A 72,089-nucleotide genomic window follows, 5' to 3' on the forward strand; every position below is an offset into this window, starting at 1 on the left:
CAGCATTGCAAGAGAGTCTCCGAAGGCACGGCAACCTGTTGAAAGGACACTGCCTCCTTTCCCCAGGCATGGAATTCAAAAGCAGCCACATTTTAAAGTAGTCCCCCGTTTCTACCCAAAGGCTGTCTGACACCACTCTGTGGCCGTTGTGTCTTTTGAAGGATTCCTCTCCCTGGATTTGATCAGCTCATGTGGAGATGGGAAGTAAAGGTGGGGGAATCAGCGACTGCTGGGGAGGGGGGGGGAAGGTTTCAGAACCAGCAGAAGACAGTGAGTTGAGAACTGGAGCCGGGGGGGGAGGGGGTGAGTGGGGAGAAAATACTCTTAGACATTTTAAAAGAGAGGTGCCCCGACTGGTTTTTATTAGTATTTAATCTGCAGAGAAGCTCATGTTTTTTATTCTGGATCGTTTAAGGACACCCTGGCTTTGAGCAGCTGGTTACCAACTCAGATCGAAACAGTCATTCTGCAAGCCGGTGGGGGGAAGGCAACATCACTGGCACACTAACCACTCTAATCCCAAGTACAAAAAGGAAGGTTCAAGTGCACATGTGTGTGGCACAGTTTGTGTGAAGCACCATTTGTTCCCTTAGACAAGAACACACACACACACAAACATTAATTCCCTAACAGTTATACTAGCGCAAGGCTGCCAGTCGTGTCGCATGGATCTCGACAACCCAGATGGGGGAAGAGCTACAAGAACAGAACGGACTCAAGGTCACAGCATTTTACTCTCAGAAAGCTGCTGATCTGTGCCTTGGGCATGAACTCTTGCGTTCCAAATCACAGAAGACACTGCACCTTCCTCTCTTTTAATTTTTTTTTAAAAAAAACAGCAAAGGATGAAAAAATAGTTTGGCTGGCACCATTTTTTAAAAAATTCTCATGTGGCATTTTGCACAGATCTAACTTTGAGTGCTTTTTACAGCTAAGCTCACCAGAAGGAGCCATTCCCTTTCTTCCCAGCCTAACATGGAAAATAGAAAAGAGCAAGAGTCCAGTAGCACCTTAAAGACTAACAAAATTTTTGGCAGGGTATGAGCTTTCGTGAGCCACAGCTCACAAAAGCTCATATCTTGCCAGAAATTTTGCCACAGCTCACAAAAGCTCATATCTTGCCAGAAATTTTGTTAGTCTTTAAGGTGCTACTTGACCCTTGCTCTTTTCTACTGCTAGTGACAGACTAACATGGCTGCTAGTGACAGACTAACATGGCTACCCATCGTGATGTCTCTCCACAGAAAATAAGACTTCCGGCTGATCTGTGCCACTAATTTTTATTTATTCGGTTTATTTAAAGCACCAGACTCTGAGAATGTTCTGAGAAGGAAGTTCCTACATGAGCTCTTCCCCAGTACCTTCACTGGGGTTTGGGGCTCAGACTGAAACAATCAACCACCCACTTCAGTCTCTTAGCCAAAACCAACAATACCTGGACTACTGAGAATTTCTGGCATCCAAAACTCTGGGGTTAAAAAAAAAAAAGTAATAAGGATTTGTAAGCAGAAGGTCAAAAGGACCCCCTGATGACTCCTCTAACAATTACAACTCACTTTTGCCACAGGAAAGCAAGTTACAAGACATTATAGCTCAAAAAATAAAAAAAGCCATGTAGGGCAAAGTAAAGAATTTCAGACTGGCAAAGGGGAGGCGGGTACCCTGACTGGCACCCAGAACCAGGTTCCTTATTTATGGAGGGCATCCAGCATTCCAGTAGCCAGGACCCCCAGGTGTATTTAAAGACCTGCCCTTGGGTTATTTTGCATATCAGCTCTTGGGCAGGCAAGCCCAAAAGAGCCATTTAAAAAGGCACTCGAAAGAGAGAGGTATTTGTATCTAATGCTGCTGTTCTGGATTTAAAGTAAAACCTAGTTTTAAACTGTAGATATTTATTAAAAAATATCTACAGTTTATTGTCATACACTCCATCAGTTGCTGCTGACAACCCATGCAATTCAAGCTGGGAAACAGAATGGGTTTTTTGGTCTGGTAATGAACAAGGTAGAAATAATTCAGGAAGGGGTTAAAGTAAGCTAGCAAAGGCAGACTGGCTGTGAATTACCAATGACCAATTTGGTCCACAAGGCAAAACTTTCATGGGATGTTTGGAGAGGAAAAGCAGCATGGGCTGAAGGCTTTAATTTACCACTAGTTCACCCTGTGGCAGAGAGTGCCACCTAGTTCTCTGCTTAGCATGATGCCTGGTGCTTTTGGGCCCTTTGCAACCACTGGAAACTACTTCCCAGTTCAGATGATATTGTGACAAACAACTGGGCAAAAAGGGTCAGTGAGGCTGGGGGGGGGGGGTCATACCAGCTTTTTCACTAGTGAAAGAGCAAGGAGGGGTCCCCTTTTGACCAATGGAAAGGCTATGCTGCAGTCTCACATGGCCAAAAAAATTAGACAAGAACAACTGGAAAAGCTGGCGGGATTCTGTGCTCTTTGCGTCATCCTTCCCCTTTAGATAGCATTGGGGAACCACAACGAAGGACAGAGGAACCTTTTTTTCAAGTCCCATCTATCCTGTATAGACTGCAAACTCTCCTCAAGCACCCATTACAGACTTTAAGAGATTGTTAATGGAAAGAAAACAGAAAATCAAGCCCACCTTCTTGCAGCATCTCCCAATTTGAGCGGTTAAAGAAGCCCCTCACCCAATGGGTGCTGAGTTTCCTTTCCAACACCTGTCATAGTGATGCAAGGGGGGGAAGAGAGCCACCTGTAAATACACTGCCCTTAAAAATGGCGGCCATTTGAAAGGACGTTTCTCGGCTGCCTCGGGGGGCCTATAATTTTCAAGTTTGCCCGCAGCTGCATTGACCCCTCCCCACCAAAAAGAAATCTTTAACCAGATTTCATTCTATAGCCCTGAGAATCTGGAGATTTGGAGTTAATTTCCATTTCCCTCTTTAACTGGAGAGGAGGCACAAGTCCTGTCAACGAAAGAAGGCAGGTGGTTAACTGGAAGCCCTTGGTATAAGCGATCTTTGGTTACTGGAGGAGAGAGATAAGCAAGGAGAGTTTTGGTAATCTGGGCAAGGGTGGGTGTTTCGTCTCATTTCCAAAGAGACGACGCAGCGGGCAAGCAGTTAGTCGGACCACTCGTCTTCATCAAACTCTGAAGAATCGTCTTCCGAGTCGCTGTACTCCACCGCGATGCGGCGGGAAAGGATGGTCGCCACATCGTTGCCCACAGTATCTCGCTTCTCTTGCTCACGCTGCTCTTCTACTTTGCGGAGCTGGAATCCTGGTGAGGGAAGAGGAGGGGGAGGGATGGGTTACTGAGAAGGCCCTTAATGGGAAACGGCAACTTTTAATGCAGCTGTTTGGAGGGCCCAGGGGAAGAGCTGCTCTGTGTCTGGAAGCACGCTGAAGCAACTTGACGAAATAAAATGCACAAGAGTGATGGTAGCACTGGGAGAAAAATCCAAACGGAAGCAGTAATGCAGTACCACCTTCATAAAGACCAATTAGAAGAAGAAGAGTTGGTTTTTATATGCCAACTTTCTTTGCCTTTTAAGGAGAATCAAACTGGTTTACAATCTCCTTCCCTTCCTCTCCCCACAACAGACACCTTGTGAGGTAGGTGGGGTTGAGACAGTGTGACTAGCCCAAGGTCACCCAGCTAGCTTCATGTGTGGGAGTGGGGAAACCAACCCAGTTCACCAGATTAGAGTCTGCCGCTCATGTGGAGGAGTGGGGGATCAAACCCGGTTCTCCAGATTAGAGTCCACTGCTCCTAACCACTACACCATACTAGCTCTCTGTTTTGCGGAGCTGGAATCCAGGTGAGGGAAGAGGAGGGGGAGGGACGGGTTACTGAGAAGGCCCTTATGGGAATTGGCAACTTTTAATGGCAACTGGCTTTTAATGGCAACTGTTGGATACCCTTGGTCTGGATTAAAAGTCCTGGATTAGCAAATTTCACGGAAATCTTCCCCAGGCTGGGTGTTAAAATATTAAAAAATGGAGGGATGGGGAGAACAGAAGGAAATGTATTGGATGCCATCGATCTGTTCCGAAGAGTCACTGTCATCAGGCAGAAGGAGCCTTACCCTGGTGCAAGATGCCTGGAAGAGTGTCTTCCATCAAGGGACAGCCCCTTCTGCTTGAGGACACTACCTCTGCTAGCGGAACAGACTCACGGAAACCAACCCACTGGATTGGATCCAGCCTAAACTGGCAATTTCCACTGATACCCACTTCCCACTGCATAGCCCCCTCACGGTATTCCTCAAATTCCCCAATACCCCCTGGAGTAGGATTTTGTGGGCTACAGTGGGGGCAGGCAAGAAATTTCCACTCTGCTGATGGAAAATGCAGTCTGGATCCCACCCACTGTGTTGCTGGTACAGGCTTGTTTGTAACATGAGGGAGTCTTCAGGGAAACATCTTGCAGGCTGTGCAAAAGATCTCATCGGAAGCATCCAGAAATAAAGCAGCTTCTCTCTCATTGCAAACAGAAAAGACAGCAATTATTTGGCTTTACTGCTTGGGGATTTTCAGTGAGCCCTAATAAAAAAGTATTATGCTACTGCTGCTGTTTGAGCCCGTTTGGCTCACACAATGAAACAGAACCCAGAGGTCACACTAACTGGCACTTGAGAACCCAACGGAGAAATACCACTCCCTCCCCAAAACAGTTACAAAGTGTGGCTGATTTACAGTTTTAAGGAAGGTGGTGTAGCTCGATGGAAGAACATCTGCTTTGCATGCAGAATGTTCCAGGTTTAATCCCTGGCACATCTAGTTAAAGGACCAGGTGGGAAGTGATTTATTTAATTACTTAATTTTACCCCACCCTTCTCCCTAGTGGGGACCCAAAGTGACTTACACCCTTCTCCCATCCTCCATTTTAGCCTAACAATCACCCTCTGAGATAGGTTAGGCTGAGAGTGGTGACTGGCTCAAGGTCAACCAGCAAGTGCCGGTGGCACAGCAGGGATTCAAACCTGGGTCTCCTAGATCCTGGTCCAACACTTTAACCACTACACCACACTGGCTCTCATCATTCAGGTTTAGTCTCCCCTAGACTGCAACTGAGCGTCTCTTGCCTTGAAAACCTTAAGGTGTTGCCGTAAGTTGGCTGCAACTTGACGGCACTTCCCACCACCACCAGACTGCATTTCTAGAGGTGCTGTTCTGAGCCAGTGCTTTCAGAAGAAGGATATTTGTTTGATGGCTGTAGAAGTGATGGGAGGAAACAGGCACTTCGGAGACCTTGTGGTCTCAGCCTGAGAACCTGGAAAGCGGCTTCCAGTCAGAGTAGGCAACACAGACCAAGGGTCAATACAAAACAGCTTCAGGTGCGTCTTCTGAAGCGCTGCATTTACACACAGAAATTTACGACACAAACTGTGAAAGTCTGACTCAAAAGAAGAAGAGCTGGTTTTTCTTTGCCGACTTTCTCTACCAAGAGAGACTTACAATAACCTTCCCTTCCCCTACCCACAACAGATACCCTGTGAGGTAGGTGGAGCTGAGAGAGCTCTAACAGCTGTAACTTGCCAAAGGTCACCCAGCTGGCTTTGTGTGTAGGAGTGGGGAAACAAACCCGGTTCTCCAGATCAGACTCCACAGCTCCAAACCACCACTCTTAACCACTACACCCTCAGGTGAAAGAGGACGGTATCTGGGGGTTCATTGAAGGGGTTTCTAAGCACATGCTTGCCACATACCCACAACTGGTAAGGGCTCAAACGCCTCCTGATCCTTCTTCCCCCCCTCTCCCCACTGGGCAAGGAAACATCGAGTTTCAGAAGGCCAGGCCAGGCATGTGCAGTAAGAGACAAGACTTACCTTGACGAATAGCAGAAAGCAAGTCACTTCTAGCCTCACTAACAGCAGGCAGTGAAGACTTTGGCTTGGAGGACGCTGTGTCCAGCTGTGGAAGAGCCTCTGGGCCATCCATGCCACCAAAGGATGAAGGAGGGGGCCCGGGAGGGGGTGGGGGAGGAGGAGGAGGTGGTGCACCGCCACCTTGTTGGGGTAACATGGGTGGGGGCACAAGGGTATACTCTGCCGCTGGCGGAGGTGGGGGTGGAGGGGCAGCAAAATCGGGGTGGGGGGGGAAGGAAGGAGGGGATGGGGGTGGTGGGATCCCCACGGTTGGGAAGCCTGCAAGAGGTGGTGGCGGAGGAATCCCCGCCATCGGCGGCAGTGGAGGAGGTGCAGGGGGTGGTGCAAAACCCGGCCGGGCTCCCTGTGGCGAACCAATGGGTGGAGCTGGTGGTGGGTGGCTTGGGCTGACCAGGCCTGATTTCTTCAGGCCTCCGGAACTACTTTGGTTGTGCGCCGGATAGCTGTAGGGAGTGGAGATTGGAGAGAGAGACAGAGTGGTCTGTTAGTTTTGTAAAGGACCGCAGACCTAGACAACTGCCATGAGGCCAAGGAAAGCAACTACTCCCCAACTTTTCCTGATATTTTCCCTGCTATATTTGTCTAAAACAAAGGTGTCTAATGTCCTGCTTTGCATCCCAAGGCTGGCTTTTGGAAGGATTCTCTGGGATGCTTATGGGGAGAAGGCTACCAGGGTAAGAAGGTGCCATGAACACAGCTAGCTCAAAAGACAGCCCTGGCAACAGGATGCTTTTAAAACCAGTTCCAGCAAATGGAATTGTTTGGGGACCTCATGACTGGAGAGCATTCCATGACAGAATTTTCCCATGAAGGGAGCCGGGGAGGGCGCGATTATTCCAAAATCCATCTTGCAGAGAAAAAACACACACGAGCAACACAAAACTGTACAAAATCTACAACATCCAGGAAACATCAACTTTCATTTGAACTAAGTTCCCAGATCTCAAGTTAATATAGAAGTCTTGCTATCTTTCTCATACAACAGTAGTCTACTTTGCATACTAACTTCAATGATAAAATAATACACTTCTTGAGAAAGTGAACCAATGTTCAATTTGTTTCACAGTGCCTTCATACATGTGTAATCACTGTAAAACGACTTGTCATTTTCACACAGTAGTACACACTCTTTTCCTCCTAGATGAAAGCGGTATTCCGCCAAGTATAAAGGTGATAGCATAAAGCAGGGGTGCCCAATCTTTTGGCTTCCCTAGGCCACATTGGAAGAAGAATTGTCTGCCACACATAAAATACACTAACACTAACGATAGCTGATCTCATAATGTTTTAAGTAAGTTTAAAATTTTGTGTTGGGCTGCGTTCATAGCCATCAAGGCGGATTACTGGAGAGGCTCAGTGTAGTCTCAATTCAGCACGTGGTTTGGAGGCCTCTAGGACCAAGCCAACTAACCATCTTTTCGCCTCTTGTGATTTAGGGATGCTTACCTAAATTCCATTGGTGGTGGAGGAAGGCTGTCCTCCGTGACTGGAGGAGGAGACGGCGAACCTGAATCCAGCTGTGGAGGAGGTGGGTAGTAGCCTGTATCTACACTTTCGTTAGAGCCAATGCTGCCATTCTGGTACACCATATTGGAGTGGTACCTAAAAATGACCCAACAAACAAACAAGTAAAAAACAGCCCTGGGCTGCACAGACTGACATCAAATAACATCCTCCTCTTCCAAGTTTCTATGGCATCCTTCAGTGAGAAAATAACCGCAGGCACATTAAGGTCAGGGAAAGCAGACAGGGATGCCGAGAAACACCTTACCTCACCATTTAGGCGGCAACTCTTTTGACAGGGATCACCTTTTACTCTGTAGGAACACAGCACTGAGTATCAGAAACCCATGTGTTTGTTCTGTTCCCCAGAGATACAATGAATAAATAGTTCACTCTCCTGGGCTGTATATAAAAGACTTACTAAACATTCTTGTCTAGGCTCTTCTGAAGTCGCAAGATTGGCTTGTTCCTTCTTTCTGCTTCTGATGAGGCAGGACTGTGTACGTGTGCATGTGTTTGGGCTAAAATATAAAGGATCATGGGGGGAGGGAGAGGGGGAAATCTCTCAAGGAAGAAAGTAGGACTAGGTGTCCCTTCAGGTCTTTTTTCCCCCAACCCACCTCTCTGTCATGTCCTTCAAGAATAAAAGTTTCATAAGGCGCAGCCCTTTTGGGATTGTACCAATTTTGAATGCGGGTGGGTGACTGCATGTCTGAATGCTCCTCCAATGGCAAGAATTTCCTATGTGTGGAAAGTTAGTATGCTGAGAAGGGCTAAAGCTTAACGTGCTAATATCTCACGAACACGCTTTTTGTTTAAACATTGAGAAGAATATGAACATGCATCCTTCCGCCTACAGTCTCAGGTGGAATGGTCCAGGAAGGGATTCCCACATATATATGAACACATCATTCAGGCCTTAGTATCAAACTGCTGAAATTCTGACAGAGAGAAGATGGCAGAGGCTGTAACAGCAATACAGCTCTTCCTTTGGCCAATCTGGTGGATCTTGCCAGCTCCTGAAACGTGGAGGAAGTTTTGCGTGCTTTTCGCCTTGCAGCAAAGCCAGCTGTTTAGCTGGTCTCTGCTATATCTGCTCTCTGTCCATGATCCATGCCCTGCTCCCCTTCACCTCAGGACTTTTTACAGGGTGAGCATCCTTATCAGATGAGCATGTCCCTGCACATTATTAGTGTAAGAAATGCATGCGCCACTGGCAGTACTCCGATTCAAACCATGGCTTTCCAGCTTGCACCATTCTCAGACGACTGTTGACACTGACCTGTCAGCTAAGGAAACCCTACGCATTGCAGAGAATTTGGGGCACACGTGTCACTCACTTGGAACACTAGTCACAGGCCTACTGGGCCTCACTATTGCTCTGTGTAAAAGGAGCAACACCCAAGCCCCCACCTTGCCTGTGGCTGACTATTGCAGGGAAGAATTGGCAGCAGGGTGGTGGTGGGGAGGCAAGAAAGTTCCAGGAAAGCTTCTCCTGCCATTATCAACCTTCCCAATGAGGTACCCCTGGCAGGTCTCTTAATGAAGCTCCAAGTTCTCCAAAATATAGTGTGAAGGCCACCGACACAAAAACACTTTTTGTTTAAATCCAAGACTTAAAATGCCAACTGTCGCCTGGTCCCTCTCTCTTGGGACTCCATCAGCTAGCACCCTACAGAAGGAAAGAACGAGGCTTCCTTCCTGATCCTTGTCTGGCCAACGATCACCTGGCCTCTCTCTGTTGGGGCCTATCAGTGACCAGGTACCACTGCAGGACAGGAAAGGACAGCAAAAAGGCCGCTTCCGATTTCTGTGGGTGAGCCGCCTCGGGATTTGGGGTTTTGTTTTATTTTTTTAGAAAAAGAAAGACGGGATATACAAGTATAATAAATCACAGGATCATAGCGAGTTGGAAGGGACCACCAGAGTCATCTAGTCCAACCCCCTGCACAATGCAGGAAATTCACAACTACCTCCGCCCCCACAGTGACCCATACTTCATGCCCAGAAGATGGCCCAGGTGCCCTCCCTCTCATGAACTGCCTAAGATCATAGAATCAGCACTACTGACAGATGGCCATCTAGCCTCTGCTTAAAAACCTCCAGGGAAGGAGAGCTTACTACCTCCCGAGGAAGCCTGTTCCACTGAGAAACCGCTCTAACGGTTAGAAAATTCTTCCTAATGTCTAGACGGAAATATGTTTCTCTGAGAGCAAAGGATGTAGCAAGCAGAGGGCACTGAAAGGATAAATAGCAGTGCTGTTCTTTGCAAGAACATTCAGCACTGAGAGCAGCGAGGACAGAGTTAGGATTCTGAGAGCTCCAGGTAACGAGAGGCAAAGGCCATGGAGAGGTGGGGCTGAAGCCTCCTGAACTTTCACTGAACTCCCAAGTTCACCAGGACCAGGCTAAACTCCAGCAGAGTGCCACTGGGACCCAGCAGGGAGAATTAATTTCCTTTGGATTTTTTAAAAAAATGCACGCTTTTTAGGAGTGTTTGTCTAAATAAGATGTACTCGTTTCCATGGTCTGCCCTGGATGGGAAAGTATGAACGGCCAGCTCAGTTAAATTTGTACAACACAGCAGTTGCCTGACCTGGAAATGCTTCAAGAGATGGTCTCAATTAGTGAAACAAACACTTAAAAAAATATACAGGCTGTGCCCCACACTCAAGAGGATGGCTAATTCCATAGGGTTCCAACCATCCCCGTGTGCTTAGCTGGAAGTGAACCCAAAGCAGAGACGGGCTTAGTTAGAAATGATGAAACATCATTGTACATGAGGGTAGCTTTAAGCGGCAATCTTTTCCCCCTCAGAAGTGATCTCTGATGCCCTCGGTGTGGGGTCCATGGGGCCCTGCACCTTGGGAAAGTGGCAAATATATGTGGAAGACAAATTGCCTTACAGAGAAAGAGAGAGAGAGGCAGTCATGTGAATCTAACTCCTGCTCATGCAAAATTACACACTCATTAGAGGCATTTTTCAAATCCAGCCAATACAATGTCTGAACCTGCAGCCATCTCGACTCAGATTAATGCTTATTCAGAGTTTGCAAATTTGCTATGAATCTCAAAACCAACAAGCCCAGGCTGCGAATAATAGGCATCATAAAAAATATTGTATGTAGAATTATGCAAGTTTCACCTGCTTGCCAAAACAACTAAAAAGCCTTTAAAGACACCTAATTGACATTTCCAGTTCACTGCTAGAGCAAAGAGGCATGGAAAATAAATGCTAGTGGGCAGACAACAGCAGCAGCCTCTGAAAAACATGATAGTTTGGCAGCTCTCTAATATTTTCAGGGGAATGGGGCCCAGCAAAACACAGACTGACAGGGCCAAGCCAGGCCAAGCCATGGGCACAGCAATGGTCAACTTTATCTATAGTCCTGTCCCCTCAAGGTTTCTCTTTTTATGGCGCAGAGTGGTAAGCAGCAGTACTGCAGTCAAAAGCTCTGCTTACGACCTGAGTTCGATCCCAAAAGAAGTTGGTTTCAGGTAACCGGCTCAAAGTTGACTCAGCCTTCCATCCTTCCAAGGTGGGTAAAACGAGCACCCAGCTTGCTGGGGGTAAAGTGTAGGTGACTGGGGAAGGCACTGGCAAACCACCGCGTAAACAGTCTGCCTAGTAAATGTCAGGATGTGACGTCACCCCATGGTTCAGTAATGACCCAGTGCTTGCACAGGAGACTACCTTTACCTTTTTAACACCAAGAGGTGTTAAAAATGCAAGGCAAGAGTTACTTCAGAGGAGAGTCTGAAAGGGAAAGAGTAGTTTTCAAGTATCTTAGGCTAAAAAAAGGAAAACAGACCATATTTGGGGCTGTTTTCGGCATTGGGTTTGTTTGCCATCTCCCTCCCACATTCATGACAAAAAAAGGACAATGTAAAAAACGCAGGCAGGCCACCAAGGCAAGGGAATACTGGAGAGAGGGGAGGCAGAACAGTTGCACTTGCTTAAACTGCCAAGCAAGTCCAGAAGTACTCTGAAAGCAACACCCCACCCCCATGCTTCAAAGACGTCTCGACCAATGCCACCGCCTCCTGCAGCCACGTGCTAGGCCAGAATGGCAAGTAAGAAGAAGAGTTGGTTTTTATATGCCGAATTTCTCTACCACTTAAGGGAGAATCAAACTGGCTTACAATCACTTTCCCTTCTCCTCCCCACAACAGACACCCTGTGAGGTAGGTGAGGCTGAGAGAGCTGTGTAGGAGTGGGGAAACAAATCCAGATCACCAGATTAGCCTCCACCACACATGTGGAAGAACACACAGCCCATGGCTGCTGTTTGGGTGATAGAAGCAGCTGCAGGTCATTAGGCAGACAGAGGCTTTCTTCTTCGATATCCAACCCCATTGACTTCAGACAGTCATACCTGGAGAAGCCAGCAGCCCCTAAAACAGCCATGTGGCTTCTGTGCACCACTGGGCAATTTCAGCAGTTCCTGGGTATGACCTTGGAGGTCAGCTGTCCCTTCTGTGTACACTGCAGGCAAATCGCCTGTCTTCCTGTATGTGATGCCAATTAAACCCTTGGATTGATAATTTTCTTCAGTTTCACAATTTTTGCAGTAGGAGCGGGTTTTGTGGGGGTGCAACAAGAGGTGAATTCTCTAGAAGGCTGAAAAATCAACAGTCAGGACAGCCTAGTAACCTGTTACCACTTCCTAAACATTTGAGATAAGAGTAACAGAAAACTCAAATAAACTGGCCAGGCTCTAAAGAGCTACCTAAGGTACACCTATGGACTTGGGCATACTCCATGTGAGTCTGTGAATTCTCTGATCAGACCACCCTCCCTGCTGTATCCAGCTGTCTTTTAAAAAACCCTTCCTTTAAAAGTGAGATTGAACAACAGTCCCCAGTGCTGCATACTGAACAACACAAGTCCAAAATGTTTCCTGGGTATCCAGTATGCATGGTTCTCTGGATCCCAGCCACCATACGCTCCGTTGTGTTCACCCTAGGGATAAATCAGATCTCGAGCTCTACGGAATGAGCATTTCCCTTACCTATGCCAAGCGTCAAAGCATTTGTGTAGTCTACCCTGAACCCCAGGGACACTGCAGGATACAAGGGTGCATATTACTGACCTAGCAAAAAAATTTCCCATTGCCAAATGGGTTACTAGGAGACTCTATGAAACGCTGGTAGATTGGTATTGTACAGGGAAGTGGGAGGAAGTGCCGGGCCGCACAGACAACATTCATACCAACCATGCTCTACTTTTATCAGGTCAGCTGCAACATTTCCTCTTACCCAGGTGGTCCAAATTTTTCCCTTGACTCTACAAACTCTTGTCCCATTTTCATTTTCTCCCACTCTTCTTTCCGGGTTTTGATTTTCCGTGGATTCACATTTCCTCGGTTTGGATTGTCCTTCTTTTCTTTCTAGAGAAATATTTTTTTAAAAAAAACCTTGTTAAAATGGGCTCAGAAAGAGGCGTTTTGGTAAGATGCTCCTGTTTTCATTGCATTGGTAGGAATAAAGTCAGTCCCTACAGCACCCACAGGAAGACCACAAGATGCCTTCCGAAAGCGCATTCTCCCTCGTCTGAGCATATCTGCTTAAAAAATGAAGAGCAGCAAGCCTCTTCAGTGTTCCACAGTGCGAAGCTAGGAGATTCTCTGCAGGCAACTGAAAAACTATTTCTGCTTTTCTAGAGAATGCTGTTATTGGCTCCTGAAAGGAGGCCTCAAGTGGCAGTCGGCTAGCCTCTCTTTACACAAAGCTGGTGAAATAGAGGAACATCTGCACTTTGTACAGTGCTCCATCACTACGATTATCAGAGTAATCCACAGGATTGTTCTATAAGACACACAATCACCAAATCCTGCTCCCTTCTCTGGACTTTCAAGAGGACGGGACAGAGGATGAGGCACTCAAAAGCCAGACCTTTGACTCTACCTACTCGACTGGGTTTACTTACAGCAGAAGTGGACCACACTGGAGATTTTCATGACTTACTTTCTAAAAAGTACTCTCTTTCTCTGCTATACACAGCAGAGGATTGGGGGGAATGTTAGGGGTTCCCATTATTCATGTCGAGCACTGCTCAGGCCTGTGGGGTTTCATCAGTACCACATGACAACTTAGAGTGCGCCCGCACTCTAATAGTTCTATATTTTCACCCTCCCCTGACCTGTTCAAGTTTTTTTAAAAAATCAAGTAAGCAAAAGGTGCCCTTCCTCTCACCCGATGCTTCCGTTTTTCTTTCATGATATCCTTGGTGTCTTGCAGCATTTTCTCCTTCCAGAGATCAAAGAAATAAGATGGATCTGTGTAGAATTTAAGTGCTTCCTTGCCATCATCCCTAGGAAAGAACCACAGAGACACAGTAAAGACAAAGATTGAGCCTTCAAAGCCTCAATAAAACAAATTAGATACCAGGTGCAAACACTACAGGCCCTGAATGAAGATCCCATTTCCCCACCCCAAAAAAACTCTGGGAAGGAGCAGAGAAAGGACTAGCATTTTCTATCTCAACCTAAACAACAAGAGTGCCTGCTCTACCTTCAGGATTCAGAAGCCAACATTACATGCTCCTCCTCTGCAAGGTAGCAGCACCCCTTGGAAGACCGTTGCCTCCAGCTACCGGTAATTAATTTTTACGTGTTCATAAAGATATTTATGAATGTGGGCCAAGGAAACATTTGTATTCCTATCTATGCGTCTCCCACTAGTCTGCTTGCTATCCTGCAGGATGACGTAACACAGCTAGATGTTAACAGAAAAAACCCGGCTGGTTGTACCACCATATTCTACCCCGGGTTGAGCCAGCCTCCTGAGACCTGGCACAGAGGCACCAACAGATAGTCACACCTTCCAGAAGAGTCACCTGCACCTACTTCAGGAGACTCTACTTGCAAATATATGCACTGTAAATTGTACATAAAAAGGAAAAGGAGTAACATTACACAGAATAGTAAATGAAAACACAAAATCCTGTGCCATATTTGTCATTTTGGAAGTTTGGGCAGTGAATCTGACTGCTGAAAGCACTGCTGCACAAAACATATACAATGAATTCATCAAACGGACGATTTTCTGGCTGCTTCCTTTCCTCCCTGCAATGACTCGGAGACCTCTCGGGGGTGTCTCTTGTTTCACAAAGACAGGAGGTGCCTGCTGGGCTAAAAGCATCACATGCTGCTCCCACGCTGCCTTTAGCCAAGCTCCAGAGCTTGCTTAAGTTAAAATCAACAGAGACACTCCAGAGAGGAAGGTGCTTCTCTCTTCAATGAACAAGAAGTCTTTGCAGAGACCTCAGCAGGGACCTCTCATTTCTTCTGGGAGGATGTGGTCACCAAAGCAGCTTGGTCCAGGGAATAGAGTCCCCAGGCAGTGGCCAATCTGCCCCAGAGAATGGAGACCAAGTTCTACCCAAGCCAGCATTCCATTTCCAGCCGCTATTGGCCTCGTACCTCTGGCATCTCATGTGGAGACCGCCATTGCTTGCTTGCCCTCAACATCTGATACTCAAGAGTGCACTACCTCTAAACACAGAGGTTCCTTTTGGATAGCACGGCGAATGGCCAGAGATAGGCTTGTTATCCCAACACCCCACTCCCATTTCAAAAGCCACTTTATATTGGCTGTGTGAAAAAAATACTTCGTCTACCCCGAAAAAATTGTCAAGTTCATTGAGTTACACCAAGTTCTGATCTTATTGGAGAAAAAGTGTTTCCCAGTCTGTTTTCTCCTTAAGAGTCCAGAATTTTACAAGTCTGTATTGTTCCCCCTGCCTTCCCCGTCACATCGTCCTCAAGTAAAAAGCAAGCCCCGAATACATAGCCTACTTAGAGTGGATATGCCAATTCCTTGATCAGCCAGGAGGCTCTCTTATGGACTAGCTGCGCTACTCCATTGCCTCTGGGGAAGAAGGCAGTTTCAATGCAAGTTCATGACCTTATCAATCATCTGGGCAGCCTTCCCTGCTCAGTTCTGAATACACATTACCTGTATGGGGAGAGAATGTTAAGAGGAGGTGGTGTGTTGCAAACACTGTACGTTTCAAGGACAGGCACTGGGAGAGAGTCTCTGACAAAGAGCTTTTGGTCCTGAGTTGTGGAGCTTTTGAAGGCTTTCCTTGTGTTAATACCTTGCAGGGACACTAAGAAGAAAGAAAGACAGAAAACTGAGGCTTGATCTCAAACACAAACTAGGTTGCTGTTTGTTCAGTGATTGTTTTCAGTGCACTCTGATAATCGTACAGATTCTTTAGTTGCCTCTTGAAAAGAAGCATTTTTAAAGAAACCCTTTTCACACTATCATCTGAAGCTGCATTTGAAACCTTGTTAGGCTTAACAGCTAAACTTGTGTGCTAATGAGCCAGACTGCCCTGGAATAATTTCTTAAGCAAGCAGCAGAACACTTCCTTTTTTTAAAAAATGGGGATATGGACAGCATGCTCTCTCCCCACCCTGGTCAAAGAGGATATCCACCAGCATTCAGAAAGCTTCAAGCTGAACAGGCACACACTTTGGTCAACTGACTGATCAAATGGTGCTAAATAATAACCATGTATCTGAAAATGTTTACTTATGACAGGAACCGAGAAATTCGGTTGGTATAAAGTCTGTATTCAGACATCACAAACAAATAAATACTGTCCAGGTGAAGAACTGCCGGTTGTGACAATGGAACCGAGGTGCTAAAACCAACTGAAATATCTTTCCCATAAACTGGGATCAAATACATAAGGAAACATGCAACTTGGGACTGAACCAGCCTGGAACTCGTCACGAATGTAGCAGGACTTCTGATGTCTGAATACAGTTAAAATTGGCTGATTTCCACAAGTATCTAGAGCTCGTTCAAGTCCACCAGCTTTCCAAAGAGCCACTGAAGATCCTCACAAAAAAATGCAATCATCCCGACTCTTCGACACTTGAGATCTGGTAACAGCTTGTGTGTGGGTGCTTGCTTCATAATGCTCCGTAAACCCAGTGTTCCCACTTCTTTTTTTTCTTTTTTTTTTAAAGGATGCAGTTATCTCTCATGGTCAGTAGGAGAAGCCAGATTGCCCATCTTTATCAGGAGGGGAGAGATCAGACTATCTCTGAAAAGGATATGAGGCACCTGCTCCTAAACATGGATATACACATGCGCACCCTTGACCCTCCCAGATGGAGAGCAAGGAGGATCCATTCCCACCATGACCATCAAATGAGCTCATGGTGCGAGACTTCCGCTAGGGCAGCTGAGCAAAGCACCCGTCTCCCCGGGGGCTCCCGGAGGGGGAACCAAGAAACGTCTTAAATAGGGGTGTCAACGCGCCCCTCCCGATTCCTAAATAGTGGAACGGGTATCAGGAAATCTCCTGCAGCTGATGAAGAGCGGTTTGACTCCTGAACTCTGAGTTTTATGACTTCGGAGATTCAGTAGTAGTCCCACCAGCTTGAGGGGTAATAAATCGCCGCAGACGTCTCTTTCGAATTTAGGCTTCGCTCTCCCCTATCTATTACCATCTAGCAACTATACAGAAGCAAGAATACCTACTCTCCTAAAATCTGAGTAAGTTTAAAAGAACTCCTTTGTTTTACCTGGATTTGGAAGTCCCAGGAGACTGTTAAATACATCAGTCGAATCCGTATCTCCCCACTCAATATATTGTTGAAGGCTTTCACGGTCAGAGTTCATTGGTTCTTGTAGGTTATCCGGGCTGTGTGACCCGGATAAATACCAAGATCACGGTCACACTGCCCGGATAACCTACAAGAACCAATCCCCACTCAACGTTTAAATGACTTTTTAAAAACAAGAAAAGATCTGATAACCCGGCAGGGATCTTATCAATTTGATCAGTGGGAAGACATAACAATTAAGATTTTTGAAAGACGCTTCAGTTGCCAATCAGGAACTACTACGTATAAAGGGGAGGGAGGAGTGGAAACCTCCCCCACCCCGAAGAGTAGTCTTTCTAACTAAACAAAGCCTTCCGGCCACGTCCTTCCAGGAAACAATCTATCATCGCGAGAGAGCCAGAGAACTTGGAATCAGAAGTGTGGTATTGGTGTGTAACTGGCCAATATTTCCAAAGTTCCTGACCACAAAAAAGACGGAAGGTCTATGACCCTGATTCCTGCAGCACCTCCTTGTTATTTACTACACTGGAATTTGCCTGGATCTTATTAACTGAGTTTCAACAGGAATTTTCAGAAGTAGCAACCATGGAATATCTGATTACACAGATGGAACAACTCTCTGCTTTGATTAACATTTCATTTCAATTTATTAATCAAAACCTGGACATCATCTCAGACGATCTTAAAGACATAAAAACCCAAATTATCACAATGAGATCAGAGGAGATACTAGAGGGCCCTCTAGTTGATAAGAGAGATGAAGAACGGAAGAACCCTGCAAAGGAAACGAGGAATTACAATAAACAATCTGCAATAGCCCATCTGACAACAATGGATTTGAATGTGAGTGATTTTGACTTCTGTCTCCTTAATCTGCTTGATGAACTTTTCAACACCTGCTTGGAGGATTTAATGAGTAGAAAAACTGGGGCTGTCAGGATCTTTTTCTTTGAATTTGGGATGGAAGATATTGCAACATGGATTTACTATGGAAATTATCTATCTGTAGAAGAGACTTTACCAACAATCTCCAAGGATGCTCTTCGACGATTACTGCTAATGTGGAAAAGAAAGAAATGCTGGAAATTCCGGACAAAGGGACTAATTTAAAAGAGTCTAGTGTCTCTTCTGGATAAGATCGAAAAGGAACTGGTTAAAAGGATTGGTTATAATGGAAATAGAACTATATATGACAGGGATGGGGAACCTCAGGCCCGGGGGCCGTATGTGGCCCCCGAGGACATTTTTTGTGGCCCTCGGGAGCTCCGGGGCCCTGCCACGGAGGCGGGGCGCAGGGCGGTCCTCCCCGAGGCTGTTCCTGTGGCTGCGGCTTACAGGGGCGCTGCAGTGCCCTTTGGACCTCCTCTCGCCAACTGTCGGCTGTTGGTCGGCGAGAGGGGAGGGGGAGGGATGCTTCCCCTAAGGCTGCCCCCTACAGCCACGGCGTGCAGGAACGCCACAGCACATTGTAAGCCCCTCTCGCTGCCTGTCTGTTGTTGAGCAGCGGGGGGGGGGGGAGAGGCCAGCGGCTCCCGGCGGCAGAGCATGCATGCGGGAGCCGATCGGGCTTCAGGGGGGCCCTTTATGGACTCGGAGGGGGGAGGGCATGGAGACTGGGGCCTAATTGCTCGGAGCTCCGTGTGCCACAGGGTGTGTGTGGGCGGGGGAGGTGGGGAGGCTGGGACCTGGTTGTGCGGGCTGGCATGCGCGGATGTGTGTGCGTGGACGGGGGAGGCTTTTATCTCTTTTCTTCCTCTTTTTCTGTCACTCTTTCTCCTTTCTCTCCCTCTCTCCCTCTTTTTCTGTCACTTTGTTTGTCTCCCTCCGTCCTTTTCTTTTTCTTTCCCTCTTTCCCTCTTTCTTTCCCTCTTTCTCCCCCTCTCTCCGTTTCTTTCTCCCTTTCTCTCTCTTTCTCCCTCCCTCCCTTTTCCTCTTTCTCTGTTTTCCTTCCTCCCTTGCCAATCGACTGCGGGCTGTTTGCTGGGGCCCACCACTGGCTGCCCTCCCACCTGAGAGGGGGGAGTGGGGGCGCCCTGCAGGCCTTCTCTGTGTGGTCTCCCCTGAGGTTGCCAACCTCCAGGTGGTGGCTGGAGACCTGGCAACCCTAGCCTCTCCCCCCCCCACTGGGAGATCTACACCTGGTATGACCCCCGAATGATTTTATAAATATGCAAATGGCCCTTGGCAGGAAAAAGGTTCCCCACCCCTGATATATGATATCAATTTACTAGAAAAACAATATGTATTAAATGAGTGTTAGGGAGAAATGGAGGACTTACAAAATAATTTAATTTTTAATGGAAATAATCAAATGCTTTTTATTATACTAATCCATTTACTATTAGTGAGATTTACTATTTCTCTTCTTTCTTTTATTCTTATTTCTTTTTTTCTTTTCTTTATATGATATTACTAACTATTAATTTTTTTTCTTTGAAAAATATAAATGTCAAAGAGATCAATAAATATTAACAACAGTATCAGGATTAGAATTTTGTGCAAAAGAGATTACTAATTTATTACAAGATGAAGGGAGGTGTAGGGGAAGTCAACAATTCTTGATTATATATAATTTTTTTTAACAATGTTACCTATTTGTTTTTACTTTTTACTGTTTATGTTATTGTTAAACTATGTGATTAATAATTTTGGAAAAATAAAAAAATTAAAAAAAATGAGCTCATGGTGCAATAAAAAGGGAGGCTACTTACACAAGGCCATTCCTGACTACATGGAACATCTGACGACCATTCTGAGTGCGGATACAGGACAGATGGCCAACTGACAGGCGCCCAAGCCCGTTGCAAGTTCACTCCAAGGCCATGAGCATTCCTCAGCGGCTTCCATGGCTCTTTGGAGTACTTGGCCTAGAAGGGACATCATTTGCTCCCTTACCTTCCTCCTCCTTGGGATCCAGCTGAGTGACTTTGACTTGCAGGCGGTCTACTCTCTCGACTAGAGAGCTCACACGAAAGGAAAAGGTGTTGGCTTGTGTGAAAAGCTCGCCAAATATGTCCTCAGCAAATTTACCTACAAAGGGGACAGAAGAGAGCAGAATGTGACCAATCACAAAACGGTTTGAGTCATCTAGCCCCTCAAGCCTGTTGCTCTCTCTCAAAACCTGCCCTTTTCACCTCTGTCTGTTGCGTCTGTTATGCACCCCAGTGCTGACTGGCAGAGGGGAGCTAAACAGATTCTGTACAGAAGCGCCTGTGTGTAAAATGCTTGCAATTATATGTGCATTTATTTATTTACTTCATTTATACCCCAGCGGGGACCCAAAGCAGCTTACAATGTTTTCCTCTCCTCCATTTTCTCCTCATGACTGGCCCAAGGTCACCCAGCTAGCTTCCATGGCAAAGTGGGGATTTGAACCTGGGTCTCCCAGATTCTATTTATTTAAAACATTTTTATACTGCCCTGATCAGGGCCCCCAAGGCGGTGAGCATAAAAACATTAAAACATTTGAACAATTTAAAGACAGCATTTAAAATTAATAACATGCATAAATAAATAATACCAAAACCAGGGAAGAGGACCAGTAACTATTATTTGGCTTATGCCACATGAAACGAAGTCTTTACCTACTAGCAGAAGACACTGATAGAGGGAGGCTGATGAATCTCCCTGGGGAGGGCTTTGGTGCCACAACCAAGAAGGCCCTTTCTCAGGTCGCCGCTCATCTAGGCTCAGATGACAGGAGAAACTAAAGCAGGGTCTCCAAAGATGAGCAGAGTGTATGCGTAGGCCCACATGGGAGAAGGTGGTCCTTAAGGTATGTTGACCATATAGGGTTTTAAAGGTTAATACCAGCACCGTGATTTGAGCCCAGAAGCAAACTGGAAGCCAGCATAGATGGAACAAGACTGGAGTGATACAGTCCCTACAACCCACTCGTCAACATTAGTCCAACACTCTAACCCAGGGGTGTCCAACATAAGGCGAGGGCCGGATCCAGTCCTTCAAGAGCTCTTATCCAGCACATGAACCAGCTGAGGCAGCTACCCCCCTGCGGTTGATTTGGGATGGCGAGCATGGCCCGGCCTGACCGAGTGGCATTTATGTCATATCCAGCCCTTGTAACAGTTGAGTTTGACACCCCTGCTCTAACCACTACATCACACTGGTGTACACCAAATATTTTAATCTTTCTTATTTACAGGACAGTAACAAGGATTTCCCAACTGGGACATCAGCGGCAGGAAGAACCCTTCTGGCCAAACACAGCCATTCCATTAAGCAATATGAAGAAGCAAAGCAGAATTTGAAGCGCTTCATTAAAATAAAGTTAAAAGTTGCCACTCTAGCCAAGGGGCAACGTTGTATTTATCTGTCTTGTGGTATCCAAGATGGTCAGCTAGAGACCTGCTCAATTACAGCTCCATTTCACTGTGCTTTGGAAACTCAAAAGATGCTTTGAGATACATGCTACCAATTTGTGCTCCTCATCTCTTTTGCCTTTCACAATGATTACTCAGTCATGTCTTACTTGCGGCCCAGAAAAACAAAGCAAGGTTCTTTCAAGGTGCAAACAAACACTCCAAGCTGAGCTGAAGCTTTTGTTGTTCCTGCTTCACTGAACACTAACAGCAAATGAACAGAAGGAGGAAGTCTGAAGAGTTAAATATATACTAAAATTCACAACTGCAAGTTATCTGATGTTCCCATTAGAATCCAAGAGGACTAAATGATGTTCAGTAATTCTGACAATTCAACAATGCAAAATTTATCACAATTTTTCTGTAAGTTTGTAAGCCATCTGATCTTTGGGGCACAATGGGGGACTTACAGGGGGCATCTCATTTCTCCTCACCCACTACATCTTTCTGTTCCCTGGCAGCCCCCATAGCCTCTCCCCCTTTCCTGTTTCCTTATCTCCTCACCCACCAGCCCTCCTGTCTTCCGCTTTCCTCCTAACCTCCCCTGGCAGCCTCTCCCTGGGAAAACTCTGGCCAAGTTGTGAGGTGTAGCGTTGCCAAACTCCAGGTACTAGCTGGAGATCTCCTGGCATTTCAAATGATCTCCAGCTGATAAGAGATGAGTTCACCTAAAGAAAATGGCTGCTTTGGAAGATGGATTCTATGGCAATGAAGTCCCTCCCCAAACCCCGCCCACCTCAGGCTCCGCCCCCAAAACCTCCCGCCGGTGGCGAAGAGGAACCTGGCAACCCTAGTGAGGTGCCATCTGAGCTGGGCCCAGTTGCGTAGTGAGGAACCTGCAAGGACTTGCAGGGGGTAACTCACTCTCTCCTGCAACCCCTTCCCCACACTATTTCCTCTTTCCCATCTCCTGGCAACCACTTTATGCTCACTTTTCCCTGCTTCCTTCTCTCCTTCCCACCTAGCAAAACAATCTATCTTTTATCCATCCCCCCATCTTCAGGTATACTTATCTGAGAGCCAGCGTGATGTAGTGGTTAAGAACGGTGGTTTGGAGCGGTGGAGTCTGATCTGGAGAACTGGGTTTGATTCCCCACTCCTCCACATGAGCAGTGGAGGCTAATCAGGTGAGCTGAATTTGTTTCCCCACTCCTACAAGCAAAGCCAGCTGGGTGACCTTGGGCAAGTCATTCTCTCAGCCTCACCTACCTCACAGGGTGTCTGTTGTGGGGAAGGGAAGGAGATTGTAAGCCGGTTTGATTCTCCCTTAAGTGGCAGAGAAAGTCGGCATATAAAAACCAACTCTTCTTCTTCTTTATTATTTACTTCATTTATATCCCACCTTTTGCCACAAAGGGGACTCAAAGCAGTTTACATCATTTTCCTCTCCTCCATTTTATCCTCAAAACATTTTGAGGTAGATTAGGCTCAGAATGTGTAACTGGCCCAAAATCACCCAGGGAACTTCCACAGCAGTGATCTGAACCTGGGTGTTCCAGATCCTATCTGAAATTCTAACCACTACACTATACTGGCTTTCATGGGTTGGCTGCTATTGAACCGTAGCAAGCTGCCTGGCCTGGGTGAGTCATGCAAGTCATTTGATACTAAGTTAATCAGTGGCTGCCACCAGGCCTGGCCACAATGAGTCCAACCTCAAAGACCGAAACAGCCCCAGAAAGGGCCCTGCCTCTCCCCCTACCTTTTACCAACAGAAACCAGGCCTTAAAGGCTGGCAATACCTTTGTAGTTGCCTAACGATGGCCAGTGAGGGCATCCATTTCTTAAAGTGACAGGCACTCCTTTTATCATTTAGGTTTAACCCCCAATGTATTGTTTTTAGGTTTTTGTTTTTTTCTGCAAACCTGAGGCTTTTTCTCAGGTTCGTAGAAAAATGTGACTTGTCTGTCCATGGTCCCAATCTCTGGATTTAAGTAACTACAAATGGGAATGATTGATTGAATGAAGCGACATAATAAAAAATTAGGTGGATGGAAGAAAACAGATCCCTTTCCTCAAGAGGTTCCAGATCAAGTCATTGGGCATGCAGTTGAATATAATTGTAAAAATTAGAATAGTTTACTATGCAGAGTATAAAGGCTTAAGTGGTTAAAATTTAAAGGTTACGTCCACAAAGGAAGCAGAGGTGCTCAGGGATGTGATACTGTCTGTATTCACACATGAGAAAAATACAGTTTGATTAAACCCCACCTAGTCGTGATGTCCAAATACAGATAATCCAGCAAACAAGGATGTGCTGACTGTCACCTAAGTGGGATTTCTAACTAGAGTTTGTATCTGCTTTGCCAGCTATAGCATGAACATACTGGGGGCTGCTATGATACCCGAATTCACACATAGAGGGCTAGATCCAGAGTAATTTTTCTGCTCACAAGGCCCTTTTGTCAGTGGACCAGAATATCCCTGCCTCCTCCCCACACTGCTGCAGCCAATTAATCTCCCTGAAATGCTGCTCCTGGGGGACAGAAGGCACTCTGGAAAGCACAACAGTCAAACTGGGTGTCTGCAGCAGGAAGAGGGAGTTAATGGAAGGATTGGCTAATTTCCAACAACAGAAAATTTAGTCTAAATCCTAACCAGTTTGTTCAAGCGGCACTGCTCCCTTTTCTTTGCCTGGCAACAGTCTACAGAGGATGTCCTTCTTATCAGATGGTAAAAGAAGCCAAAAGCAGCAGACAAACAACTGTTTATGCTTAAACTGGCAGGCTAACCACAGTCCATTTCATGAAACCGTGCTTTACTGTAGTATCTGAATTCAGCTGCTGCCTTGCAGCAGAAGAGGCAAACTGTTGATGTGAAGCATTTGAGACATGGATCTCCAGCAGAACAGTATAATCTCGGACTACCAACAAAGACCACACCTCCGACACCTCATAACTGCTAGAAAATGTGTACAGATTTCACAATCTGGAAATGTGCAACAGTGTCATGACTTTCTCAAAGCCTTAAAAAAAGATGGTCAGCTGAGAACAAAAGGTGATTTCCATAGCTGGCTGCAAGGAATATTTTCTTTCCCGAGTATTGTTCGTAGGTCCTTGCCAGTATGCCCACAGGAGTTTTCAAGAAGATTCACTTCCTTGTAGTTAGTCCCAAATACAGAGGATAGGTACCCAAAAATAGCTTTATGGATATCTTCATTTTATTTTACATCCCTTTTAATGGCAACCCACAGATTTTAATACAGACACACCTCACACAAAATGGCCGCAATTTGTTTCTTGTTTCTGAATTTCCCAGGGAAAAAAGGAGGGGGTTGTAAGTGCAGCAAGTGGTGCTACATAAAGGGCTGGGATCCAAACTAAATTTTCCACTAACAAAATACACTTCAGTTTGCACCAAAGAACTTTCCTGCCTTTGTCTCCCCCTGCAGTTCACTGATATCCCCAAAAATATGCTTTCTCACAGACAGGACAGCCCTCATGAATGGCATGGGGGCAAATCGAGAGTTTGCAAGGGAGACTGGTTAAAATTACACCTTCTATTAGTGAAAAATTTAGTGTGGATTTAATCAAAATTTTATTCTATCACAATTTCATCCCACCCTTCCTCCAAGGAGCTCAAGCAGTGTACATGGTTCACCTCTCCCCTCCAATCACAATAACCCTGTGAGGTTATAAGGGAGGGGCTGTGGCTCAGCATCTGCTTGGCACACAGAAAGTCCCAGGTTCAATCCCTGGCATCTCCATTTAAAAGGATCAGGTAGTAGGTTATGTGAAAGACCTTCACCTGAGGCCCTGGCGAGCTGCCATCTGTCTAAGCAGACAATACTGAACTTGATGGACCAACAATCTGATTCAATTTAAGGAAGCCTCATGTGTGCGTGTGTCATGTTGGTTAGATGAAGAGCATGCAACTGCCCCAAAGTCACCCAGTAAATTCCATGGCTAAACGAGGATGTGAACACGTCCTAGTCTGACTTCTAACCGCTACTCCTTACGTTAATTGCAGAATTCCATTTGCGTTGCTGGTTACCTGTACGTGTCTACATATTTCCAGCTATTTCACTATTGACAAAAACTTGTGCATATATCACTTGCCACATAACTGCACTTTATTATCTATGGTATAATAATGACTTGCAGTTCTATGCATATGTACTTGGACACAAGTCACTGATTTCCCAGGGTAGGCTGCAATACTATGTATACGTCATCAACAGAATTATCAGAGGGGTCTTTTCAAGCCCTATTTTGTAGAAACTGGTGCAATTCTGCCACTTCCCCAAAAACATGGCATAAGGAATACTTATCTCTGACTGAATGCAAAAGCTGCTCTTGTGTCTGACCCACATTCTCTTTCCACAAAGTGACTGTGCATCCAGGAGATGCAATGCAGCACTGGAATTTCTGTGCCTGCTAACTTCCTCAGACATCCTGTTTGGTTGGAGACATATGCAACTGTACATTCTGACCACGCTGTGCAAGCAGTTGCAAAAAACCCCAAAGATGTAACATCCCCAGTTCCTTGCGCATTAGCTTTCGGGCTAAGGGGGGAAAACAGACAAATGCCACAGGTGCTGGCAGGCTCAGCCAATCCATGACAACAAGGACAGCCTCGTGAGCGGAATTCGAATGCATCTGTATATATTTTTGCCGTAGAGTAGCAGGACAGTCTGCTCTTCGTCAAAACGATTCAATCAGAATCAGGACAACAAAGGACCATACTCTGCCCTCTACAATTCCCAGGCGTCAGCAAATATAACTGCTGCAGATATGAGAGAAGGAATACTTTTATCCCCCCCATCTCCTGCTGTTCCCCATTCCCCTGAAAATATATGTTGACAGCAAAGACAGACTGCCTTCCACAAGAAGTCTTGCCTGCAGCAACATCCAGACTGCTCTACTGACCAGGCCAACAATGAGCCCCAGAGCAAGTCTCTCTTAGTAGCTACCCAGGAAAGGAGTCAGGCTTTACTGTAATGAGGGATGAAATATTTTGAATACTGTGAATACACAACCCAAAAGAGCACTTGCTGCTGTTCTGGTAGGCTAATCTGCTGTTCTGGTAGGCTAAAGACCTCACATTTCTCAGAAGTTATGTTCTCATGCTCCAGAGAAGCACTTCAAATGCAACATTTGCTTCAAAAGTGCTCATTTTGCATTTTGTTAACAATCCCACAGGGTAGGTCACCGATCTTCCGTCATTTTGCATAAAAGGAATAGCGGAAGGCACATTTTACAAGGCCACAGTACAAATGAAGAGTGGAACGAAGATCTGAATTTGGGTCAAACACACAGGCCACAGATCATATTCTCACATTTGCAACCTGAATGATCCTGGTTTTGCGAATGTGAAGAAAGGAGTATTCCTTGAATGTTACCCATAAATTATTATTTACTTTTCATTTATATCCCATCTTTCTCCCCAACACAGACCCTAAGAAGCTTACATTGTTCTCCATTTTATCCTCACAAACCATCCTGTGAGGAAGCAAAGGCCAGGGGTCTCCAACCTTTTTGAGCCTGCAGGCATATTTGGAATTCTGCCCTAGAATGCTGGGTGCAGCAAGAAAATGTTTGCCACAGGAGGCGGAGCCAGCCACAAAATGATTGCCACAGCTTAACTTGAGGTGCCATTTTTGTGCCTTTTTTACAGTGCATCTCTAAGCGCTTTTGCTTTTGAATTGGGGCCTTCTGGGTTTGCTCCAGGCTCCACTGGCCGGGCGAGCTCTCTCCATGGGAAACAGATGGCAAGAGATAAGGGTCCCCACCAGTCTCAGAAAGGAATTCGTTGCAGGGGCAATAAGAGTAAGGAGGGGGAGAGCAGAGCAAATGTGCCTTTTTTATAGTGTGTCTCAAAGCACTTTTGCTTTTGAATTGGGGCCTTCTGGGTTTGCTCTGGGCTCCACTGAACAGGCGAGCTCTCTCTATGAGAAACTGATGGCAAGAGATAAGGGTCCCCATAGGTCTCAGAAAGGAATTTGTTGCAGGGTCAATAAGAGCAAGGAGGGGGAGAGCAGAGCAAAGCACAAAGACAAAAGAAGAATTAGAGCCAAGAGGAAGTGTATAAAGGTGTGAAGGAGAGACAGGCTGGAGAGGTTAGGAGACTATCCCCTCCTGGTCTGAAATTATTCTGGGAGAAAGACAAAGGGGGAATGAAGCCACTGCAAACAGTTTTCCCACCCCTACCTACACTCCCTATAGAGGCAAGAAGCAAAATGAGATGAGGTCACTCCCACGTGAGAGACAGGAAGTTGGGTTTTTTAAATAGTTTTATTGAAGTATACAAAATATTACAGAAGTTGTTAAAAGTTGGTCCTGCATCCCTGAAAAATTGGTGGGAATCACTCATATCAAGATGCCCTCCTAAGAGCGAGAACCTTGATTTTCCGCTCACGCAACACAGATCCCCTGCCAATTTAGAATGCTCTTGCTATCCGTTTACCTTACTCTACCTCAGAATAAAGTTTTTATAGGAGCAGGCAGCTTTGGGTAGCTTTAGTGGGCTTTATTCATATAGCTGAAGAGCTTTTGAAGCACCGTTTAATCATTACTGCATTAAGAGACCATGAAAAGCTTTAACACAACTTGGGACCCATTAACAACAGAGAAACCTGATCCACCATGGTAAGTCAGAGCTAGTTAGCACAGGAGGCAGAGGGGTCCACGAAAGAGTGGATGTTAACAGCTTTAGATGGGGTCACATTCCCACAAAATACGAGGTTGGCAGCACTCCTGGTGCCAGCCTAGCCCTTGGATTCTCAGGTGGCAGTTGTGGTCAAATGTAAATTTCAACATCTTCAGCTGATGTGACAGCTGCCATCTCTTTCTTGAAAGGGTGTGGGCTGCTGTATTACATGTCCAGGCAACTTTCTGCCTTGACTTATACCCTGTACTCCATATGCCTGTGAAAGCTGTTTGGAAATTTTAGCCAGTCCAGAATGCAGCATTTGGGGCAAGAGGAAGGTAACATATGTTTTGGCAAAACATACCTTCTCAATTCCAGGCCATTCCAGATCATGCTTGAATTGCGGTTTTTGACTTTTAATCCCTAAACAGCCCCGGGTCTAGGATATCTGAAGGAACACTATCTCCAATCTAATACTCCAATACTCTGCTGCTTTTGTTATTTTTACAAGTGGGGAATCAACTGTCTTTTACCCTGCCCTGCTGGACTCTGCTCCCCCACATCTTGTTCAAGCTGCCCTTCCTCTGCTTTAGCTATGCTTCTTTCCCCCAACCAGCTTAACAGTTTCCATGGGCATCAAATCTGAAGACAGGCCATGTACGCCCCAGGGAGAAAAAAACCATTCAGTCCCTTCTGCCACATTCAAGGGGTCAGATGTTGAAGACCACAAGTTCTACCCACCAAGACAGATTTTTAAAGAAAATTGTTTTCCTGTGTTTTTTTTAAATACCAACCATCTTTTTAAATACCAACCATCTTTCTCTAAAAACAATCTGCTTTAAAAACAAAATGTGAAACATGTTAGACTGTATTTACTGCTTCTCAAAACTTCATCGTGACCATCTACACCAAACAAGAGACTTAAGGAGCTGGGTTTGTTTAGACTGGAGAAGAGAAGGTTAAGGGGTGACATGATAGCCATGTTTAAATATTTGAAGGGATGTCATGTTGATGAGGGAACTAGCTTGTTCTCTGTTGCTCCAGAGACTAGGGCACGGAGTAATGGATGTAAACTAAGAGAAAAGCAATTCCACCTAAACATTAGGAAGAACTTTCTGATGGTGAGGGCTGTTCGATTTTGGAATGCGCTGCCTCGGAGGGTGGTGGAGTCTCTGTCTTTGGAGGTCTTTAAGCAGAGGTTGGATGGCCATCTGTTGGGAGTGCTTTGATTGTGGGATCCTGCATGGCAGGGGGTTGGACTGGATGGCCCTTGTGGTCTCTTCCAACCTTGTGAACTTGTGAAAGTAAGATAAAGACAGCTTTCAATGTGAAATAACAAATCATGGGGGTAAAGTATGAATCAAAATGTTCTAAGTGAAACAGCAAGTCAATCATGTATTGTACTGATTATTGTGAGCTTCTACTGGACCAAGGTCTAGGATCCAAAAGATGCTATTCCGCGTGTCACCAGGATCACCTAGAGTTCATTTGGGTCAATGTTGTCTTATTAGAGGGGATGTGTGCATTCAGCACACATAGTGGCAGATATCCTACCCTTCCACTCAGCAATGCCCGAAGCCTTCCTCCAACTTGTGACTCCAGCTAAAGAGCCACTTAAAAGGCTTCATACTTTGCTGAGGGATACAGGCCACTATGAGTATTCGACTGAGGGATACAGGCCACTACGAGTATTTGACTATCACCCGAACAGTAGTGATATTTAATTTATATCTCAATGAGAAATGCTATTTTGGCAGGGGGAAAGTTCGGGATGCTTGTTAGAGCCCAATCCTTTGCATGTTTACTCAGAGGTAATTTCAACTATGTTCAACTGGATCACAAAATAAGTGCGCAGAGGATAAAACTATAAGCACCCTATAAAGAGTCTCATTTAGTATATTTACATGTGTACAAAAAATCAAAGTCTGCCTGTTGTCTTTAAGCAGATATAAACACTGACAGCAAGTGGGGTTTAGTGAGCAGAGGGTTCAACTCAGATCTGGGAGGTATGAATCCCCGCTCTGCCAGTTTGCTGGGTAACCTTGGGCCAGTCACTCACTCTCAGCCTAACCTACCTCAGAGGGTTGTTGTGAGGATAAAATGGAGGAGAGGAGAATGATGTGAGCCTCTTTGGGTCCCCACTGGAGAGAAAGGTGGGGTATAAATGAATTAAATAATTAATTCTGGGTGCAAAAGGCAAGCTGGTGACATGACCAGAAGATTTGGATGATGCATCCAGGATGTATAAAAACTTCATTTAGTGACAAGCTAATACTTTCTGCATTTTAAGACCAAAACTGCATGCATACTTCATCAGGAAACATATATAAGTTTGAACACGAGAGGTCCAGTCTCAGAATACCCTGCATGGTCTTGGGAAAACCACTCTTCAGATTGCCCACCTCTCTGGATTGTTGCAAGTAACACTTGCAAAGCATTCTAGAAATAAGAATTGCCAGAGATGGGAAGTAGTTAAGGCACCTCCAATGCAATAATGGTCTTAAGAGTGTAAACAAATACCCAGGTTGTTCCTTTGTTTCTTCTTAATTAAGCCTGGATCTGTGTCTTAAACCTAAAGCTGCTGGCCAGCAAAACATAATGCAAAATCCAGCTGTTTCTACTTGACATCTGCAGAACACACATCATGGAGGTATTTACAACCAGGAGCGATTTGTATTCTCTGTTAGAGACATGGGGACTTGCAAAGCAGCAAGTTGAAAGTTTAAATCGATAAATAAAAGGCAGCACATAGACCCTGACTGACTTTTGACAAATGAATATCACCCTACTGGATACCAAGAAATCACTGGGCTGCCTTTGGTGGCGTGTGCAGGAGATTCTCAGCCCAAAGCTTCTGTGCACCTGCCATTTTAGAAACCTGCCTTGTGCTCATTCCATCTGTGCTTCTGCTGCAGTCACTGCATGTCATTCTTACACAGAATGGAAGAAAGCGAGGCTCAAAGAGGCTTTACTGGGAAGATATTTTAGCACTACCCCGGAAGACAGATGGGAGAGAAACAGGCAGGGAGAAGATGGCTAAATCAAGAGCCCGGCAGCTCTGCAGGGCAGCATGCAGGTTTGCCACGATACTCACTCAGGCTGCCCAACTGTCGAATGACATTTGCCAGGGTAATGTTGGTCACACACTCCAGTTCATTCCGAACATTAGGCAGCATCTGACGGCACAGGTGCCTTGGCTCGATGTTCCTTGTTACTAATGGCATGGTGGACCGGTTTCAGGCAGTGTTCTGAAAGATAAAAACAACAGGGGGAAGGATTAATCAGGGGAAAAGGACTATTCCCCAGAAACAGGGGAAAGGATTATTCAGCCAAATCCTAGTGGCACCAGAGGCACAGCACTCGTTCCTCTGCTCGGAACAGCCTTTATTGAAGTCATAATTTCTATCCCTTTCTTCACTGCCTCCACCCATAAACTTATCAGAACTGGCCTTTCTATATAAAGATGCGGATGGTTTCAGGCAACACCACCAGGACCAACAACAGCGGGTTGCTCCCTACTCCCAGCTAACACAAAACCAGCATTGCTGTTTTACCTTGTCCACTTCCATACATTCAAACAAAACAATACAGCTGAACTCTCTCCCAAATGCTTCTGAATGTTTATGGCAAAGGTCATTTTTTTTGGGGGGGGGGACTAGTTTAAACAGGGCAACAGATTAAAACTAGGGATGCTACTGCATTTCTTACCCCCACAGTTTTGACCCCCCCAATCCACCTTTTGATTTCCTCCATGTCCAAATAGAATCTCTGTATCTTTATTTCCATTCCATTTTCTGTTTCTGCAAGTCACTTTTTCCTGTCAAACCAGTACAATTTAACATCTTTTGCATCAAATGTAGTAAAAAGACCACGAATGAGTGAGGAACACCACCAACCAAAATGGGTGAAATGAAAAAGCACAAAGTGATGCTATGAAAACAAAATAAGTGCATATTCTTACATCCCAGCTAAAAATATTTCTGTCGTGCCAGGCTGGGCTTTCATGAAAACAGGAAGCACTTTTAGCTGACCAGGAAGTTTGCTTACAAGTGCTTTGTTGCTGAAGAACAGCATGCTCCCCCAAGTTCCCTTGTGATATAAAGTCTTCATTGTTTCAAAGATACTGAGGTCTACAAGCACACAGAATTTTTATAAAGACAGAGAGCAGCTGATGGTCTACCGGCATCAGAAGATGAAGATTCTCCCTTCATTAAAATAAGGCTCTAAAAGCAATTCCTAGTGCATTGTGTTTATTTGGAAGTGGGTGATATCTTCACTGGTTGCCAATTTTCTGAGCACAGTTCAAACTGGTAGTTTTTAACTTTTAAAGCCCTAAATGGTCTGGATCCATCCTATCTTAGGGATCACCTTCTCCCAGAGAGATCTCCCCGGCTGGACAAAGATGTCATCATCTCTGAGGTGTCAGAGAGGAGGGGTTGCCTTCTCCCCCACACCCACTTATCAGGATATTAAATTTGTGCTGTCCTTCATCAGTTTATATCACCTACAGTTTATATCAGCCTGACACTCCAAGTTAAGAAGCTGGCATATTAATTTCTCTTTTACACAGAAGACTTCAAAGCTCTTTCAGAGAAACAAGACCAGGTATTTACGGATACATTCAAACAATGAAAATAACATGAACTATACCTCCTTGGCTAATACCTCAGAAGGAAAACACACACACACACACACACACACCCCGTCAGATGGTGAACAGCTCTGCCGGAGGAGACAGCTGTCTTGCAACAAAGACTGATCTGCTGTGGATGGAACGGTAAAAAATAAAGCAGGAAGCTGACAGCTTTGGGGAACAGGGCTTCCTGTCACCAACAGCAACACACCAAGACTCGTTTTTTTAAAAGTCAGCTATTTGTGCTTGACTTTGAACCACCCTTTTACATCCTCAATGGCAACTGGCAGCTTATCTCTGAGGTCCAGGAGTCATTCCTGGATGCTTTTCTATCAGGGTGCTAAGGGACTGAAGCCGATACTCGCTTTTGCTAATTACCTCCCAAGCCAAAAATCTGAATTTCCAAATTTGACCTGCATTTGCAGAGGAGTTCAAGATCTGGAGGGCACAGCACAGCGTCCAAGATTTCTGCATGTAACAGGAGGTTACAAAACAAACCAACAAACAAACAACCCTCAATAAATTAACAACCTAAACCAAGAAGAGGCAGGAGATCTTGACGGGAATACATTCTGCTTTAATTGGTCTTGCAGTGCCTGGATATTGGCAAGGTCATCAGGCTTGCAGCATCTATAATCACAACAAGGATAAGGACAGATTCCTAGTCATGGAGTATTTTCCAGACAGGGAATTTGTTATCACTTCTCGTGAACTGAGTGGTCTGTCATTTACCCTCACATTAATCCTGCCTGGATCTGAACCTCACTCCCTAAGGTCAATGGCTGAGGGCTGTTTCAGATGTGTGGCTTTTCCTGCACAAAGATCACCTCTGTGCACGAAAAAAATGTCATTCACAGTTTTTCCTGCATAAATGGCAGAACCTCACACTGCCCAAATTACAGATTTTGCACTGAAAACCGCACCCAAGTATTGAGCTCTCCCATTCTCTGAAATGTGATAATCCCACATCGCTGAATGCATTTCCCCACACACGCTCCCACATCACCAACAGGGCAGGAGGAAAATGCAGAACGAGATGACAGCATGATTTGGGATGAGTTAAGTAATCGTTCACATTACAAGGGTGCTGGGGAGAACTTGACAGCCCCATGTCATGTGTAATACATAAGTCCTTCCCAAATTGTCCATACAAACGTTTCTCTTGCATCACAGCAAAACTGGGGTGTGACACAGCTTGTATCTAGAAGGCTGGAGACTCAGGGAGAATAAAAATGTCTCAGGTTTCTTCAATGCTGAACTCTAAACATGTGCATACAGCCACGGAGTCTCTAAAGGACCTAATGAAACATTCTGGGGCACTAGGACATCGCTACAGAAGAAACAGTAACGAAAGGGAAAGAATGGAAAATGTACAGGTCTTGATGAATCACTGGACAACAATAAAAAAACAACAACATGGAGTTGGTGCAGCATCCCAACACTCTCCAAAAGATCCCAATAAAAGAGTCAATGAGAAATAGCCACTGTTGTAGGAATTGATCAAATTCAAGAACTAAGCCCATGAGTCTACCTCACTGGGCACCACATGCGACTGCAAAGAACCTACATCCTAAACACAAAGAAGCAATAAACAGATATGGCATGAAAAAAAACAATACTGGCTTAACAAAGACTGATCACCTTATCCGAAACAAGAGCCAACTAGCAGTAGATTAACAGGAAAACCAGTGGCACAAATAAAGCCATTTCCGTTAATTAAAGGAGCAAGACAATGAGGTGGCTCAGTGATACCTATTATACATCTTTTTTATAAAAAAAAACAACCCTGTTTTTGCAATGCATGTACATTTAGATATTCCATTTGGATTGCTCACAACACACCAGTGGGTAACATCTTCTCCAACATCAAGGCTTGCAGGCTGACCGCCCAGAGAGATATTGTGCTGTGTCCTGTTTAAAAAGGTTCATACAGAGGGCATAATAGCATTTTTTTGGTAGTGGCACCACTGCTTTGGAGTGCTGTCTCTAAGGAGTATGGCCAAAGAACACTTCCATATAATTTCTAGTTAAAAACAAAACTATGGGGGCATGAACCATTTCACGATCTGGGATGCAGAGCTGCGCATGAAAAAAGAGAAAAACTGATAGAGCAAGCAATGAGAAGTAGGACAACCTTGCACATTGGTCAGCGCAAGCAGAAGGGGAAAGAAGGATGCAGCAAGAGAATGGCACATCCAGAATAGCTGCATGCTTTAAATCAGCTTTATTTAGTCATCAAGAGGGATGAGAAAAGAGGGCACAAACATTCGCTGCTAAGATAAGATCCAGTCTAGACATTACTCAGTTATTCTGGAACATGACAATTTGTGTGACGATGCCACCAGTGTAATCAATTGCATATGATACAAAGTGCTGTGCAAATGCTTTTGTCAAGCAGTTCGACTTTTGGTTTTCTCCACCCAACCCACTTTGAGGAATCGTATCCCACAACACCATGGAAGTTCTCCAAAGGCTGAAGTTGTTGCCAAGGTTGTCACTGTTTCCTGACGTGGTATCTCTACTGCTAAATGTGCAGATCTGAGGTCGTCCTCTGCCCCCATATATTTATTTATTTTGCATATTGTAAGGAATGACAAAAGTGGGGACAATGCTTGTCATTAATCCTGTTTTTAAAATAAAGACTCCCCGTTTTAGTAGAACTAATCACGTCTCCATGCAACTCAGGTAACAACCAGCTGTAATGTCTGCTTTTGTGCATAAATATCACATTAAAAAAAAGTATAAAGCCAAAGTCTGGCAGACAACACATCAGCTCTGCGAAGTGCTAAGGTAACTCTGGCAGAGGGAGCAATTTCTGTGCCAGTACTATTATACACTAACATAGCAAACTGAATCCTAGATAGTGTAGTGTCAACTCAAGATGCTCTGGCACCCGCAACAACTGTTCTTGAGGATTCATTACATCACCCAAAGCTGCACGGCACACAGACGTAACATATACATTCCACACCACCACACGGAATGTTTACTAGATCAAATTAATCACAGAGCGAAGGCAGCAGACAAGGGAAGACTCAACACGTCAGCTATACATGGTAGACATTACCCATATCTTAACCACCACATGCAAATAGACCTATAAGGATATCATCTTGACTAGACAACAGAAATTGGATGGCCTTCTCTTCTAGTAACGAATGGTAGCTCCATTCCTAAAATTGGAAGCTCTCACAATTCCCAGAATCTGGGGGTGGTGGTGGTATATATTGCTGTAAAGTGGGGCGGTTGAATGCTCAAAAAAATTAGTAACTGGTTAAATGATGGTCATGTATTTTTTAAAGCATTAACTTTTATTCAAACAAGAAGTCACTTTAATCAACAGCAAGGCTGATTTCTCTATGAAACCCTATGTACTGTGCTATTCTTGGCTCCATGGAATATTTTGCCATGGTCAATTAACTGGTGCCACTATCACAGCCCCTGCGAGTGATCCACAGTTTCAACACAACGGAGGAAGTGTGCCATGATTTTACATCTTTATTTCAGATCCTACAATAGCAGCTTCTCTTCCCTGTGGCAGAAGATCACACTCCAAACCATACAATGACAATAATCCCATACCGTAAGCATCTGAAAGCAGAAATGGCAGAGCTGTGAGCCATGCACAGACTACTGGCTATTTAGCTCCTAAAACCACAGCCATGTCAGGCTTTTCTCCCCATCCCCTGCATACAATGTTGCAAATGACAGCATGTTTCCTACAGTCAAAGCCATTACTCAGCTAGGACTATATAGAAACAGTAGCGGTTCTCAAATCTCACCACAGTTACCTAGCTTGAAGCAGGGACGAGTATTAGAGAAAGGACCTTGCAACCAAAAAAATGCTGAACACCTCCAAACATAATACAGACAGGAAAACTTACCCTAGCAGTGAGTAAATACAAACACACACTGAGTTGCTTTCCTTCTAGCATGCAGATAGCTCCCTGAACAAACTGGGCCAATTAATTCTCATAGTAAAAGGTCATGCAACTCTTTTAGTAGAACTCTCACCCATGACCTATCATCCTCCTGGCACCAGACCGCTCAGGTTTTTGCTTGAAAAATGATCTGTGAACACAGAGAGGAAGGAAGCCAATGTGTGCCCCACCCTCCAGTAACATACAAGAAAAACTTCAGATAAGAACTTTTTGGAGGCAATCCTGTTTCCACACTGCTATTTAAAAGGGGATGGGGCGGACTAAGTAAGGGAAATGAAGGGAGATGCACGGACGTTTGCCATTCCAGTACTGTAAGAAATTACCCTTTTACACTTGTGTCGGAAGAACACCTTAGATTTATATCTAAAGTTACACCCTGCTTTTCTCAACGGGGACCCAAAGGGGCTTGTAACCACCCGTGAGGTAGGTGTGTGAGTGGCCCAAGTTTACCCAGTAAGCATACATGGCAGAGTGGGGATTTGAACCTGCATCTCCCAGATGGTAGGCCAACACTATACCATGCGAGTTCTCCAATTAGAACTGCCACCGTGGCTAGTGATTCAAAAATACGCCAGACGCCTCAAGGTGTCTGGCATATTTTGGAATTTACCTTCACAGATGTTTCACTGACAATGTCCTATCCTGTGCTCAAGGTAAGAGCGCCTGCAGTAATTCCAATTACAACAAACAATCCCCCCTACACACCCTTTACAGGCCCACGTAGCAAACCCAAACAAGGGAGACAGCTTTTCAGAATGCCCATTGGTGGATTAGACACACCAGAAGTTTTGGGAGAGAGGAAGGAACGATCAAATCTGAAATCCCCATCAGGCTACAGAGTTCAAAGCCACCTTTTTATTGTGCAAACATAGCCCAACCGTTCCTTCCTCCCTCTAAGAGGACCAGCTTTAAAATTTCAAGCCTCTCTCAGCAGTTAACAGTTCCTCTGTGAAGCAGCCTGAAAGAGACTGGCTTTACATAATGCCAGAAGGCTGGACCAAAACTGAAGAGGCATGCAGGGAACAGAAACTTAAAAAAAAAAAAAAAGAAGTCAGCAGAAAGTTCCAAGGAGGGCTCAGAGCAATATTCAGAGATGTGGCCACAAGGAAGAGGATGCTGCAAATCTAGGGTACCGCACTTATGGACCCACCTGAGGGAAGAGCCCTCAACACCAGTGATAATTATGAAGCATCTGCATGTGATATTGCATGGCATTTCATTCAGCAAGCTGTAATGAACATTTACATTTTCCCCCACCCCTGAAAAAACAATCATGGGTTTACTTGCCTTTAATAGCCTTGACAACTAGCAGCCAAGTGAGGATGTGCAGGGTAAGGGCAAGCTACAGGGTTCCCCTCCCCATTCTAACATTCCAACTAAAAACTCTGCCCTCGTGGAAGTTACCAGAAATTCCAAACGCGTTGACACAAGTTTTGACAGCTCATCCAGATCCCTCTTGGGGTCAGCTGATCATCTGGAAACTGAACAGCAAATTCTGATAGGATAAGGTTTCTCAGAGCAGGTGACAAGTACAGTGCTATCCACCCAGAGGCCCTCAACATCCAGGCTGTGAGACTGCACTTGTTAAGGTGCTATAGGAGGAAACACCTTCAATCTCATTTGCAGAACTAGCCACAAATCGAGATGTTCCTACATGATGGTCTGTCCCCATGTCTACAGCCAAACACTCTGCATGGACAAACAGAAGCCCTGGCTTCGGATTTTGCAAAGCACAGATGGCTGTTCCATTTCCAGACACCCAGCGGCCAAACACTTGTTCAAAGGAGCAATGCTCTCTAATCCACCACTAATTCACAGATTTCCCAAGCTGGAGAATGCATGCAGTGCTAATGAAAGTCCATTTGAACCACTGAGGGAAGTCTCACTTGAAGGCTATGACTCTAAAGCAGGGGTGGGGAACCTCCGGCCCGCGGGATCATTTCATCCGGTTGGCAGGGGCTGTGGATCAGGGGGAGAGCCTCTGCTTGGCAGGGGCTGCGGATCGGGGGGAGAGCCTCTGCTCGGCAGGGGCTGCGGATCGGGGGGAGAGCCTCTGCTCGGCAGGGGCTGCGGATCGGGGGGAGAGCCTCTGCTCGGCAGGGGCTGCGGATCGGGGGGAGAGCCTCTGCTCGGCAGGGGCTGCGGATCGGGGGGAGAGCCTCTGCTCGGCAGGGGCTGCGGATCGGGGGGAGAGCCTCTGCTCGGCAGGGGCTGCGGATCGGGGGGAGAGCCTCTGCTCGGCAGGGGCTGCGGATCGGGGGGAGAGCCTCTGCTCGGCAGGGGCTGCGGATCGGGGGGAGAGCCTCTGCTCGGCAGGGGCTGCGGATCGGGGGGAGAGCCTCTGCTTGACAGGGGCTGCGGATCGGGGGGAGAGCCTCTGCTTGACAGGGGCTGCGGATCGGGGGGAGCATCTCCTTGGCAGGGGCTGTGGATCAGTGGTACAGCATCTCCTTGGGAGGGGCTGCGGATCAGGAGGAGAGCATCTGCTTGGTAGGGGCTGTGGATCAGGAGGAGAGCATCTGCTTGGGAGGGGCTGTGGATCAGGGGGAGAGCCTCTGCTTGGCAGGGGTTGTGGCTCAGAGGTAGAGCATCTGTTTGGCATGCAGAAGGTCCCAGGTGCAGAATGGACTACCAAACATGCAGCATCTCTCTCTGTGTACTCTGTGTCCCTCCCCAATCTGTACCCTTCTAAGTTCAATCCACGGAATTGCTGGCTCGGGCAAGAAATGAACAGAGGTGGGTTGCCATTGCCTTTCTCTGCATAACGAGTCTGGTATTCCTTGGTCTCATATCAAAGTACTAACCAGGGCCGACCTTGCTTAGCTTTTGAGATCTGATGAGATCAGGCTGGGCTGGGCCATCCAAGTCAAGTTCCAGGCACCATGTACAATTTCTCAATAAACAAAATGTACTTCGTAGTTTCTCTGGGGAAAAATGGGTAGATTGTTAATAGGTTAAGATCCTAGATATCTGCAGGACAAAACTACTGACACTCTCCAATGAGTAAGCCCCACTGACTGGACTTGAGTAGGATTTAGAGTAGACCTGCATAACATTGCACTGCTGATCACTTTTTGTTTTATATATATAAATTTTGTATGGCCCCCGAATAATGTCCAAGATATCCAAATGGCCCTTGGCAAAAAAAAGGTTCCCCACCCCTGCTCTAAAGGCACTTTTTTTTAGCGATAATGACCTCAGCACAAATATCTGAATTGGGGACCCTGTCCATCTCAAAGGGCTTATGCAAATCCCACAAGAACACAGTAGTTCTATGCCCAGACCATGCCCAAGGCCAATTCAGTTTTTCATAGATCACAAGATATATGTTCACCTTCCTTTTACCTGTACCCAGCTCACTCAAAAATGGCACTTTGCAGGGCCCTGCGCATATATATTAGGCAAAGCAGGCCTCATAGAAAATCAGAGGCGTTATCTGTGCAAGGAATTGCACAGACTGTAACATACCACCCTGTGATAAGGGGCAAAAAGGTTTCCAGGTCTATGCCAGCATGGTATAGTGGTTAAGAGTGGTGGTTTGGAGTGGTGGAGTCTGGTCTGGAGAACTGGGTTTGATTCCCCACTCCTCCACATGAGTGGTGGAGGCTAATCTGGTAAACTGGATTTGTTTCCCCACTCCTCCACATGAAGCCAGCTGGGTGACCTTGGGCTAGTCACACACTCTCAGCCTCACCTACCTCACAGGGTGTGTTGCGGAGAGGGGAAGGGAAGGTGATTGTAAACTAGTTTGATTCTCCCTTAAGTGGCAGAGAAAGTCAGCATATAAAAACCAACTCTTCTTCTACTACTGATTAGATGGTTGAAAGAGTGCATATCTCTGGCATATTCTTCAGGACGTTTCAGCAGCTTCACATGGCACCACAGTACACCAAACAAGGAGAACTGCCACCTCTATAGTCTTTCATACGAATACCTCAGTAGAGGACACCTGTAAGGCGGCAACTTGGGCTTTGAAACAGACTTTTATAAGGTATTACAAATTAGATGGGTTTGTAGCTGTGGATGCAGTCTTCAGTCATAGAGTGTTGCAACAAGTAGACTGAGAAAGCTGAGGCTTGTTTTTTAGTTCAAGGTCCTCCTTGTTTGGACACTGGCTTTGTAACACCCCAGGCATAACAGAATGTCGTCCCTCACCTCAAACAAACAAAAAAGAAAATTAGGCTTACTGTGAAGGTACCTTTTGTTTGAGAATAAGGAGGACACCTTGGACCCACCCAAGGTATATGGAATGTAAAACGTTAAATCTTGGGGAAACTAACTGCAAAGTATTGTGTTAGATTCTAAAGTTGTGGAATTCCACTGTTGTAACTGTGTTTTCTTTTTCCAACCAATGAAGCAGTAAGTTTGTTACATTTGTGGGCTGTTAGGAAAGAGTAAAGATACACTCGGCAGACTCCTAAAAATGCCACAGAAGCCTTCAAACTGAAAGGAGTGGGAGAATGGTAGAACTTGAAGACAAGAAGATCTGAGAGCTGCACACATCGATAATATATGACTTGCAACTCGCCCAGTACTATCTTACATAGTTATTACATAAGTATTAGAAAGCCTTTTGAAAGAATAGCTAACATAATATTTAAACCCCTGCCTTAAAAAACATTTCTTTTATCATTAAAAAAATCACAAGTTTCCCACCCCCTCAGCCCATTTCTTCTTGAGAAACCTAACAGGGAGGAGAAAAAAGGTAAGTTTCATAAGAGAAGGCCTAAGACAGCTGCACAGAAGCTGCTCTCCCTTTGCAAGTCAGGAAATGAACTGAGGAAGGGGCGATTCCAGCCCAGGAGACAGGAAGTTGAAATTTGATCCTGCCTCCCTGAGCAACCACTGGAAATCACCCAATGTTGCAAGATGCCCTCCTCCTCCTCAGGACGAGAACAACTGTAGCAGCTGCAAAGAGATTAACCAACCCTTATTAATAGATGCTTGACCAGAGAGGGAAGCACTGGCAAACCGTAAGTCTACTTCTTCATCCATGAACGGACCAAGGATGTTTTACCAGCTACCACTATATATATGTATGGGTCGGCCAGTAGCTTTTGTTAACCTTTTTGCATACTGGATTGTCCCAGGTATCTAAACTCACGCAAAGCTGTTTCGATGCACTCTGATTTGCTTATGGTTGGAACATCCCTTTCTTTACTTGGACTTCCCCCCTTTCTTAAAAGTTTGCATGAGCTAGACCACAAAACGCATGAGTTAGTTTTTTACACAAAGGGAAGAGAAGTTATCTTTCCTTAAAAGGTTTTTGCTTTTATCTCACATTACATCTAGCTAGGACTGGTTATCTGCTGGCATTCTCCATAGTAAGTACGCAAAATCATGTCATGCAAGCAATTCCTCAGAAGCAGATTTAAAATGCACCACTTCTTCAACAGCAATTCTTAAGTTTGCTAAATAAAGTTCCTTTTCCACAAACCTTTCGGTGGCTCTTTTGGTTTCAGCTCATGACTTGTTAATTATATCCCATCACTGACTGTCTCCCTTCTGCTTGCTGCACTTGGGGAATACTGGAAAGATAAGTCTTTTCTTAATTATTAAATGTAAATAGCTCATTAAATGTAATCCAATTACTTTAATTGTAAGAAAAGGAAGTCATTACAATATGTACACGCATTTTTGCCTGAATATATTTAATATCTTAAATTAATCATTGCCACATTCATATTATAAGTCAACCTCTGAAATTACAAAATTTATGGCAGCCAATTTTTTTTCTTAAATGTTTTGTAGATTGCTTAGTTCAAATGCTTGAAGCATTTTCTCTGCCAGTTTTGGGATTTTTTAAAAAAAGAATGAAATCCCAACAGCAATCTATAAACGGCACTGAGGTAGGGAGAGAATCTGGGCTCCAAAGAATTAAAATGGTCAGCTTTTACTCACTCATACATATTAAAAAAAGAAAAAAGAATAGGCTAGCCAGGGGAACCATTATAAATTTCACAAAAAAGCCAGGTTAAAATGTCTTAGGGTACGCTCCAGTACAAACACAACTGTCCGTGGCACAGGAAACTCTGAGGAGCAGGTTATCCTTGGTATAGTTGTAAGCATAGAACTGATTGCTAGTGGCTAGTTGTATCAGGAAGATATGGCTTAGTTTTTATTTTACTTTTTATTTTACCCTTTTATTTTACCCTTTTAAGTCCACTGAAGTCAACAGGCTTAGAAGGGTGTAACTCTGCTTAAGACTGCACTGTTCAGCCCTTTATCCTTGGTATAGTTGTAAGCATAGAACTGATTGCTAGTGGCTAGTTGTATCAGGAAGATATGGCTTAGTTTTTATTTTACTTTTAAAAAAGCACAGAATTAGAGTTTAACCAACTCTCCTGATATTGTTCAGAAGACAACCAAGGAACTGGTTGCCTCCAGAGAGCCAGCGTGGTGTAGTGGTTAACAACAGCGGACTCTAATCTGGAAAACCAGATTTGATTTCCCACTCCTCCATGTGAAGCCCGCTGGGTGACCTTGGGCTAGTCACAATTCTCTCCTAACTCTCTCAGCCCCACCTACCTCACAAGTTGCCTCTTGTGGGGAGAGGAAGGGAAGGCAACAGTAGAGAAAAGCAGGGTATAAAAACCAACTCTTCTTCTTCTGGGTATTTAGACATCAGTCACAAACCAATACTTCTATGCAAAGGCAAGACACTGTGACCACCATTGTGGTCTTAAAACAATATTCTAATCAGCTGTGGAGATCTTCTTTGCTATAGGTAGCAAAAAGGTTATGGATCATAACAGCAGGAGGAGTTCCACTGCCACTTTTATTACTTGTCTTAGACTCATAATGAACTAACTCCCCCCTCCCACAAACACCTACATATATCCAAAAGTACCAATCTTTGAAACACATCTCTACCTATGTCCATGCAGAATAGATGCCCTGAGCAAAGCGGTCCTGAAGCGGGTTAAGATGTTTGTGAAAAAAGGAGGCGTGTTATTTGCTAACATATTCCAAACTCTGAGGCTCAAAACCAAGCTAGAAATTATGGGGGGGGGGGTTTCTCATCTGTTCACTCTTTCAAGTGTTCACTCTTTCAAGGGGGGGGTCCTCACGTGTTCACTCATATGTGTGTGGGAGGGGAGTAAGGAATAAGCAGCCGAGAAACATGAAACAATGCCTTCTCCCCCACCTTGCTGCACTGTTTACTTGCACCTTCCACTTATGACACAAACTTGGGGGCATGAATCAAAACATGTATTTACCTACGCCCGCCCCCCCCAATCACATCTAGTTTGGTCCTGAGAAATCATACTACCAAGAATGGCTGAGCTAACAAAAGTACTGGCTTCTCTTTCCAAATCATTCATGTAGCCGTTAAACTGGCTTGTTGTTTCTTGCTTCAGAACAGCACAATACAGCGGGCTGGATGCAGGACGACATTTTCTACCAATGAAACAGAACCTCCCCACCCACCTCTGTAGCCCACTGATCAAAAAACTGCTCCTGGGGGAAAGGGGTCCCTGAATAATGACATGAGTGGTCTACAGAGGGAAGGGGGTATTTGTAGGAAGTGCCAATTTAGCCTGAATCCAACCACAGAAATGCTTTATAGGAGATAAATAGCTGCACACATTTTGCCATCAATTACTTTGCTCTCTGTTATTCCTTAGCGCTAGACCCTCACATTGGAAATCTTAACCCTCACATTGGAAATCTAGTCCAGCATCATGTTTTATGCAGTGGCTGAATAAATGCCCTGAAGGGCAAACAAACAGGACATAGAGGCCATGGTCCTCCTGTGATGTTGCCTGCTAGTACTGGGTTTTAGAAGTTTATTGCCTCTGAATATGATCACTTCACTCTCACCAAGGCCAGCAGCCATTGATCTACAAATCTAACTCCCTTTTAAAGCCATCTGTGCTTGTGGCCATGACTACATCCACAGGCAGCGGATTCAACAATTTAATTACTTGTTGAGTAAAGATTTCTTTTTGTCTGCCCTGAACCTGTTTCCCATCAACTTCACCAGTATCCTGAGTGCCCCCGAGAACACAGTATCAGACCCGAGATCCTACATATCTATATTATTTATATATCAGGCCTTGACAAATTTTCTTTGGACCTAGGAGCCAGCCCAAAAATAAGGAGCCCAGACTCAGTTGTACCAAATACATTTTTTCTCTCTGTCATAATAAGCAAATTTAATGTTGCCTCTAAGTTATAAATTGGGTTGTCAAATAACATCAGGTGATATTATTTACCTCCATGCCACAAAAAGCTTCAACGTCTATTTGCACACATTAAGCCTCTATTAAAGGGGCAGGACATTTTTCTCTGTATCAGCTGGCAAACCCTGAATTCAGCAGATCATGCCCTACTCTAAGAGGTAAGAACAGCAAACAATTGTGAAGAGCAGAGCCCTTAGTACAGCTTGACTGGGGCCCTGGAATTCCTTCCTCAATAAGGCACAGAGTTGCTTCTTCTTCATCTTCTTTCAGATAGAATAAAAAATGATTCTGTGTATGCGGGGGATGTTTCCCTGAAGAGAGGCAGCCCAGAAAAAAAACTTGAAAACTTTGGCACAACCCCTTAATTCCCGCCCCTACAGGAACTAAGTCTATGTACATGTCACTGGAACGAACACACATTCTTCCCCAGTTTTCCCCCACCTTCATCTTTGTGCCCCTCCCTGTGTCATCTTCCTTGGCTCAAATTATTTCCTGTAGGCTCCTTGGGGCAGAGACTTACCTTCTTGTGCTCTGTAAACCATCAAGCACATTGACCGTTCTGTGTTGTAAAAAACCCACCATTTGATTCAGCTGCATATAAACAAACTGGGCCTAAACTAGTAGGCTGCAGCAGGATAGCCATGTTGTTTGTGTCAACAACAAAAAGAACCCTATGGCACCTAAAATACAGGTAACCCAACATAGGCTTTTGCAGACTCCAGCCAATTTTGTTTAAAAGAACGTAGTAAAGCAGATTAACTTCTACCACTAGACTACTATATAAATAGAACAGAAGCAAAGGAAGAAAAATACTGAAGAGTTAATTCTCTCTTCAACTCAAGCATGGAGTCCTGGGGGTGGGGGAGAGAATAGATACCAAACAGAAGTTTTCAGCGATTCAGTGAATCTGGAGGACAATCCTGTGTGTACGATTTGTACACCAAGCCTAAATATAAAACTGTTCACAATCTACTCTGAACGATTCTAATAGCACTGAAAGTTAGCTTAAAAACTGAAAGACTTGCTGCTTCCTCTCCAGGCTGTTTCTCATCCTACTTCCGAACCTTGGGAGAAAAGTTTCTTAACCTTTGCCCACTCCACCAAGCACAGTCATTTGCTTGCCTTCGGCTTTCCCCCAGCTGTGGCAGGTGAGAGTAGAAGTTCCCAACAAAGGCAAAGGACAGCCAGCAGCCTTTGAGCTCTTTTGCAGCTGAGCTCATATTCTAGGAACAAATTAGCTCTGCTGGAAGTTTTGCAGGACACTCCTTTTAAGGGCTGACTCCCCCTTTCCCTCCTCCTCCTCCTTTTAAACTGTGTAGCAGTTTATAGGTTGAGGGCCACCAAAGCCTTAGGAACAACTGACACATTTCAGGTTCCAATGGCAACCTGGTACCCAGAATCATCAAGGCTTGTAAGCACTATATCTAATTCTCAACATGGCCCCATCTATGGATACTTAAATTCAGAGATCGGAGCCAAGGACAGACAAGCCAGATCCTTTGACAAACCTGAGAAAAGCCTTAGGCTTGCAGACAAATCTGCAAATCTGCATGGGGTGGTCAAAATCTCTCAAAATGATAGAAGCAGCATCTGTAGCTTTAAGAGTGGCCATTGTGGGGGGTTGATAGGCAATCCCAACAATATTGGCAGCCTTCTGGTTTCTTTTACAAAAAGGAAGGGGAAGGGGCTTTCTAAGGCTTTTTGGCTTGGCAGGCCACCCCTGCTCCCCCACCCCCCTGCCCTGGAGGGAGGACTCATAGGGGCCAGGCCTGTAGCAACTACCAGGTGACTTACTACCACACAAGTTGTAGGACTCATCCAGGCCCAGTAGTAACCACCTGGTGACTCACTACGATTTGACAGCACAATAGCACAAAAAGCCAGTATGGTGTAATGGTAAATATGTCAGACTAGGATCTAGGAGACTCAGGCTTAAATCCCCACTCTGCCATAATTGGATAACCTTGGTCCATGCACCCACTCTCAGTGTAACTTACTTCATAGGGTTGTGAGGATAAAATGGAAGAGAAGGTGACAATACTTTGGGTCTCCACTGGAAAAAAGGCAGGATACAAGAGAATGAAATAAATAACAAGATTGAAGACTAGGATGGCAGGGAGGTTTAGTGGGTGGGAAGGAGAGAAGGAAACAGGGAAAGGTGAGGATATGGAGGCTGCCAGGAAGAGGGAAAATGGAAACAGTGAGGGGAAGGGGATAAGGGGAAATAGGTACCCCCACAAATCCTTGCTGGTTCCCAACCTGTATATCAGTAATTCTTAACATGGCTTCAACTGTGGATACTTACATCTGGAGGCTGGAGCCATGAACAGACAAGACAGATCTTTCTACATACCTGAGAAAAGCCACAGGTTTGCAGAAAAATCTAAAACACAAAAATTCATTGGGGTTTAACCCTCAACCATGATATTGCCAGCTTTCAAACTTTGATTTCTGTCACTAAAAGACAGGAGGGGGGCATGTGCCTTTCCAGCAATGTTATGGCCCCCCAGTCCACCCCTGCTCTTGCCCTGGAGGACTCATCAGGGCTAGGCCCAGCAGCAGCCACCAGCAACTTGCTACCATATAATGTGTACTACTCACCCAAGTGTGGTGGAGGCTTCATGGCAGAGAGGATTTGAACCAGGATTTCCTAGACTGACACTTATAACTTTACCACAATGGCTTATAATTATGGAGAAAACCATCACGCCCTACTTATGAACTTCATAAGGCTGGTAACTGCTGGAAATGCTGAATTAGATGTATCTTTATTGTAACTCCACCTGGCCATTATGTTAATATCAATCAGGGTGGATTTAAATCACATCAATTTAAATCATGATTTAAATCACAATTTAAATCACTAGTCAGTAAGACTTGATTTAAATCATGGTTTTCTACATAAAGACTCATTCTTGCTGGTATAATCTTAATATTTACAACCAGGTGAAGGATTCATTTTTAGAATAATAACTTTTCAGATTAGTTTTACAGTTATGTCAAAAATTACTGATTTGGTTATACTATTAGAAATACACAGACAGATAACGATTAAATTATTGTGAGGTGAACTATCTCCAGTTTCATTCGGGCCACCAGGCCTTGCATTTCTTTGTTTGCATTTTGCATGCATGCATGCCTTACCCATAGGTAGAGGAACTTTATTAAAATATTCCCAAACCAGGTCTCTTATAAGGCCTGCTGCCATTACAGATTTTCTCCTCCAGGGAGAGAATAATAAGGATAAACCTCAGGCTATACTCCACAAGACTTGTGTAGTAGTCTGCTCAAAAGGTTTCACTTTCATTTTTGCTGCTTGCCCCTCCATCCTCCCACTTAGCTCCTTGTGCAGATCTATTCCACTCCAAACAATCTTCTATTCATTGAACTTCTTGAAATGTAGCACTTAAAAATAAAGGGTTGATTCTGTGTACCTAGATTTGCAAAGGAACAATGGGATTAAAGTCTTTTCCTCAATTCTGTATGTTATAACATTTTTACTGTAGTAATGCAGTAGAGAATGAAGACCATCAAAAACAGAATACAAACAGTGAAGTAAAAGAGTCAAAGCTAAAGAGGAAGCAGGTCCTTTTGAACAGCAGTACCCCTCTATTTTTCTAGACAAGCCTACAACTAATGAAGGCTGCAGTAACTACGGAGAAGCAAAAGCCCGGTCACTAAGGCATGCCTAAAGGGAAAATGGCAACCACTGGCAGTGGCAACAGGAGTCCATAAGAAAGAGAGGTACAACTCCTATAACGTCTTTGAAAAACTATCTACTTAAATAATCACAGCAAACTTGCACCAGGCTTTCACTAAACATACCCATACAGCCGAAACCACAGCTTAACATTTGAAGCGTGTGTGTGGGGGGGAGTACATAAGGATTTAATGAAGAACATTCCTGGAAAAAAAATATTTTAAGGTTTCAGCAAAGACATCACCCTTTAAAACACAACCCTCCCCCAAGATCTATTCTCTGATGTTTTAACCTGTTAGTGAGTCCGGCCATCAAAATAACTATTTTTGAAAAGATACATTTTCTGCTTAGGATTTTATGTAAGTGAAGCAACTATGCCCATATGAATCACTTATTCTCACACTTCTGCTAAATGGCTGTGTCACTGTTTGACAACTGTGTGAGATGGCGGCGGTTCATGCCATCCTGGGGTTTTACATTCCGGAAAGTTAAGGCAGCACTGTTATTAGTCATGCAGGGACTGTCTGTCCACTAAGCCCCAGGAAGCCAGGTAGCTGATTAACAAGCCCAAGTCAGGAATGTCTGAATTGGTGCCAAGTGCAGCACTGGGTTGCAATCTCAGCCTATTGTTTTTTACTTATGGTAACCCTAATTAAATGACCAAAATGCCGCTTCTGTAAAGGGGAACATCAATAGTAATGGTGCAAAAAGGATTCTGGCTCAGTTGAATCTAGGCAACTAAAAACAAACTCTACAAGACTAATCCTACAAAATCTTCACACAGAATTTAATGCTGACATTGAATAAAAAATAACAGCACGTGACTCAAATTTAGACTCTATTGAATAAACATACAATGTCATACAATACAATACAAACAACAGCCTCTGTCTAGTAACACGATACAAGAAAGACAAAACAACCCCCAAACCAAAATGTGATGACAAATACACCCCTTTTCAAAGTCCAGAGCAATTGCTGAATCAATGCTGGTCGTCTTTTGAGCAGACTGCTCCACAAGTCTTGGGATCTTTGTGTGTATAGCCTGGAGTTTATCGTTATTGTTCTCTCCCTGGAGGAGTAAGGAAGAGGAGGAGTAGCATATTAAAGTTTCAGAATAATTGGGAGAATCCTCAGAGGTTACATGGAAGATTGTAGGCTGAAGAAGCCTTGTGGTAAAACGTGAAACCAAGTACCTAGGAAACATGTTCTGTTGCCTTTGCCTGAATTATTGGTTGGCTACCCTGGCCAGTCTTTCTTTTGCCTGAATTACTGGTTGGCTACCCTGGCCAGTCTAGCCCGGTCCATTTGAACAGCACAGTTGCCGCAATGACAGGACTGCTTTTTGAAATATTGGACCGTGTATTATCCAAGAGCTAGTGACACCTTTTACTAGCTGAAGATTCCTCGTTTGGAGATTGGGGACAGTGTTTTTTAAAACAACCAGCATTGATTCAGCAATTGCTCTGGACTTTGAAAAGGGGTGTATTTGTCATTACATTTTGGTTTGGGGGTTGTTTGTCTTTCTTGTATTGTGTTACTAGAGTTAGAGTGAGGATGTTGTTTGTATTGTATGACATTGTAGGTTTATTCAATAGAGTCTAAATTTGAGTCACATGCTGTTATTTTTTGTGAGCCACACTCAATACAGCATAGGGTTATTTTGATTTCAGACATTAAATAAAAGGCTTGCAAGGCAAATGTTTATAGGCCAAGTTCTCCAATTTGCCCCAGAATCATCCTATAAAAAGTAATCATCTCAACTAAAAGCAAAGGCCGGTGGTAGTTCTGGGCAGATTAGGAACGATCACCCTTCATTTATTTGTTGGTGACACCTATCGTGACACTATCATCATCAAGCCATACTACAAGAGCATTAACAACTGTGCTGTATGACAGCTAATAAAGACATTTTTCCCACCCTTCATAGAGAAAAGCAGGTTTTTGTAAATTCAGAACAGGGTCACAAATTCAGTTTTAAGATCATATCCTTATCCTAAGTTCAGATATTTTAAAATTTATAATAGTAGAATCTTTAAAAAAAATTACTAAAAATAAATTAATTTTTTAAATCATTCATTTTTACCCAACCTGGTGGCAATGCACAACACTGGTTTCTTGCCAATCTACAGATTTTATGTTTCTAAACTGTTTTTCACACATATGGCGCTTATGACACATTCTACATCAACTGAAATAAAATAGCAATTCATTAGCCATTATTTGCCCTTTCTTGCTTAAATCCCTCGCAATAGCATCATCAGATTTAGTTGTGCATACTTTCACAATGACTCGTCATGTGCATAGCACCAAGCAGTACAAAAGCGTACAAGAATCCAGAAAAACAGGAGCTAGGAGCAGTCCTACTAAATATCTGCAGACCAGACTTGAGCAGGTCCATGCACGAATGTTCCCCGATAGTGCATTCTAGAACAGTGCATGCATCCAGACACTGCTCCCTAAAAAAGTCCTCGGGGAATCCATAAATCAATGGAGAACAGCAACCATCCTTAGCTGAAATTGACACAGTTGCAAATAAGATTGAAATTATTTATGATTAGATCTTGAACAAGGTAGTTAAATACATTCTCAGAGAGACTCTTTTAAAAGAGGCTGTTGCAACTCACAAACAACGGCTGAGTAACTACTGCATGACTCCACAGAGCAAGCACTTTCAAAGAGCACAGAGATCTGCTTGGGGATCTCTATAATAAACAAAGAGAGAGAGAGTATAGATGTCATTGGACTTTAAGACCACCCTGGAAACTACTATGCTGAGAATGCAGCATTGAAGTATTTTAATTAATTAATTAAAGAGGCCTACACATGAATACATGATGACCTACTAGACTTGAAAGTCTTGGGAAGGTGCATTTCAAAAGTGTTAGAATTAGAATAACTAATTAAACTCAGGAGATTCAACTTCGACCATGAAAAGATTCTCCATTCCCTTTATACTAAGACATAATCATGACACCATATCCAATGTCTGTGACAATATCAGCAAATCACATCTCTATCCCCCAATTCTTTCTTTTGGGATTAAAAGAAATAATGTAAGTGGCATCTCCTAATAGACACACAAACCCAGCCACCAGACCCTGCAAGATGCCAACTTTGTTCCCATATATACGCAGGAAACACCAGGACCCAATTACATCAGCAATACCATCTTGGACTAACCCACATGCTCATCATCCACTCTCAGTGGCGCCTGTGTTGTTGGGTGGTTTTCCATGCTCTACTTGCCATAGCTATCATGAGTCAACAATGGTCTTCTCCTCTGTACACCTGACAAACATGCTAGTTGCTATGTAAAATAATAAATGGACACAAATCCAACATTAAAAGTAAACTCACAAAATTCAGAAGCCAGCAGAACATTTCAATGCTGCCAGACCCTCATTCTGACCCGGAAATCACAACTCTGCACTGAAAGACACTCCAGTGTGAAATGGCTGAATTGGGATTTGTTAGTAGTTTTCACACTCCCTCCCCCCCAACAAAAGCTTGGGATTTCACACTCATTACAATAGTTTTCACACTCCCCCCCACAACAAAAGCTTGGGATTTAACTCATTACAGTTGTTAACTATCTTAGCAGACCTACCACTACCCTCAACAGATAAATGAGATTACCATAATTAAACAGGAGCCCAGTAGGACTTTAAAGATCAACAACATTCATTCCAGCATAAACTTGCCCAAATTATTGCCCAAATTATAGCTCACGTCATCAGACTAACCCTCCAGAATACTAGTGAATGGTCCCCGTACTTTTCTTGATTTGAATTTTATACATAATTATATTTCAGGGCTCCTTGGCCATGTTATTTGTTTGTTTTCCATACCCCTACATAAAAACTAAATAGTGAGCAAAACCAAAACACAAACCCAGTGGTACCTTAAAGACTGAAATTACAGTGAGCAGCCAGAGACAGGCGCTAAAGAAATGGACCATGAAAACTTATGCTGGAATAAAATGTTGTTGGTCTTGAATGTGCCACAAAATCTTGAGATTAGCTAGGTCTGGCAAATGAACCCTTTCCTCTTATCTAAGACAAGTTCTGAAAGTTTTACAATAATTTATTTTATGGCAAGAATGACTGAAGCAATCTGAACTGCAAAATAATGAGCATTTCATATTTGGTATGTTTAATTTACTAAAACATTTAAATAAATTTGGTATATCATAGAACTTTTAGTAAAACTAGTCCAAACTCATCAGATTGTGGATTTCTCATTTCCACAGCTAAACAGCAAGAATAAGCTACTATTTCAGGGTAGCACATGGTATCAAATCCCACTGCTTAGTTTGTATTGGAATTTTTTCCATACAGCAAAATTCTTATTCATTTAAAACATTTACATCCCACTTAACCTTCTTAGACTGAAGCCAGGTACTTAATCATCCATCCCCATTTTATTCAAAGAGACACCAGATTTTTCAACTAGTGAAAGAAGCCCGTAATCCCACCACCACACACACACACATTTGACAAACTTCAGTCTGACATGTGAAACAGTTCTTGCAGGTTGTACAAATGAAAACAATATAAACTTTCAAGACTTTATTTCAACTTTTAAAGTTTTCAGACTTTGCCTCTCACAAAACTGTGGAACCTTGCTAGGGGTTCTTCAGACCTGACAGCCAGAGAGCTCTAAAGAAAAGCACTGTATTTAGATTACGGAATTTATTCATGCCTCTGCTCAGCTATGAATATTCTTTGTGGCCTTGGCCAAAGCACACACAAAACCTTAGCTCTCTGGTGGCAAAAACTGACTTACTTAGAATGATGAAGATGAAGGGAAATTACTGCAAAGAATTATGCTCACTGAACTTGACCTAAATTCTTAATGAAAATACAACTGGTAACCAAAGGTTAATTGAGCATTTGGTATGTCACCATAGGTCCATATTTTTATATACGCAATAATCAATTTTTATAAATAAGAGCAACCAGACAGATACAGAAACACAAAATAGGTAGGACTTACAAAAGCAAAGCAAATTCATGCAAGCAAACTACACAAATGCGCAACACAAAATTATTCTACGTTAAAGAAGATACACTTGCTGGTAATTTCTATCTGAACAGTGAATACGCAACTGCTTTCCTTCACAATTTAGGCTACAAATTTCTAGCGAACTTGAAGCCCAAGTTCAGTGATGGGGAGGTAGTTGGTAGGTTACTGCCAGAGTTGGATCAGTTGTAGTGCTCATTAGCTTAGAAAGGGTCAACATAGGGAAGGCTTACCTGGTGTTGTTTTTTTATATTCCTGCACACCCTCCTCCCCAAAGGGGCTCTCAGAACAAGCAATCCTCAGCCTATTCCCAATCACAGTCTATAGGGTACAGTCCCACTTGAGACAACTCTCCTGCCCTGAAGGCAGGCAGCTCTCCTTATGTTATGCCATATTAAGGCAAGTACTTACCTCACATCACATCGCCAAAGACACCAGGACAAGTACTGCCAACTTGTTCCATTCAGCCCTCAGAAATACACCCTTCCCTGATCTACCTTATTTCACATCCCATGCCAGATGCTATCCTGCCCACTCCACCCAGACCTGAACTTCCACTTTGTCCTAATCTTACTGTCCATTCTAGGCTCTTCCTCTACCCCACAGCCAAAGGGAATAAAGCCTGGACCTCACCCTAGAGACCTACATGCTCGAGGCATCTCCATCTCCTCACCCATCCCATTCTTTGCCTTCTCTTGCAACATTCAACTCCTTGTCCCACCAGCTGATCCACTTCCAATAAGCTGCACCATCAGAAGCCTCCTTGCGTTCCCAATCCCCTTTAAATGCCATACTATCAAGGACCTCAATGCTGCATGGAGGGCATGCGCCTCCCTTCTCAGTCAATACTCTATCCCAAATTAGGAGTCCATTTTCTGTCCCACGATTTCCTATCTTCCTCCTACATAAAGCATCCTAATTGTCCTCCCTTCCATCACCCTCAAACACAGCTACCCTGTTCCTCTTCCAGTCCCAGGGCATCAACCTCCCTCCTGCTATGCTACAAACCTAAGAAGCCTCACCTACCGACAACTTCTCCAATTCCTCACATAAGATGAGAGCCTGCTGGTTTTTTAAAAAAAGACACAACTCATCTGCTTTGCCAGTGTGAACCAGGCTTTAACCTTCCAAAAGCCAAAACAGGGGAAGTCACAAATATATTCTCAAACTGTATCAAGCCAGTTTACTTTCTGCACACTGGGTAACTTTAATGGGGAATAAAGTGACTTGGCTATGAGAACAGAAAGGAAAACTCTGTGCTGGTGCTGCAGTTAAATCACTGCAATTTAAGAAAGTGTGATCTCACTGAAAGTCAATTATCTCAACGAAGTTTTTGCTTCCATACTAGTCCATACTGCCAGCTCTGTGCAGACCAAAGCTGACTGTGTGAACAGCATGCATAGAAGAAGAGTTGGTTTTTATATGCCGACTTTCTCTACCACTTAAGGGAGACTCAAACCGGCTTATAATCACCTTCCCCTCCCCACATCAGACACCCTGTGAGGCAGGTGAGGCTGAGAGAATGTGACTTGCCCAAGGTCACCCAGCTGGCTTCATGTGTAGGAGTGGGGAAACAAATCCAGTTCACCAGATTAGCCTCCACCACTCATGTGGAGGAGTGGGGAATCAAACTCCAGATCAGACTCCACCGCTCTAAACCACCACTCTTAACCACTACGCCTCTGGCTCTATAAAGCAATTCTGCGCCGAAACGCTTATAGTGGTAAGGTATCTATCTTGCACATTTAATCCCATCTGAGGGCATCAAGTGCAAATCCTGCCAGCAGAATTTATTTCAGCAGCATCTTCAGCTGCAAAGCGTGGTGCTTTCATGACATCCACCTAGCCATTTCTTTATTGCTTTCTCTTATACTACTCTTAATCTAAGCAGCTCAGGACACCATATAAAGTTCTCCTGTCCTCCATGTCATCTTCCCAACCACTTCATGAATTAAATTATTCTAGGTCATGACCAGCCCAGGGTCACCCCGCAAGTTCCATAACTGGAGACCTGAACGCTTCAACTACTAGTCAGATCAGAGAGAGAGAAGAAGACTGTGCAGGGAGTACCAAAGTGAAAAGCCAGGGTAGTCCACTGTCAGACTAGGATCTGGGTGAACCAGGTTCAAATCACCACTCTGCCATAGAAGCTTACTGGGGAACCGTAGGCTAGTTACTCAAGTTTCTTAGCCTAACCTACCTCACAGGGTTGTTGTTTTAAGAATAAGAATGTAGGAGGGAAGAACTGTATTATAAGCTGCTGTGGATCCCCAAGGAGGAAATAAATATACTTATTACCACAAAAATTGCTGCAGGAGTGAATTACTCCTGCTTGAAGATACCCACACAGCATATGATTACCACAACCGTGTCCTTTATTAACATGGTAAGGAAAAGCAGATTAGAGACATCTTAAATAAGCAAAAATTTAGTAGCCATCTAATACTTTTTAATCACAATCCAAAGAGCTCATAGCCCTTTCCCAGTTTACCCTCTACTCTCGCAAAACCACTATCTTATTTTCTACTGATGTAATACCATTTTTCTTCATTTGTCTGCATTCTGAATCATGCGTAACCTTCTATACTTGCTTCTTATCACAGCTCTTGTACATTGCTGATTAGACAATTCATCCTACTGATCGCATCAGCTTGCACGACATAAATCCACCTTGATTCTCAGCGAGGAAGGCAAACTATAAACATAAGTTAAAACCTGTGAGGTAGGGTTAGGCCAAACGTCTGCGCGGCTGGCCCAGTGAGAAGCATCCACCTCTTGTCCTATTTTGTCCTCACAACGACCCTGCGAGGTAGACTGGGCTGAAGGCAAGAGTCAGGGCAAAGCAAGAGACTTGAACCCAAGACATCAACGCCGCAACCAAACCCCACACTGGCTACAGGACCCCCCCCCCAAAGCAAAGAAAATAGAGGCCACCCCCCAGGGCCTAGAGCTCCCCCGCCCCTCCACGTCACCCGACCACGCCTTTCCGTAGACCCCCCCCGGGTTCACGCCCCGCCCTTCCAGCTAAGCCAGGCCCCGCCCACCACCCCAACCCATGATCAGCCCTCTCGCCGACTCCCACCTGAAGACGCCGCTGTACCCCCGCCCCCTCTCTCCCCTCAGTGCCAGGGGACGAACCTCACCTGCCCGCTCTCCCGTCTTCCTGCCGGCCCCTCGCCGTCACGACCTCAGCAGCCCGCGCCGACCGTCCGCCATTCCACAGCTTTTTCCCTCAGCTTCCTCCGGCTGACATCCGCCCCGCCTCCTCCGCCGCCGGTGTGCGTTCTCATTGGCGGGCCGCGTCCTGCCTGCCTTCTGCCGATTGGCTCGCCCTCCTTGTCCGTCGAACGTTACCTTACGCGGTTTGCGTACGCGTCCCGATTCCAAAAAAACACCGACCCCACCCAACGGAAGCGACTTTGAAAAAAAGAGATGGGAGTAAACAACGTGGGATGTACCATGTGTTGGAGCTGATGGTGGTGGGGGGTTAAAGTAGGGTGTGCCACGTTCAGAGGAGACGGCAGTAGATCTCGAATTAAAAGAAAAAGATGTTTGGTATTTTTCTTTTAACAGAATGGTGGAGATTTGTCGTCATAATGTTGTCAAAGAGACTACTGGAAGGTTTCGCTCCCCCTGTCTTTACTGCTGACGCTAGAATGGTTTGGTCTTCGAAGGAACGCTCCCCCTGGCGTTTGAAGAGTGTTATTGCAAGGCAAGAAAGGTGAACTCCTGTAAAAAAAAAAAGAAAAAAAGGGCGGGGTCCAGATCGCAAAATTAGAACCTGATTGGCAAAACACGGTTGTTGATATGCCGTGGTTCGCGCGTTACAGAGAAACAGACGTGGGTTTGTTCGAGTCCAGCTTGTATAGCTGGGAGCAATCCTCTTTCTCTTATTTTCAAACTTTTAAAAATTAACTCTGTTTAATGCAGATCTTTGGAGGGAAGGTGGCATGGCCTGATCTCATCTGATCTAGGAACCTATGCAGAAGTCAGTGCTTGGAAGGGAGCCCACCACGCAGAGGAAGGCAATGACAAACCCACCTCTGCCTCTCACTTGCTGTGAAAGCCTTTTGCTGAGGTTGTCATAAGTCAGCTGTGACTTGATGGCTCCTTACACACACAGTGCAGATCTTTAGGTTTAATTCAATGTCATGTATGAAGAGCACAGAACTTTTTTAAGTGCATAACAAAGGCATGTACCCATTACCCCACCTTACAGATTAGTATAATTTTTTATCTCACCCTTCCTTGAAAGAGTTAGGGTAGCATACACCTTTTCTCCCCTTCCTCCATTTTATCCTCACAACAACCCTGTAAGGTAGTCATGCTGAGAGAGTGTGACCGGCTCAGTCACCCAGCCAGTTTCCATGGCAGAGTGGGGATTCAAACCAGGGCCTTCTATATCGTAGCCCAACATTCTAATAGCTGCACCACACTGTACGTCTCTAGCTATCCCATGTCATCTGTTAACATTTTGGGTAATCAGATGTATATAATTCTTGAGCTGAGCTCTAGTGGGATGCTGCATAGTTTTTACAAAGTACTGGCAACTGAGAGACAGTGTGGTGTAGTAGTTAAGGTGTTGGACTAGGACAGATCCAAATCCCCACTCGGGCCATGGAAGCTTACTAAGTGACCTTGGGCCAGTCACACACTCTCAGCCCCGACCCTGGCTAGTGTTTGAAGAGCTCCAAGGAATACCACAGGCATGACATGGAAGCAGGCAATGACAAACCACTTCCCAGTGTTTCTTGCCTTGAAAACCCTATGGGGGTCGCCATAAGTCGGCTGTGACTTGACGGCAAAAACAAAAACTGGAAACCACATTGAACCTATAAACAGACAGACATTTTTACAGTGCATATATTTGAGAAGGCTTTAGATCAGTGGCAGAGCATGCAAAGGTCCCAGTTTCGATCTCCAGCATCACCAGTTAAAAGGGCCAGGGACCCAGTGATGTGAAACCCCTCCAGCCGAGACACTGGAGAGCTGCTGCAAGCCAGACTAGGTGGTACTGATCGATCATGATGGGTAGCCGTTTCTGTCTATAGCAGTAGAAAAGAGCAAGAGTCCAGTAGCACCTTAAAGACTAACACAATTTCTGGTAGGGTATTAGCTTTTGTGAGTCACAGCTGTGGCTTATGAAAGCTCATACCCTGCCAGAAATTGTGTTAGTCTTTAAGGTGCTACTGGACTCTTGCTCTTTTCTACTGCTAGCTAGTACTGACTTTGGTAACCAATGCTATGACACAGTATAAGGCAACTCCCTGTGTTTATTTAAGCATATTTTAAATTTCTTGCAATAGGCAGCAGGGTGGTACTAGGAAAGGATGGGGAGAGGCAGAATTCTGCATTTCACAGAGGAGACACGCATACTGCTAGCTCTGCAGGTTATAGGAATGTAATTGCCTGGGAGCAGCAATGCCTTTTGCAAATTTATCTCCTCATTCATAAGGACCAGAAACTTGGTGAAGTGTCTTCTAAAGCAAAAAATGGAGGCATGATCCTGGTCGCTAGAATTCGCACATAATTCTGCACTCACCAAATGATGGCCAAAGGACAGCCTTGGTTAGAATTTTCATCATAGCAGAGCCAGGCCAGGATCTAATCCTGCAGCTGCTGTACTCCTTTTCATGTGAGGTTGCTCAGACTTGTAGTTCTGAAGGAGTAGCTGTGTAGAAATTTTTATGTCAGCATCACCAAGAATATGAAAGTAGGAAATGGAGGGAAAATGAAGAGCTGGAATCCAGGTGCTTAGAAGAGGCAAAGCACAGGTGTAGATGCTTGAAAACCTTGGAGCAGATTTTAAAAACTGCCGGTAATATTCTGAAGCCACTTGTGGCTTGCAATCACCCCTTCAGTGGCAGCATTGCCATGATCCTAGCATAAAATAATATATTAATTTCTATATAAAACTGTTCCCTGATGCGGATATCCCAGGCTATCCCAATTTCATCAGATCTTGGAAGCTAAGCAAGGTTGGTCCTGGTTCGTACTTGGATGGGAGACCACCAAGGAAGTCTAGAGTCGCTGCGCAGGGACAGGCAATGGCAAACCATGTCTGGATGCCTCTTGCCTTGAAAACCCCTTGGGGTCAACATAAGTCGGCTGTGACTATCAGGATTGCCTGAATGATTTCAACAAAGCTCCCCTTCTGATGTTAGCATCTAAATCTGATTTTTCCATTGTACAAGGCTGGGTAACATACACACACACACCAGTCCTGCTACACAGCTAGATTTCACTGCACCTTTCTGGCTCTCCTCAGTTGGAGACATCCCATTTATTTTGCGCAGGAAATGTTCAGTTTGTTGGTGGGGGGCAATTGCAGATGACTTAGAGCCAGCATGGTGGGGTGGTTACTGTGTAGGATTAAGATTTGGGAGACTGTCATGGAAGTTTATTGGGTGACCTTGGGTCAGTGACTTTCCCTCAGCCTCACCTACCTCAAAAGGTTGTTGTGAGGATAAACATCAGGGAAAGGAGAACTGTACGTAGTGCTCTACACTCCTTGGGAGAACGTGTGGAATTTTTTAAAAAGGTATAATTTCTGCCCTGCAATAATGAAGGTTGTATGCCTGTGATTATTTATTGGTACAGATTTTATACACAATTCCCTCCTCCATAAGTTTAAGATACCTGCTGTTTCAGATGCTTTTCTTACATGGGGGCTGTTGTTCTCTTGCATCTGAGGCTGTGTCTCCCTTCTTTCTAGCACAGAAATGCACAACTCAATATAGAAATCACCCCTAGATGCATCTCACTCCTGCCTACTCCTGCCTCCTTTTCTCTCATGCAGGCAGAGATCTAGTCCCGTTGGCACTGGCTCAGAGAGTTTTAACTCTGAACATCGTTACGCTGAAAATGGGGTCCCAGGGCACCATCCAAATGCACACAGTTTTATTCCAGCATAAAGCCACAGGCTGCAGCCTGCTTCGTTGTGTGCATGACCACATACATCCTCATGTAACTGACAACACAGGCGCTAGTCTGGTGGTCTTCAACCATTTCACATCCAGAATCCCACAGAGCTTGGGAGCCACAGAGCTGCAAGCATGGGACAGGAAGTCATGTGACATCACAGGCATGTGACAGGAAAAGAGGGGGCCATTGTTGTGACCGCGCTGGGTTCCAAGCCCAGTCTGCAGGCAGTAAACCAAGACAGCCAGGTCCAGGGAAGAAGAGAGAGGCCCCGGGAGGCATAGGTCAATGAGGAACAAGCCAGTAGTTGGGAAATGGAGGAATCCACTCACCATCCCATTGTTCCTTTCAATATGCATTTAAAGGGAGACAGGAGGCTTGTTTATGCTCTACACATGCCTAGCAGTAGAGAGACAGGCGAGTCTAAGAGGAAAGGAGGAAGACATATGTACTGATCAGAATAATAAATGTTTTAAATTAATACTTCTGTGTCCCCCAGTTGTTCCTTTCTGTAATCAGCCACATTTCTCTCCCTTCTTGGAGGAAGGGTTGCCAAGTCCCTCTTCGCCACAGGTGGGAGGTTTTGGGGGCAGAGCCTAAGGGGGGTGGGGTTTGGGGAGGGACTTCAATGCCATAGAGTCCAATTGCCAAAGCGGCCATTTTCTCCAGGTGAATTGATCTCTGTCGGTTGGAGATCAGTTGTAATAGCAAGAGATCTCCAGCTAATACCTGGAGGTTGGCAACCCTACTTGGTGGTGGTGGAATAATTGTGCAAGTCAGTTGCGCACCTCTGCAACTCAGACGTGAGGCAAGTGCTGAAGGCATTTCAGGGCTGGCAACCACTTCCCAACCCCGGTGGGTTCCAGCAATTGCACTCACTTAATTGTACAAAACAGGAACTTTAATGTAGGAGCACATCTTTAAAAGGGAGGGGGCCTTTTAGTGCTTGCCAGTGAACTAATAAGAGTTCACTGGTTCCAGGTCCTTCTTCCCGGGGCTTATCTGACACTGTCCAACAACAAAGTCCACCGACCCTCTCTCTCCTTCCCCTCTGGAAAGGCCAGCCTCTCCAGAGCCAGGGCTGCTGGGAGATGTAGTCCCTCTGAAATGCCATCACACTACTCCCCCTCTTTAAAAAAAAAAAAAAAAAAGGATGAACCCTTGCATCTGAACTACTCAAAGTGATAGTCATTATACCAGCGTACTCCGTGTGATCATCTGGGTTCATTTGCCTCAATATCTTTCTATTTCCTGGTCAACCAGGTTCTTACTTTCCAAGCTTCTTTCCTCAGATGAAACAGAATCTCCCATCAATGGAACACACATCCCTGGCTGGTTGGCTACATAGGGTGTGGTTTCATCTTCAGAATCCGTTTCCTCCGTTATATCTGTTCTTGGACATGAACATCCACCACCCCAACTCCTGTTGTACTTTGAGGCTTGCTTTTGTTGACGTAAAGCATTGGTCTGCTCCATATCTTGATTTGGTGTATGCGTTGTTATCTCCTTTTCTGTAGGAACTGGGCCCCAATATGGCTTGAGTTCATTATAGTGCACAATGTAAGTATTTCCACCTATGAATGGTGATAGTTTGTATAGTACTTTTGAAATTCTACTTATTATCCCCTATGGGCCTTTGAACTTCTGCTGCAATTTGGTACTTAGACCTTTCCTTTTTCTGTGGCCTTTAATCCAGACCAACTCTCCCTCTCAATAAGTATGAACAGCTGTACACAGCTGTTCTACAAATACCTGAGCAATTGTTTGTGAATCTTGGTTCACAAGAGGATATGCTATCACAAGGATATATTTATTACCCCTTTCTGTCAGAGGTAGTTTTGCTACTATGTAGTGATGTCAAGATCTTGGGAACAGACCCTTGTGGGACCAGTATTAGTTTAAGGGGTCGGTCTCCCACACCTTTGAGTATCTACCTGTCCTTATGCCAATAAAGGTACCTGAACCTATCTACCTAACAGTCCTTATGCCAATAAAGGTACCTGAACCTAACAGTCCTTCTTCTACCTGTGGATCTAGCCAAATCTCTTTGAACTGAAGTACACCTGGTTGCAGTAGCGTCTTCTCTGGAAAATCTTGTATATTCTTTTCCTTTCAGTTTTGCTGCTGAGAAATTACTGCATCTGTGATTTGGGCCTCTTTTAAGATTGTGGTTTCATCTTCCTGCACTGGAATGTTTACTTCGCTATCAGTAGATAACAAAAAAATAAATAAATAAAAAAGGCCCAAACAGGATCAGGCCCTCAGCATTTTTTAATTGCCTCATCAGGCTTTAAAATGCCACCAGTATCCACGGGTCTGACCTTTGGAAGCTATTGCGTCTGGTTTGACCCATAGAAAACCTGCGAAATGGGTCTGACCAGAGAGCAGGCGCGCACCACTCAGAAAATGTTCTCTCGGTACATATCTCTAGCCTTGTAATGATCCTGTGAAGTAGGTCACTGTTATCTTGCTTTTACTGACAATGGGAACTGAGCTGGAAAAGGAGCGATTCATCCCAGGCCACTCAGGGTGTTTTAATTGTACCCAGAATAGAAGACTGTTAACACTGCGCATTGCCAGGGTATGTTTCCAGCCATACATCATTCTGACACCCAGTACTTGGATTGGCTTCAGTCTCCTTTCACATGGATAATTCGTAGCCAATGGGGAAGAAGCCTTAATTGAAACTGATAGACTGTTGTGGGGGAGACAACCTCCAGGGAATAGCAGAAGATCTCCTGCTATTACAACTGATCTCCAGCCAATAGAGATCAGTTCACCTGGAGAAAATGGCCGCTTTGGCAATTGGACTCTATGGCATCGAAGTCCTTCAGTCCCAAACCCCGCCCTCCTCAGGATCCGGCCAAAAAAAACCCCGCCAATGGCAAAGAGGGACTTGGCAACCCTAAGAGACACACTTGTGAAATGCAGAAGACCCGTACAACTTCTCATGAATGAGGAGCAAAGCTTGAGGGGAGCAGGAGGGTCCTCTTTGTTTTCTTGTAACCTGGTGTCCCCAGCCCCTTTAGAAAACTCTCCTTGTACTGACAAAATGTTCTCAAAGGACTTGGCTGAGTGAGAGAGCCTTCTGCATGCAGAAGATCCCAGGTCCAATCTCCGGCATCAGCCAGTAGGTGATACAAAAGATCTCTGCCAGAAACCCCAGACAGCAGCTCCCAGTCAGAATAGACAAGGCTGACCTTGCTAGTCCGGGTTTCAAGGCAGTTCCATGTACTCAGAATAGTTCAGTCCACCCACTTACTGATCAGTTCCACATTTCTGATTCCTTCCTCCAAGCCCAGCATAGTTTTATCTTCACAACAGGCCCGTGAAGTAGGTTCAGCTGAAGTGAAATGGGCTTGGAACACTGCTGCGGGGAGGGGAGGTCTCCTGCCTCCCCCCACCGGCCATTTTTCTGTGCGGAAACAGCGCTGGGAGGAGTTATTTCCCCATTTTTACTGCTCCGTGTGGAGTATTCTGTTCATATGGAGCAACAAAAACGGAGAAATACCTCCTTCCCAGCACAGTTTTGAAAACAGCTTGTGGGGAGGCAGGAGCCCTCTCTCCCCTCACAGTGGCCTTTCCAGCCCAGTTGGGCTCTCCTTTGGTTTTGTTTTTTAAGCCATTCCTACAACTGCTGTGGCTGTGGGGAACCCAGACCCAAATAGATAAAAAATCAAATGTGTAGTTTGGCCCTGAGGAGTCAACTACATATTACTCTCCCTGCCATGTTTATTTTAAACCATTATTTTCTTTTGCAATACAATCTCCAGTTGCCAGGCCACGCGTGGCAGTCCTATTCCCATGTGACATGGCATCGTCATGCCTGTATCTCCCACCCCCCTTCCCAGGGAGACCCAATAATGAGGACCAGATGTGAGGACATCACATTCTGGCCATTTATACAGGGTCGATTCTGCTCCTCTCTCAATGCTGATTTTTTAAATCCGATCTTTAAAATGACTATACAAGAGGAGAAAGTCAAACAAATTCCACCCCCCACTCACCTGCTCCTTCGTTCCTTCATTTGCATAGCCATTAGCGATTGTCGTTTGCATAGCTAAGCCACGGCTGGGATTCTGCATGCTTCCTTCAGTGAATGCTTCAAGGCGGGGGCAGAGGAAATACAAACGGTGGTGTTAACGTGGCTCTTAAGAAATGCGAAGAAGGTATGCACTGGCTCGCAGTGACGTCTGGAATGATGGTTCAGTGTGGAGAAATAAAAAAATTTTGCGGGGCACTTCAGCCTCGAACGCGCTGCTAATTACCAAGCATAAACAGCCCCTGTGTTTCATGCTCTAAACATTACAGGGGAAAGGGGAGATGGACAAGGGGTTGGTATTGTAGGATTCCAGGCCCAAGCCATTACACGCCAGGGTCCAGTTTGGCTGCAGTGCCTTCCCTTGGCCTCAGAGAGAGAGAGAGAGAGAGAGAGGGGTGGGAGTTCAGCACCACCCTGTTCCATTTCCTCTCCACTGTCTCTACTCCCTTCTGAAAAGGGTGTCTCTCCTCCCCAGCCTCCTCTGTCAAGCCTTTTAAAAGCCCTAGCCAGGCCTGGGCATGCTCAGTGGCCTCTCTCTAGGGTTACCAGGTTGCTGGAACCGGCAGGCAATTGCCCGCCAATCCAGCAGACTGCTCGGAGTGGCAGCAGTGTGCTTACAGTGTGCAGTGTGCTTACATCACTGCTGGGTTTACGCCCGGAAGTGGCGCATTGCAACAGGATGCTTTACCAGTGGTAAAACATCCTGTCGCAATGCAGCACTTCCGGGAGTAAACCTGGCAGTGACGTAAGAACGTTGCGCATGGCCACCCATCCCCTGCCCCAAAAACCTCCCGTTGGTGAAGACGGAGGACCTGGCAACCCTACTCAGAAGCCCCCATGGTAGTGTGGCCAAGCCTGTCAGGGACCAATAGCCCTGGGTGGAGCTTCCCAACAGCTGACAGTCAGACAGCTGGTTGTCAAAGGTCCAAGGGTCAGGGGTTGCCTGTCTCTTAAGGGACAGCCACCATTGATAGTTGATTGGTGCATCTGTGACCCCTTTAGGCCTGGGGATGCTGGGCTGGACAATGTGGTGTTGCCTCCACCACCCCCAACAGGCATTTTTAGCCACCATCCTGCTTTTGGAATCGCATGGAGTTCCTCCCTTATCATCCCATTCATCAGGAGAATTACGCCCCAGGCGATTGTGTTGTTAAGGTCTATTTCTTCCTGCTGAATTTCACAGCTGAAATAGCGCTGGAGAAACGAAAGTCAAGGAAAGGTCACGAAATAACGATTTAGCTTTTGCTGCTTTGACACACACAGGAGCATTTGGGTAGCAACCCTGATCCACATCTATCCTGATCCATGGGAGAGCGGGAGACCCAGGCAAACCAGCAGACTCCGGCAAGCTTTCCTTGGCTTAAATGAGTAAATTAATCAACTCAAGCTTTACCTGATATTGGGTCAGTTTTAATAGAGTTGGGCAATGTGTAAGTGGACAGGCTGTGAATTAAGGGCACATCTGTAATAAGGAATGAAAACTATGGAAGATAACATTTCCATCTAAGTGAATGCTCAGTGTTCGCTTATTAAATATTCATTTATTTCATTATCAAGATATTTATATCCCACTTTTCTCCCCAGCGGGAAACTCAAAGCAGCTTACAACATCATTCTCCACTTTATCCTTCCACCAACAACCTGATGAAATAGGGTTGGTTGCGACTCGGTTCAGATAAAGTAGCTGGATCAAAGGTCACCCTGCGAGCTTTTATAACAAAGTGGGGCTTCAAACCTGGGTTTCCCAGACCCTAGTCCGGTTCTCTAGCCCGCACACTACACTGATGCTCTGTAAAAGCATAAGATCAACCCTGCTGGATCAGACTCCTGGGTCATCTAGTCCAGCATGCTGTTTCACACAATGAACACATGAACACATGAAGCTGCCTTATACTGAATCAGACCCTCGGTCCATCAGAGTCAGTATTGTCTACTCAGACCGGCAGCGGCTCTCCAGGGTCTCAGGCAGACGTCTTTCACATCACCTACAATGGTCAACCAAATGCCCCCAAAGACTCACAAGCAGGGCACGGAGGCCCAAACCTCCTCCTGTCATTGCCTTCCACCCCAGGCAATTGATGTTCAAGAAGACAGAGGCTTTTTATGCAGGGACGTTTCCCCGTGGTCACCCCCGACTGCTTCAGGGTTTCCTTTTGATTATGCATGCCTTTCCCGACTGTCAGAAGTCGCCTCACTCTTCCCATGCGTTTTGCCTGCATTTTCCAGATTCTAGCTAAAACAGCATCCAGAAAACACAGGCAAAACTTGCAGGGAGAGCAAGGCAACCTCTGATGGTCGGGAAAGGCATGCATAATCAAAAGGAAGCCCCAAAGCAGTTGGCGGGGGTGACCGTGGGGAAACGTCCCTGCATAAAAGGCCAGTGTCTCTAGACACGCAGTTCCCAGTTAACCACCCTGGAATTCATTGAATTGCTTTCTAAAGCCATCCTAAGCTACTGGCTGCCACTGTATCTTGTAGTGTAGAGTTCCACAAGTCAATTGGCACATTGTGCAAACAAGTATTGGGTTTGCTTATATGGAATCTGTCACCCATCAACTTCATTGGTTGGCTGTGAAAGGGAAGAAAAGTTCTCTCTATCCACCTCTTCTCTGCCAAGCATCATTTTCTAAACCTTGATTGTGTCTCCACCTCACCCTCCTCGTCTCAGACTCCTGTAACTCAGCAGCTAAAGTGAGGTTTTGGCAACAGGCAAATTTAATTTAGATGTGGCAAATTTGGTTTAAATTGCTTTCCACCCAAGTGACCAACTCACCTTTTCAACAGGTTTACAAATCCTATGCAAAGGAGGTTTTGCCTTGGATTTGCCAGTCACTAGATGCACATCTTTTCCCTCCAGATTCCCAAAACTCTGCATGGTGGTTTATTTTTGAGTTTTGAGAATTCGTATGGGAAAAATGTACATCTATAGAGTGGCAAATCCAAGGCAAAACCTCCCATGCATAAATGGCCCTCGAGTCACAAGAGTTTTATTTTGCTTATAGTCAACAGAGGCACAGTAGTGACCACACAGTTAATAAGAACATAAGAAAGGCCGTGCTGGATCAGACCAAGGTCCATCAAGTCCAGCAGTCTGTTCACACAGTGGCCAACCAGGTGCCTCCAGGAAGCCCAGCCCACAAACAAGACGACTGCAGCAGCATTGTCCTGCCTATGTTCCAAAGCATCTAATATAATGGGCATGCTCATCTGATCCTGGAGAGATCTTGGGCCTCTGCTCGGAAGTTGACCTCTGCCTGGAAGTCTCTGCTTAATTCTTCACTTGGGGAAGAAGGAGAATTAGAAGCCCTGGCTTCCTCCTCTCTTCCCTTCCCCTTTTCACCACGTTTTCCTTTCTGACAGGAACCCATGCCAACATTGATGGAGGGCAGTTCCAGAAACACCACCGCGGTCATACCACTGACATTTGCTAATCAGCTTTAACCTTAGATCTACACACACGGTCTAGCTGACTGTCTTGTCTCCATGGAGACGCATGGCAACCTTTGCTCACAAGCTAATGGTACCTTGGAAAGCAAAGCCTACTCTCTCTTTCCTCCCCATCAGAGCCAGGTGAGAAAGGGGAGTTTGCACAGTGGAGTGTGGGGAGAAGAGAGATATAATAAGCCTGCATTTCTTTTCTCCCAGATTTTGCAGCCAGGCTTGTATTACTTGAACCCTTTCTTCAGGGACCAGAATTGTTCAGGTATATTTGAGCGGTCTGAACTCACGTCAGATCAAATTAGTGTTATCCTAGGATTGCCAACTCCAGATTAGGAAATTCCTGGAGATTTGGGGGTCAAGCATGGAGGGGGTGGAGGTTGCGGACAGGAAGGACCTCAACAGGATATAATGTCATTCAGTCCCCCCTCCAAAGCAGCCATTTTCTCCAGAAGAACGGATCTCTGTCGTCAGATCATTTGTCATTCCGGGAGATTTCCAGGTCCCACCTGGAGAATGGTAACCCTGTGACCTTTGTGGGATGGCAGGTTTGGGCCTTGCAAGCAACACCACTAGCTAAAGAACTGAGCTGATTCTCAGAGCCTACAAGTGACATTTATGTGCAGGCCCAATGACTGCTTGGCCCTGGCCCTGGAGGGAAGAAACAGCAAGCATGTGTTGAGCGCAAGGCCCTCCCTACACAGTAAACAACCCAGAGTGCGGCCAGCCATGAAAACCAGAGGCCACATTTGCCTTGGTCCTGTGCATGCTGCAGACCCAGGCTCCCTAGTAGGGTTGCCAACCTCCAAACGGCAACAGATCTCCCGCTGTTACATTTGCTCTCCAGGCAACAGAGATCAGTTCACCTGGAAAAAAACGGCCAAATGGAAGGTGGGCTCTGTGGCGTGATACCCCACTGAAGTCCCTCCCCTCCTGAAACCCCACGGTCCTCAGGCTCCACTCTCAAAATCTCCAGGTATTTCTCAACCCGGAGGTGGCAACTCTACTGTCTAGGCTGTTTGCTGGCTAGAGTCAAGTTGGGAAGCTGAGCCATGCTTCAGACATGGCTTAACAGCTGTATCTTTGGGGGCAGGAAGAAGAGGGGGGGAGAGAAACACTCTGGTTGCTAAGCAACCTCCAAATGGACTGCCCCGCCAGCTGTCAAAATGGAAGCAGTAATAGGTCAAAATGGAAGCAGTAATAGGGAAAAAACAAAGGGGAGGGAGCAGGCCGTGGCTAACCAAGTTTGGACGGGCTGTTATAAACAGGAGAGATGTTGGCTCCACCTGGTGGCCCTACAAACTCGTGAAACCAGGTCCATAATAATCCTCAGGATGTCCAGAAATGCCCGTTTCACAGCTGTTCTAAAAAACAAATTCCTTCTGCTCAGAGGCTCTGGGTGTCTGGAACTGGTATTGCGACGGATTTATTCACCTGATTGCCTTATCCCCACTGAGAATAAATTCTTTCCCCGGTTCTGTGCTGCTTTGAGCACTGAATAAAAACCACTATAAAAGAATCACAGATGGACCATGAGTGGATGCATTTGTGGGAAAGCGTATTTTGGTGGCAAGAACTGGAATTTTGTCATGAGTCTATTCACCCACAAAATAATTTAATTTTTTTAAAATCCTGCTGTTCTCCTGTACCGGGTACTCAAAAGGATAAAAAAATGCACACAACCAATACAAATGTAAATAGAAATGTTTGACCCAACAGGCCCCTAGTACAAGCTTAACAGAGGTGCTGCTGGGCCATGAGGATGCTCTGGGCTGGTTTCACTAGCAGGGCTTGTGCCGGAGTAGAGACTGAAAGCCAGGGGCAAAGAGCTAGGATTGCCAGCCTCCAGGTGGTTACAACTTACAAGTAGAAACTTGGATTGCAATAAGAAGCTATTCAACCAAAGGGCAATCACTATGGCAAAATTCACAAAGTAACAAAAACCAATGATATTAAAACAAATCTTATAATGTTTTGTTCCTTCACAAACACTGTTATTTAAACCACAAGTATTTTACAGGACCAACAAACACAAATCAAGGCAGAATTCCGGTATTCATTCTGTTTCAAAAATTTCCTCAGTTGGATATTGTTATAGTCCAAAAAAAAAGCCTCCAGGTGGTAGCTGGAGATCTCCTGCTATTACAACTGATTTCCAGGCGACAAAGATCAGTTCCTCTGGAGAAAATGATCGCTTTGGCAATTGGACTCTATGGCATTGAAGTCCCTCCCCTCTCCAAACCCCGCCCTTCTCAGGCTCCACCCCCAAAATCTCCAGGTATTTCCCAACCCGGAGCTGGCAACCCTGCGAAGAGCTAAGGGCCAGGAGCCTATTGGCTTGTGCCTCTGTCCAGGCCTCGGCTTTAAGTTGCCCACAAAAAAAAGGGAGGAGAGGCAGATGCCCAGCCCTGGTCTTATTTAGCAGGCTCAGATGTTCCCTCCCTCCCTTTCTAAATGGATACATCTTGTTCTCAAAATTAATAAGCTCTTGTCACTCTAAATCACTGGTTCCCAACCAGGGGTCCATGGACCCTTAGGGGTCCGCGAGAACTAAATTAAGATCCGCGAAACAAAGTTATAAACCCATAATAAATTAATATTTTCAATTAAAAGTTATCTATTATGAAAATATATATTCAAATATTATTCTAAGTTTAATGTTTAACTAACAGTTATGATTAAAGTTTATTTTCAAATTCTCAGAATTTTTATTTTGAACCTTGGGGTCCCTGCACCGAACAAAAAAGTCCTAGTGGTCCCTTGTCAAAAAATGGTTGGGAACCACTGCTCTAAATAGGCAACCAGAATGCAGTAGTGGTTAGAAGAATATTCTGAATCAGTGGCAAAGCTCAAGAGGTGACCTTGGTTGGGCCAATCATTCTTCCGCAGCCAAACTTACCTCACAGAGCTAATGTGAGGATAAAATGGAGGAGGAGAGAAACATAAGAACATAAGGACATAAGAAAGGCCCTGCTGGGTCAGACCAAGGCCCTTCAAGTCCAGCAGTCTGTTCACACAGTGGCCAACCAGGTGCCTCTAGGAAGCCACAAACAAGACGGCAGCAGCAGCACCATCCTGCCTGTGTTCCACAGCACCTAAAATAATAGGCATGCTCCTCTGACCCTGGAGAGAATAGGTATGCACCATGACTAGCATCCATTTTGACTAGTAGCCATGAATAGCCCTCTCCGCCATGAACATGTCCACTCCCCTCTTAAAGCCTTCCACATTGGCAGCCCTGTAAGTTGACCTGAGCTCCTTGGAGGAAGAGCAAGATGAAAATGTGATAGCTACTCATTTTTCCAGGGTTTGGTCTTTCAGATGCCATTGGATTGTTATTGTTTTTTAATTTGCTACAACAGGCCTATATGACTACCCGTTTGCAGCCTTTGATATTAGTGCCTCTCGGTATGTGGCAGCCATGTTGTGGCAGGGTCCATGACTCCTTCTATAATAAGTGCCCACGGGAACAAAAAAGGTTTGGGGGGGTCATGGTTCAAGCCACAGACTCTTGCACACTCAACAGTTGGGGAGCATGCTGTAGCTGTATATTCTCTGGACCTGTCTGCCAAAAAGATGGCCGCAGAATAGTTGACAGGGTGGGGTGGGTTCAACACAGAAAGTATATTAAGAAAGTATCTGATGAAGGGAATTTTGACTCTCAAAGCTTGTACCCAGAAAACCTCGTTGGTCTCTAAGGTGCTACTGGACTCAAGTCTAGCTATTCTACTGCGGACCACCACGGCTGCCCTCTGAAACTATGTTAAGGAAGGTGCTTGAAGTCAAAAAGTTAGAGAAATGCCAACATTTGGGCAAATGCCCTGGTCTGGAAGCAGAGAAAATCCATGTTTAATCATTCAGAAGGGTTCTAATATCACCAAGGAGAAAGTCTTTCCATTACTGGAGGAAGGGAGCAGCCTGTGTTCCCAGAAGTGTCCCGCTCTCATCTTTTCTCTTTCCAAATTAACATGGGAAAGATGCCCATTACCTGATACCAGATAATGGCTGTGATTAGGTGGATCTCTGCCACCAGCCAAGATCTGAAGGATTGCTCTGATCTCCAGCAGAGTCAGCCACTGCAGAAACAAGAGCAATAGAAGTGTAAATAAAAGACTTTGGAAGATGGAGCTGGCCACCTGGAAAGGGCACAGGCTGAAAGAGCTTTGATTATCATCTCTGGCAGCGGGGCTTTGCCTTAGAGAAGAAGGGGGGGTGGAATTAGTGACACACATCGACTCCACTTTTGAGGCCCAAATATGAACTGGATCCTTTTTTTGGGGGGGG

General features: G+C 45.1%; 1 protein-coding gene across 1 annotated transcript; it reads right to left on the reverse strand.

Annotated features, from left to right (window-relative positions):
• Positions 1–3,092: 3,092 nt before the first annotated feature.
• On the reverse strand, positions 3,093–31,164 carry WASF2 (WASP family member 2). Its single transcript, XM_056846929.1, has 8 exons — positions 31,014–31,164; positions 19,848–19,982; positions 15,325–15,478; positions 13,561–13,678; positions 12,625–12,755; positions 7,309–7,464; positions 5,803–6,305; positions 3,093–3,250 (listed from the first exon to the last, which is right to left on the reverse strand). The coding sequence occupies exons 1-8, from the start codon at positions 31,141–31,143 to the stop codon at positions 3,093–3,095; spliced, it is 1,485 nt and encodes a 494-aa protein (XP_056702907.1). The 5' UTR covers positions 31,144–31,164.
• Positions 31,165–72,089: the final 40,925 nt, after the last annotated feature.

This window comes from Euleptes europaea, chromosome 3 (assembly GCF_029931775.1).
Source record: "Euleptes europaea isolate rEulEur1 chromosome 3, rEulEur1.hap1, whole genome shotgun sequence".
NCBI classification, from domain to species: Eukaryota; Metazoa; Chordata; class Lepidosauria; order Squamata; family Sphaerodactylidae; genus Euleptes; species Euleptes europaea.

Excerpts from the sequence above, each read along its gene's own strand:
- WASF2 (XM_056846929.1), bottom strand. The coding sequence starts at position 31,143 with ATGCCATTAGTAACAAGGAACATCGAGCCAAGGCACCTGTGCCGTCAG. Across the intron at positions 19,983-31,013 it reads TCGACAGTTGGGCAGCCTGA|GTAAATTTGCTGAGGACATA; the intron begins GTGAGTATCGTG and ends TCCCCTTTGTAG. Across the intron at positions 13,679-15,324 it reads AACATTCTCTCCCCATACAG|GGATGATGGCAAGGAAGCAC; the intron begins GTAATGTGTATT and ends GTTCTTTCCTAG.